The 72,089-nt window shown below is 41.4% G+C and overlaps 1 protein-coding gene across 2 annotated transcripts; it reads right to left on the bottom strand.

The window, feature by feature from the left end:
- Positions 1 to 29,337: 29,337 nt before the first annotated feature.
- Positions 29,338 to 71,806, bottom strand: jag2b (jagged canonical Notch ligand 2b). Of its 2 annotated transcripts, XM_027284197.1 has the most exons (26): positions 71,269 to 71,806; positions 70,288 to 70,608; positions 53,884 to 53,938; positions 49,414 to 49,671; positions 48,602 to 48,662; positions 46,216 to 46,346; positions 44,070 to 44,189; positions 43,715 to 43,828; positions 43,314 to 43,427; positions 41,705 to 41,818; positions 41,242 to 41,288; positions 40,975 to 41,148; positions 38,134 to 38,296; positions 37,865 to 38,026; positions 37,135 to 37,248; positions 36,907 to 37,020; positions 36,588 to 36,701; positions 35,810 to 35,926; positions 35,513 to 35,540; positions 34,817 to 34,902; positions 33,882 to 33,995; positions 33,663 to 33,778; positions 32,772 to 33,032; positions 32,537 to 32,668; positions 31,977 to 32,127; positions 29,338 to 31,849 (listed from the first exon to the last, which is right to left on the bottom strand). In XM_027284197.1, the coding sequence occupies exons 1-26, from the start codon at positions 71,335 to 71,337 to the stop codon at positions 31,317 to 31,319; spliced, it is 3,783 nt and encodes a 1,260-aa protein (XP_027139998.1). In that variant the 5' UTR covers positions 71,338 to 71,806; the 3' UTR covers positions 29,338 to 31,316. The 2 variants fall into 2 exon arrangements, with proteins under 2 accessions (XP_027139998.1, XP_027139999.1); XM_027284198.1 differs by lacking the exon at positions 41,705 to 41,818 and having other exon boundaries at positions 71,269 to 71,805.
- Positions 71,807 to 72,089: the final 283 nt, after the last annotated feature.

Below are 72,089 nucleotides of genomic sequence, written 5' to 3'. Positions count from 1 at the left end.
AAATTAACAGGATGCTAAATCCAGCTAAACTGCCTAAACCGCCGTAAATCAATGAAAAGTTAGAAATGCATGTGGCTTCATAACTTTTTGTTTGGTTTTGTTCCTTAGTGGTGGCTCTGGTCGTCAGTGGATTGACGATGGACCTGCTGTGGGCTGAATGAAGCCTGGCTGCTCAAACAAGCCATCTGTAACAGCACCAACCTGTCAATCAAAGTTGCCACGCTCTTAATTCTGCATAACTTTAAGCCTTAATATAATGTGAACAGGTGAGTTCTATAAAAAAATTCACCCTCAGCACAGTTGTTATGAACGGGGAAATTAGCTACAGAGACCAAAACTGTTTTTTGTACCAGGCTGTAAACATGTTTATTTCTGCTGTGAAGTTGTACATTTGAACATGGGGACTTATGAAGACTGACTCATTCTGTAGCAGTATTACTGTGCAGTTTTTGGCACTTAGACATTGCTGTGGATTTATGTCACTGTCCACGTGTGCACCTGAAAACACCTGAGGTCCTCCACCTACTAAACTGCCTCCACCCCACCGATGAACTGTCGCTGTACATCATCACCACCCTGTTGTTTGTGGGGCTTCTATTGTTTACATATTGGGTTCCTGCAAGTTATGTCGCCATAATAACATATATCAGCAGGTTCATCGGTGCTGCAGATCAGATACAATATTCTTAGAGAAAAGATAACAAATGCAAAAATGCTCTCGGTCTACAATTAGAGAAGAAATGTAGAACATAATGCACTACTAGTACCTGGAATTCTTCCTCCAAATTCAATTCCCCCTCTACACCTGCTCTCCCAGAAGCAGAAGAGAGAGTATGTGTGTCTCAAAGACTATTTTTTACCCTTGTAATTTTCCTTGAAGAAAAAAAAAAAAAGCTCTTTAAGCTCTTTACCAGTCATGGACCATCACCACACCTGGCGAGATAATCATTCAGAATTATGATGCGCTCATTTCTCAGCTCTTAAAATCCAATTTCGGTTATTACATTTTGTGGCTGCGCAGCCTATCAGTGCTTCAGAAGCTCATTTGATGTTGCCAGGTAATGGACTACAGTCTTCACATTCAGACCATAACCAACGTGAGTGCACTGCAGGTTGCCAGCTGCAAATTGTGGCAGAAGATGTGAATATGGCTTCTCCTTCTCCTTCTTCTTCTTTCTGTCATTTGGTTTATGGGACCCGAGGAGCAATTTGCCCCTTAAATTGTGCTTTTAACCCTCCGTTGTAATGAAAGCACATGAACATTACTGAGATCTCGACCTGGTGGTTTCATAACCTCGCCACTTCACTACTGTGAGAAAGGAAACTGTGAACAGAAATGAAGGTGTATTAGTTCTACTCAGACCTTTCTTTATAATCCTTCACCCCAGTGGTGGCACTGTATGGGGTTTAGAAGGTCTCAGGCTTTCGGTTTACTTTATTTGCAGAGGTAGTGGCTCAAGAACTAACCTCTACATACCTACTAGACTGAGCTATGAGCTTGCTTGTTTACCTGCTGTCAAAGCCAGAAATCACAACTGAGCAGAAATCATCAGTTTAAAGACAGAGGAACACTTATAGTTTGTGCACTTGGCAGACAGTCACATTGCTGACATTTAGCAAGCTCTGACTAACGTTACACTATTGGAAATCAAGTATTCTTAGCTGCTCTCTGCCAGTGCCCAGCATGGCATATATGACTACTAGTATGTGTTGCCTTTGTTGGTTTGGTTAGGTTAGATTGATTAGGGTTAAGATGAGTGGAGCAGGTCATGATTTTGGCAGCCGGGACCTAACAGATTATGTGGTATCGGATCTGTACACAGACACCCCGATAACAAATCACTAATTTTAGGCAATATCGGAGGTGTTACAGTACTCACATTGGTATCAAAACAACTCTACTTCCTTGTCAAAGCCTTTTGGTAGCGCTTCATCTCAACTCTCTCTGAAGTCATTTCAGCAAAATGTCACTTTGGGGTCTTCAGAAGGTAACGGGGAAAGGAGGTGACTGGAGTGGTTGAATGGGTCAAAAAAAAAAAAAGTCAGGTCAGGTCTTGATAAAATAGAGCACCATTTGCTTCCTGTTACCGACCAAAAGTTAGATTTGGAAATCAAAACAACCCATTTAGGGTTGGGAAAATGGTTTTTGGTTGTAATTACTACGTTGTTATGGTTACAATTGTGGTTGAAACAACTATGGAAAATTCTGGTACATTTCAACCCGGCATATCTCCAAAAAAAAAAGGTGGACATTGTGACTCTATGGGTCACACTAACTTTGCACTTGCCACCTTCATTATAGAGATTTTAGGGAAATGAGGACCCGTGTACAAATAAGCATGCAGGTCTCTCATACGTTTGGAACACTGAGCCAAAGTCAACACACAAAGTCAATCTCCGAAACAACCATTACGGATGACATTGGGACAAACATTGGGATCTTGGGTAACTTACTAGCTTTTTCTCGCAGCTACAACTGTAATGTAAAATAACTAGTCACCTTGATCAAACTTTTGATACTGGTCAAGCTTTAAACGAGCACTGCTGACATGGACGGTTGCATATAGTAAATACAGTGTTGGACGTGCATGCCGATATATGATGGTGGGAGGTCAGATAATTTTTTGTAAGAGTGTGAATTTAGTGCGGAAACAGCTGGCACAGAGAAAGGAGAAGTCCTCTGTGCCTCTGGAGAGATGGATCCATCAGTAAGAGGAACACAGAAAGTTATGCCCCCTTCAAGATTCATAACCCCAAAGAGCTGCCCTCCATTTCACTGCTGGGAACATTTGTTTATGACTAAGATATTACATAAACTACAATAAAGCGTATTTATGACACTAAATCCACCAGAAATCCAAGGACTGATACACTGTTACGACTCAGGCCACATGATCCCAAATATAAGTCCCAAACTCTCAGCAAAATGAACTTTTAGGGCTTCACAGCATCTCTACAAACAATCTAAAATAAAGAGTTATCAGATCATATCTGCCCCAGGTTATAAACAAATATGTTTACCCAATGTTGAGCATCAAAACAAGGAATCAAAACTGCCTGACCTCCAGGCCGGAAGGCCAAGGTCAGAGGTTCATGTTGACCTCTTAAGGCACAGGACAGGGCAGGCGTCACATGCTGGCAGCTTTATAGAAGTGAGAGTGGGAAGTTGTTGCTCTTATTGTGGCAACCTGGCACATGAGGTGACACTGAGGGCACTGCTTTGCATTTTGGGTAGCTGGTTTCACACGCTGACCACTGTGGGAACTGTTTATTCGCTGTTTGTCGCAGGCATGAGTCAGGGCATGGATGGGTTCGTCTGAAAGACAGGGATGTTGTGTGTGTCACCTTTACCTCTGCAATGTTTACTTCTGTAAATCTGAGTCATAAAACAGCTCCACTGTGACCAAAATCGCTATTTTCTACTAAAAGAAAGAGTTATGGGATCATATCTACCCTAATTGAGTATCTGTTCAAGAGTTTTGGTTTAAAATAACTTTCTAAACTTCAGATTTTGTGCAGGTCTTATTAGCTTGCATACAGCTCGATCTTCAGCCTGGGCCTCTCCGACTGTTCCTGTGTCCAGACTAAAGGTCAACGATTATCAAGTTTCTTATTATATCATCTTTTAAATCACTTCTCAAAAACTTTGTTATAAAATTCTCCTTTTAAAGATTTTTTTGTTCTTGTTTTAGTTCCTTCTTGATTAATATTAATACAGTTAATAAACAAGTAATCTTTGCTGCATGATGGTGTGTAGTTAGGAGGCAGAGTTGATTACAGTAAGATGTGCACAGTGCAAAGCATCATTAGGAAATCAGGTCAGCTGTCGGCTGGTGGTACACACTCTGTAAAGTAAAAGAATAACAGATGAAGTGATTAGTGGAGAAAGAAAAATAGAAGGCGCAGAGAGGAAGGAAGAGACGGGAAGAATTATGTTGTTGTGGAGGAGTCGAGGTCAAACAATGAAATCTAAAGAGTTATGTCTGCAGACTTACAGCTCGTTCACAGCTGAATCTATTAATCTTTTGCATCTTATTCATCCACATGGAAGTAAGTGTAGGATAGCAACACAGAGACTTTGGCAGGTGAGTTTGCTAAGCACCTTGAGTTCTCTGTAAAATAAGAGACGTGAAGAACTTTTTGGACTCTCGATGAAAACAAACTAAATCTGTTGAGAAAACTATCTCACCACACGCGTTTCATATCTTAGACGTTATGAACATTTCAAGCATATCTGTTGACTTCATCGACAACTCCATGAGCTGATGAAGATCATGTGAGGCGATCAAAAGCTCCGGAACAGCTTCCATATACACCTATGACTGTCTCAACTCCTGCCAAGTCAAGGAATGAACTTTGACCCTGAAACTGAACTAAATTAAAACCTGCAAACTTCATATTAGCTAACTAAAGCCAAAATCTACTTCTCAACCTGCAACTTATTCATAAACGTATGCAAACATACAAGATATGTAGATATTTACTATTCAACAATTACTAACTAATAACTAAGAACTATACTTACAAATAAAAACAAAACTAAAAGGTGATGAAAATTATTCTTTAGCATAAAAATGCATTTTTTCTAACCTTGTGGTTCGGAGCTGCTGTGGCCAAACGAAGAGGTAGAACATACATCACATCAGCTCAGCCATCGTACACGGTGTAACTATCACAGCATCCAGCCATGAAGGTCGTTTTTACCGTTAAAAATCCACATTTGACATAAACACAACTGATTCTTGGAAAATAACTATTCACATACAAAATGATCAACAATCATGGCATCCTGTGTATCCACATAAAGAAGAGCCTTCAAAGCCAGAAGCCAGATAGCAGATATGTCAGTCTTTACATGGAGTTTCGCTGTAATTCGTTGGGTTAGTTTTTAAAATATGGTTTACAGCTTCACTACAGTTAGACTAATTAATTCTCTCGAGCCTACAGCAGAAACTTTCTCATGACGGTGTCAAGACAGCTGCGTGAAGTGACAGGAAAGTGGTATGACAGAAGAAAATAACAGAGAAAGAAGAAGAAATCAATAACAGAGAATTAAAGGTGAGAGCGTTGAAGTTTGAAGCGTGTGTGTGTGTGTGTGTGTGTCCCTTGAATTATTTGCTGCTGGTTTCCTGTAACAGGCTGAAGAGGTTATTTATTGCTGGAGAGAGCCGTGCCTGGCATTCTCTCTTGGTACACGCTGTGATGTGGGAGTAATGCTGCTCTTCTGAAAAGCAATTAAAACCATCTGGAATTAAAAAAAATATAGCTAGCAAACCCCAGAGCGTATGCTATTATTCAACTTTTGAGTTCGAAAAGATGTTTTTGTATAAGTTTGGATGAACCGTTCGACAAACAGAAAATTAAAATGTTCTTTCATTTTTATGGTTTTTCCCTGGATTGTTCAAAAAAATAGCAACGAAGATTAAAAATGTATTCATCTCCTCTCCAGAGAAGCCACATCTTCACCTTCATTCCATCTCAAATGAAAGCCTTTAATGCAAGATATTAAATCTTCCTATTATAGAAGCAGCCCTGAGAGTTCATAAAATCAAGATGTTGTGTTTCCTTAAAAGCCATTTATTGGTTTGGTCGAGTTTGACTTTGCAAATAAATCATGCAGTCCTGACTATCGAGTAGGAGTGAGACTTAAGATGAGTTTATGGGATTTAATTCTTTTATTTTTTATGTGTTGTTCCTCTTTGACAGATTTACTGGTCACAGTCTCTTGTTTCATCCTCAGGTCAACACAAGAGACAAAAACAAGACAAGAGCAGCTTCAGACAGACTATATGTTATGAACACAACAGTTATGTTGCTCTGTGTCTGCTCGAAGTGGAAATGCAGCAACTGTTCTAACAAGATTGCAACGTCAACTTAAAAGGTGACGATATGTCAGTTTGAGAAGAGTTAAATCTGGAGCAACTTGATTTGGTTGTAGATCGATGATGTTTCACCTCTCAACCCTGAAGTATCTCCTGGTTTGACTGACTGATGAGGAAACACAGGTAGTTAGTCATGGTGGGATCATTAACCAGGCCATTGCTTCCACTCTTTACTCTTCTCAAAGGAAGATGATAGGTCAGCTTTGTTTCCCCCAAGCAGCCAAAAAACAAGAGACTAAAATGTCAGTAAAATATTTAAGTTTTACTATTTAAAGCTGCACTAATTGTGATTTTATACATTTTATTACTTTGTTTTATCAACCCACAATAGCTTATGGTAGCTGGAACAGAGAGGAGCAGCTTTAATAGGTTTCTGGTGGCAGATGTGACCACTACACCTTCAGGTAACGACAAATTCAAACTGAACAGTGACAAAAAAGGGGCAGTTCTTTTTGAGTCTGCCCCAAAAAGCATAAATAACTCGTTAACCACTTGGATAGTTGCCCTTGAACCTAAGAGTCTCATGTAGAATGACAGTGCACCCTAGTGGTCAGTTTGCTCATTTGCACTAAATTTGGACGACAGTTACAATGATGTCACTTTTTTTTTTTTTTTACAGTAGCAGAATTTATACTGTGCACTACACACTCGATCACACATACAGACAGAGAGTTCATAGTGCAGACAGTTTTTCTTCCACAGTACCGTACATAACAGAGTTATAGTTCAAAGATGAAAACCAGACCGAGAATAAAAATCAACAGTCCCTAACATGTCATACAGTTCTTAAAGCTTTATTTCCAGAACACGCTCCTGAAAAGCTGAAAAATGAAGTGGCAGAGAGCTGAAGCCTGACGTTTACATTTCAAAAACACTAAAGTGTATTCTTGTTGAAGTGGAAGCCTTGCTGCTTAGGGAACTTTAGTTTTTACGACACATTTTATGCACCATATAAACTCATAATTATGTTTATTTCTATAATAAAAAGAAAATGTCACGACAGTAACACACGACTGCGCTGCAAGTTGAAGCTTTTTCTGAAAAGATCTACACTTTATTAATCTTACATTACCACTAAAACATTAAGGACGTAAAATGTCTGTTACATCAGCTCTCTGGGAAAAATAAACAACAGTTTGTCATTTAAGTTTGATTTTTAAGCTAAAATCCATTAAAAAGTGTCTAAAACCAGAAAACCCCACAGTCGATGATTGGATTGACATTTTTTGTTATATATTTAAGATGGAAAGAACAACTTTTTCTCTTAGACTGTAACTGCAATAAGTTGGATTGCACATAACACTTTGCTTTTCTATTCTGTATTTGACAATTTATTATTTTAAATTGGATTCAGACAGATTCAACGGTAATGTTAAGGAAAATTACTATAATTTATGCATTCATTACTCAATAAAATGAGATGAATAACTAAACATAATTTAAAGGAAGCTTGAGCAGGAGAAGTGGTTCTGAACTGATTTTGAATAATAATAATAATTGTCACGCACTCAAAGAGCAATGATTAAAGAGTCATAAAGAATTCCCTCATAAAATAGTTTGATTGTTTGTCTATTTACAAATATGTTTTAGCAAATTAAACAAATTTATTATGATTATTGTTTAAAAGTATGAACATTTAAAGAGCTCTAAATATGTTTTCATGTGGTGAACAGGCAGCAGCATCAGACACACACACACACACACACTAGATGTTGATACAAAGGGAGGAGTTCAGTGAACTGTAAAAACACTAATGGGATCCCTGACAATATAATTAACTAATGAGGCTGATGGAAGTGACTGCTCTCTGTCACCAGACACCCACACTCCTCTCCCCCCAAATTATCCCCCTTCTATCCCCTTCTCCTGATGAGCTCTCCTCACATCTGCTGCCGCTCCTCCTCTCATATTCATGTTTTCATCACTTATTCTGTCACAATTGTATGATAATAGTGTATGAAAGGTGCTATAAAAATAAACTTATTGGAACAAATATTGGTGCATGTGACCATATTCAATTGCAAAATAACAACATAAATATCACAAAAAGTTGCTTTTGTTGGTGTGCTGCAGTTTTATTTGTGGTTATTCGTAGTTTGCCGTTTTGTTTTCTGATTTCTAGTCATCATTTTATGTCTAAAATATCAGAAAATAATGAGAAACTGATGTTATAATTTCCAAATGTGTGTTATGTTATGTTATATCCAACTTACATTTCTAAAATCTAATGATCCGGTCTGGTTTGCATATACAGGTACAGGTACTGTAAACAGGCACACAATGGCATCTCTTAACAACACACCTTGGTAACCACCATGTGTTGAGAGCTGGATGGACGGTGTGTTGTTTACGGTATATGTATCTATGAATAAACTGTATGTGAGGCTTTGTACAGATTGTAGCAACAAATTTCAATGAAGTATATCTATCTGTGTTTGTCCCCGAGCACTGCTCATCATTTGCACATTGTTTGGATTCACTGAAATTCATCCTTTAGATTTCTTTCCTGATCACTATTTCAGCTCTTGACCAGCTGGTAAATAAATCTCCTGCTCTGATCCGTTTGATTCGCTGCTTTTACCACCTGTCCCGTTACGATTACAACCTGCACTCAGTGGGGACGAAACGTTTGGCACAAAGATCGTCCTGCTGTGACTGCATGTGTGCGCCTTATATCCCTCTGAGGATTAAACTGCAGGTGCACAAGTTAAGTGAAACCTTAATTAAATTTTTCTTCTGTTCAGTAAACAAGCTTAAAATAATTCAGAGGGCCTCACATGTTTTGTCTACATTTAATATGATTCATGCTCACAGACACCAGTACATCCACCCACATGAAGAGACTCTTTAAAAACCTCCATCAGCTGTTTACTGATTGGCTAACGTTGCTGGTTAACAGTTAACCTCTCCTCGTGCTTGATTTCATGGTTAGTGCAACAATACCTAAAAGGCAGTAAGGAGGTCAGAAATGTGTGATTGTTGAGTCGCCACCGTGGCTGTGGCCCCCACAGAAACATCACTGTTACATTGTGTTGAAGTGTCACTGACTGACTGCAGCCACTGATTTATTGCTGAGCCACGAAAAGGCTTCCTTTGTCTCCCGGTATAAAAGCCAGGAATGTTGGACGCTCCATTAATTAGGAGGTTTGTTGTGCTTTTGCACAGGGACGCTGGTAGTATTTGGTATAATTAAAAGTCCACATCATATTTATAGAAACCGATGATTGTTTAAAATGAAGGAATACAGGAAAAGTATTTAAAATGCAACTTAAAGGACCAGTATGTAGGATTATGTGACATCTAGCAGTGTAGCTGCCAATTGCGACCCCCTCTCCTCAACTTTCTAGCATGAAAGAGAAATTACAGTGGCCATGAAGCACACGAAAAACAGTCCCTATCTAGAGTCAGTGTTTGTCCATTCTGCGCTATAATAGTAGTAAATATGGTGGTTCAACATGGCAGACTCTGCAGAAGATGACCGGCTGCGTCTGTAGATTATTTAAGGCTCATTCTAAGGTAACAAAAAATATAACAGCTCTTATTTTCAGGTGATTATACACTAATGAATACACAGTTATGCATAATATATTCAGTTTCTGCCATGGAGGTCCATTGTATACGCCTATAGCTTCTTGGTTTCACCTTTTGTGCAAATAATATGAACTAAAATTTAAATTTGGGCTGCACAATTAATCAAAATACAATACAAATGTGCAATATCCAAACCACAGAAGCTCAAGTCCAGTACTTGAGTAAATATTCTTTAATATTCTCTAATGTAAAGTCTTCCAATAGCAGACAAGAATAAGAAAGCTGTAAGAAGAGTTGTATGGCGCATTGTCAACAGTAGGGGTCAGTATAAGCATGTGGAGCATATTCTAGCACAAGTGCTTGTACTAGATGAAATCTAATGCCTCCTAACACACACACATACACACATAAACACACACATAAACACACACTAAGATCAGCACCATGGCTATATGTTGACAGTGCTCTCCATCCTCACATTAGTGATATGTCTACACAGCAGTCTCCTCCTCTGTCTGATGATAGCTGCAATATTGACCTGCTGGCCTCTATCTGACTTGTGTTCGACATTAAAAGGCATGACCTACACTGGACAGTGAGCACATAAAAAACAAGGACAGAGGATGTCTTCTGCATGGTAGGGTTATGGTTTAAGGGAACAACACCTCAGACAAATATCTAATAAATACTTTGTGACACTTTTTTGATAGGATCCAGATCCAGACTTGTGTAAAAAATACTTGGTTGCAAGTAAAAGTCCAGCTTTCAAAAACTTACTAGAAAGAAAATCTTATTTTACTGGATTATAATTATGGATGCATTAATGTGTAAGATAAGAATACTACTTCAGCTACACGATAAACTGCTGGGTGGCTTAATTTCTAAAAATATATCACAATATATTCAATAATTAGTATTTGTATTAATAATCTGAATGCGCAAAGTAACTACTAAGTACTATATTTGTCTTGGAAATGCAGTATGAAATGGAAAGTACCTCAAAACTGTATGTTATGTGTACTCTTATGTGTAGCATTTGTGTAAATGTACTTAGTTACATTCCACCACTGTGAGTCAGGAAACAAACTCAGTGATTGATGGAAAGCAGCTCCACTTCCTGAGCCAATAATAACAAAATATAGATATCATAGTTTCATCTTATTCAGCGACTCTTCAAGGTCCATTCATCGCTGTATGTCGGAGCTGTCAGACAAACTGCCTGCTGGTAATTCTAAGGAACAAAAACAAGATCTGTTGACCTCAAAGACAAACACAGCTTATACTGAGCTGCTTTAATTAAACTATTTGGTCCCCACACCTTCAGCGGCTTCTTCCTGCCCACTGTTATCTCTTTGTCATGGAGTGTTGTGTTTTCTGGTGATGAACTGATCCTTAAACATGTTAAATATTCCATATTCTCTTCTTTTAGTTTACGTTTTCCTAGAAGAGATAACAAGTCTCATTTCATTTCTTCACTGCATCCCAAATCACATATATTATCATATTCCAAAATGTTATCCCAGGCCACTGTTTAAAAATACAGCAGCTCCCCTGGAGAGAGAAACCTTCCTCTATGCCTCCTCTTCTCTTTATTTTCTCCTCTTTGTCTTTGTGTAGTAGAAATCCTTCCCTCCCTCCTTTGGCTGTAAACTTACTGACCCTCTTTGCTGCAGCGGTAGTGCTCATCTCTGCATTGACTCCTTCTGTGGAGAAAATCAATAAGCAAGGGTCAAAACAGCCACTGAAGGAAGGAGTATTGGTAACACTATAAAACCATCAGCACAGGATTTATCGAGGATGCAACCGTGGTCTCAGCACAAAGAATCAAGCTGTGATTCTACTTGTATCTATGTTTGTATGAGCACTGTACGTACGTACACGCTATATGAATGATCAAATATTAAAAGCGAGTCAAACGACACACACTTTCTCACAGATGCTTGACACACATGTAGGAAACCTCTGATTGGAGTAATGGGAAGACATCAGCCTTTCCCCTTTCCACACATGCCTCTCACCTCTCGGCAACACTCTCACCTCCTTATCAGGTGTCAGATGTGGGTTTGGTGTCGGTGAAGCTCAGTCCATTTCCCGTCACGCCCTGCTTTTTTTTTTTTCTTTTAGTTTTATCATATAGACCAAATAACAAGACACAAATATGACACTCTCTGGACCAGAGTAAACACAAATTATGGCTTAGATTTTGTCTTTGTCATGTTTTGGGAGTAGAACATTTCTGATAACTATACGTCAGCCGATATTCTTTAGTATAAATAAACTGTTTTGCAATGATCCCTGGTTATCAAGCACTTGTGACAAAAAGATGTAACAAAGACAAGATACTTTAAAGTTAATTTTAATAATTCTAAATAAGTATAGATAGAAAAATACAAATATAACGGTATCAATAGATCTAAATGACCACAAGCATCTTTTTCTATGTTATTTCCGATCAGCAGATAATGGGCAACATGCACGCTGATAACGATATCTATCTATCTGTGATAGACCAAAATCAGCTGATGAAATCAGTTCAGTCTACAGATGTATGTGCCAGCTGTCACCTCTCCTTGCTAACGTGAAGAAGAAACAGGCAGAAAACATGAAAGGCCATGTCTAGAGCCAGTGTTTGGTTTGTCTGAGCTGAGCTGCTGTAGAAACATGAGCCTTTAATTCAGTGACCATGAAACTTGTGGACAAACCATTCTCACTAATCGTGAATCATATCGTTGTCTTAATACCGACTAAAACATCACGTGGAGCTAAGATAAACAGAAAATTATTTAAATAATGCAGCAATTAATTCATCTCTAATCACACCAACCAAATAAGTCAGCCAGTAGCTGTTGCTCCACTCTGTCCCCAGCAGCTGAGATGTTCTTCATGTTCTCCATACACAGCAAAGATACATCTTTCTGCAGTCAGATGAGTGAATGAGTAAACTGTAAATTTGAAGGAAGTTGTTTTCGGTGCTTCAATGCTGGAGTATCTTAGCTGAAAATGTCCCAGCCTGAACCGTCTGCAGAGTTTGGAAAGTCCCCTCGCACGACCGTGGGAATATGGGACATGAAAGCATGTGTCTCAACACCGGGATAAGTGAATGAACCAGTTCAGATGCAATGTTGTCTCCTCAACATTACTGGCAATTAGCTGCTGATAAGTGGACAGGAAAGGCAGCAGACAGTGTGTGAATGTCACCGGAGGGCTCGGATACAAACAAAGTGGTCTCAGCAGAGCTAATGTTGTCACACGCAAACACAAGAAGATCCAGGAGGCGGTGGAAATGTAGTTTATTAAAGGCTTCTTTGATTTGGGCAGTGGTTCTATATATGAAGGTGTAACAAAGCAAATCCTAGATTTGGTATATACTCAATCTATAATTCAATCTATAATGTAACCAGTTAGAAACAAGTCTTTTTCTTCAGTCATATGGGAGGACAATCACAACATCACAGAGATGAAGTTTAGTATAAATTCAGTCTGATAAAAATACATAATTACACTGTCAGGGGCTTGTTGTCCTTCATCTCATTGATCTCACTTTAAATCTAAAGGGTTGGAAGCTTTTCCTTTGGCATAAAGCCTGATAAACATTTCAGCTTTTTTATACTTTCGCTGTCTGAAGTCAGTGTCAGTCATTAAAATATACGACACATAAAATCAGAGGCAGGGCTCTGCAGTGAACATTAAAAGGTTACAGCCTGTGATAACAGGAGCCGACTGATTCCTGACACAGATTACTTTCTTTACAACGAGCTAAAAAACACTGGACAATAAGCAGAAAAGTATCTGTCATACGACAAATACATTAAAACTTATCAAGAGAACATCTGTGGGCTTTGTGGACAGAGCCAGAAGTTGTCCAAATGTCACCGTCAATCAGCTCAGCTAAAAATGTCCTCTGCGTGGAACAATTATCTGATAGACAAAGACCATGAGGAGGGACAGATGTAACGCTACAGTGTGACTGAACTGTACAGAAATCTGCCTGTGGAGGGCAACAGAGCCCATATGGCCTAAAGTTTAAACCCAGATCACGTCACTATTATACAGAAACTATTTTGTTATGCGCATCAACGGAAACTTTTTTATCTCTCACGAGTCGATTCAGATTACAGCATGGTGTCTGATGGGGAAAGACAAATGGAATGCACTTGCATGATTGGATCTGTGAATAACCATCGAATCACTTCCCGTCTGGATTTGTCAACCCAATGCCGATGTGCAGAACGCGGATGGATGACGAGGTTAGTGGTCACATTAAAAAGAGCTCTCAGTTTATGATGTTAAGAATTCCTGTGGGTATGACTGGGAACCGATGGACTTTTACGATTTTAGGACGAGGTTAGGACTCATTAAGGGTTACTATAATCAGTAGTGGAAGACGTCCTTTGATTCTTTGCTTAAGTAAAAGAAGTACGTAACGCTTTACAGCGCTAAGTCGCACACCACCAACTATTTCACTGATTTTGGTGAAACTGGATCATATTCTAATGGAGAAAATGTTTTCTGGTTTTCCCTCTGATGTCCTCCAACTGCTCTGCCTCAGCTCGCTGTGATTTACAGAGTTACCTGACGGACAGTGAAGTAAACTGCTGCCAACTGTAGCTGCTGTTAGCTAACGTCAACCCAGTTTGTTAGCCGGGTGGCCCAGATTGTGAGCTCAGACCACTGGGGGGAGAGTTACTGTTTGTACCACAGGTGTTTTGGACCACTGGGAAGAAGAAGAGGAGGTTTTTCAGAACGCTGACAGTGAGTGGAGCCAGTGTTGTGCCAGAACTGGAGCTGCGCGGATTCAGCAGCCTCTGTGGAGATAACAATGGGGACGTAAAGACTGAACTGTAGGTTGACGGAGGAAGAGAAGAGAATGAGGCAGTAGGAAGTCGCCTGACAAGAGTAAATCTGGGACTTTTAGTCATTGGTGAGAGCTTGGTGAAATAAAAGTCTGAAGGACAGACACTGAGCTGGACTGACTGCTGTTGGACTAGTACATAATATTAACTGCTGCTATGTCTCGTGTTGTTGATCTTGTTGATGTTTTACTGTTAGAAAAGTTGTCGACTCGCTAGTTTTTGATCAAAAGTAAAGAAATCAATCACAAAAATACTAAATTCTACAAAATGTTACTTTAAATATCAAAATTAAAAAATACTCATTCTGCAGAATGGCACATCTGTAGTATGGATCGACCGTGTTGCATCTCCTGAATATTGTATCCATCTATATCATTTCTATCCATTGGTATTCTATCTATTAATCACATTCTATCATATCTATATGAACTGTAATATCTCATTTATATTATATTTAATATAGATATGGCCCGTTTCAGAGGATTATATCATATTGTATTATCCTTTAAATTAAATGTTTAAACTGTTTGAGAACAGTCCTAGAATAAAACAGGATGTAAATTAGAAATAAAGTGAGCATTCGATGAGGAAACATTTAAATCCTGATTAAAACGTCTGATCAACATTTGGTCCATCATAGTGACATTTCTGAATTTTGGCTGGTTTAAAATAGTTTCAAAGTCAAGTTTGAGTTCAGGTTTTGTTTGAAAACATGCCTCAGTCCAAACCCCAGTAAACACACACTCTTCATCCAGGCTGAGAATCTTGATCATCGGGTGGAATTTTCTCTCCTCCCTTTGATGTGTCTCCAAGTGTGACTATTTATATATCCACCACTTGTTGTCTGGAAAGTGCAAGCCACTGCTGCTCCGTGGATCCCCACTGTACACAAGCATATAAACATGGCCCGGGCTCACAACGCTGCCCTCCTTATCGACAGGAACCCAAAGTTCCTCCAGTGGAAATGTCTTTGTTCCCCCTCGGCTGCCACACAATGAGCGCGACTCTCTGGAGTCGGCTGAAGGCACTGCGAACGAAGGCCTTTGCTCATTCCACACATAGCACAGCGAAGGCGCTGACCTTGGCAAGAAGCTATTAAAAATGTTCTCCACCGACACGTATGTGCACAGTCACCTTGGTGCACAAAAACACAGCAGTGTTGTATGCAGCAAAACATGTTTCAGTCAAAGTTTCTCGCTTAAAAACAAAGGCAGCTTTTTTATTTTCTATATTTGGCAGGAATCCATCTGTTGTATCGACCCTTGATCTACAGAATCATATCATGTGTATCTAGAGCTGCAGCTCAAGATTATTCTCATCATGGAATAAATGGAGTATTTTCTCAATTGATGAGTCCTTTTGTTGATGAAATGTCAGAAAATAATGAAACAATTTCACTTTAATATCACATATAAACAAAGAAAAGTATTAATTCCTCAGGTTTTATCAGTGCTTGGTAACAGTAGAGGATCTTCATATCATTCTATCAATCTACCTATTTATCTCATATATATTGTATCTATACATGACTGCATCTACTGTAACGTAACTGTCAGTCTTATCCAGCTGTCATAGTTATCTTTATGTACTGAGCTCAGCCTCATCGTACTGTACTTGTTCACTAAGATATTATAGAAGATACACCCCATATCAGGCCCTTAACAGGGAACTTAAATATAGTCGTGGAAAATATATTTTAGTATAATCTCGACTAAAACAACCAGATTTCATGCAAGAAAACTTGAATATCTGCTATTCCTCAGTCACTTGCACATAGCACACTGCATGCACAGAGCACAAGGATATTGAAGCCACACATTTGAGCCCATGGACGACATAAAGCGAAGTATGTTTTATGATATTATGGGGTAAATATATTTGTTGTATTTTAATGTTTAACTTGCAAATAGCACAATGTACTCATACAGTAGACAGCTAGCTGATAGGTTAGATGCTAAATAAGCTATAGCTAGCGTCATTTCATTGACCATTTATGAGGTCATGATCTTTATCACGCTAGCTTACCCCCAATTACTAAATTACACTCAATTTACAGTTAATTTCCATAAGTTCCCATGATTCCCATGGAAAGTTTCTGAGTTTGGAATATTTCCAAAATTCCCCAGTGTAACTTCCCATGGAAAGTTTCTGGAAATCTACCGGAAAGGTTCCGCCCCTTTCCAACCATAGACATTACACATCTGTAGTATGGATCGACTAGTGTTGTATCTCCTGAATATTGTATCCATCTATATCATTTCTATCCATTGGTATTCTAACTATTAATCACATTCTATCATATCTATATGAACTGTAATATCTCTATTTATATTTATATTATATGTATTCTATATATATATCCACCTTAACGTCTATTCATCTAACATAGACTGTATAATAGACGTCGTATCCGTGGTGTCAAAGAGATGAAGCTGAGGCGCGTTGAATGAAGCCTGGTTGTTGAAACAAACCACCATTGACAACACTCACCTGTCAATCGAAGCCACGCTCCCACCTACATACCTGGCACCTTTCTCTGCATCATTTCCTGACGCATTTGTTCTGACATGTTTGACCGTCTGCCAGGTACAAGGTGGCATCACTGCTTGACAGATCCACCGACAGACTGAAGAATGTGCAACCTCCTACGTATAGTATCAGCACAGAGGTAGACAAACACACATACATGGGTTTTTCGCTAATGACTTGCCTCACGGCAGCAGTCAGTTGGGGCTCCACAGAGGATGAAATCCTGTTACAGCTTCCTTTTCATGATGCCTTTAACTGCATTACACTCCCCTCTCAAGTCTAGATCCAATTTCCCTATGAGACAAGGTAGCACACACGGATAGCTGTGACAAGGATGTCTGCCTTTAATGTCGTAAAAAACCCAGTATGTTTTTCTTCTTTTAGTATCTGCAGTGGATGAGCTCCCTGCGTAGATGGGAACAGGAGCTCAGTCAGACAGACGGGGGAGGGACGGTGGAGCAGTGGGTGAGTGGATAACTCACTTGACTCGTGTGGATATTTGTGCTTATGTGTGTCAAGTCCTCATAACGACAGAAAGGTGCTGACAATCTCCCTAAGGACATTTTGTCAGTCCTCACCTGTTCTTTTAGGTCGTTTTAAATTTGGACCAAGGGGTTATGGGTTAAAATAAGTATGTTAATTAGATATACATTAGGTTAAGGGTTAGGTCTGGGATGAAGGGGTTCTTGCTCAACTTGCTTTGGGAAATGCTTTGCTACTTTGCTACTTAGTTAAGAAATCTTTTAAAGTTTTAAGTTGTTTAAGCAAAAACACACAAAAAATAATAATAAATTAAAAAAAGTTAACAAAAAAGTTGACAATTAAAGCTGATCTAATCAATATTTTTATATCTGACAAGCGTATTGACCAATCACATTTGAGAAAGAGAGCAAAAAAGTCAAAACACATTGAATCTCAGAACCCCTCAACTATCACCTGACGACGATTTAGCTGTTTATTCATCTTTTTAAAAAATGTATTTGCATTCAAATGCAGTACTCTGTTTGTAGAAATGAACAGGAATGTGTCTTTCTCATCATTCTTGTGTATCAAGTTGCTAATGTAACTGGACTACAAAGGAAGTTCTGGCCCGGATATCGGTTTTCCAGACATCTACCGACTACACCAGAAGCCTGGAAACATTCATTGTTGAACCCATGGACACAATGAAACATGGATGTAGTATCCGTGATGTCACCCATATGTTGCCGAAGAGCTCTGAACTCTGAATTGTGAAGCTCAGAGTGTGTTGGCCATCTTGGCAGTCCTGCCTCCCGGATAATCCAAAAAATTGGCAAATATGTGGAGCGTGGGTGAAGCCTGGTTGCTCAAACAAGCCAGCTGTGATGGCAACCACCTGCCAATCAAAAACAGCCACTCTGTTAATTCTGCATAACGTCAAGTCTCAACATACAATATACATATATAACAGTTTTTTATACCAGGCTGTAAACATGTTTATTTCTGCTGTGAAGTTGGACAATTTAACATGGGGACTTATGGAGACTAACATTTTCTGGAACCAGCCTCACCAGCCAGCCTCTGTGTTGGCTTCACTTCACAGTCATGGAGGTTGCTGGTTAGTCGGAAACAGAAACTAAATCATCATCAGACAATTAACTGATGGTTTCTGAGACTGGAATAAAATTAATTGGAATTATCAACATACAGAACCAACCAGGGTGGGACAGTCAATTGATCCATACAGTGATGATAAAAGCCAATACAAAGATGGATGAATTAGATAAATAAAAGGTTGGTTAGCTGGATTTTAATCCACTTCTTTCCCATGCACAATATTCATCAAGTCAATCTGACATAATAAACTACAGAAAAGGCCCAATAAGCTTTACCGGTCTTTAAAGGAAGGTGGGTCTACAGCAGGTCACATTTCCCCTCCCCCTCAATCCCAGCAGCAGAGAAACCGTCTGTCTGCTAGAGAGGCTGCTGCAGCATCGGCCACATGTTCGTCTGCAGGATAAAAGGCTTTCCTTATTAAGTCAGCTGTCACATCGGGCACTTTGCCAAGTGACACATCCATCCAGTCGCTATTCCCAGCTGTGCCCTTATCCCTCAATGCCAACGCCGAGTGCTAGCGTGACCTCACACAACCTCGATTTAGAGATTTCTCCACAATCTGATTTCTAATAACTTCACATCTACACTAATCAAATCAAAACATGCTGATCTTACATGAATGAGCGACAATAGTTGGAAAAAAGTGTAGCTTGGATCCATGATCCCACTCAGTTTTAATGGAAGAAACGGATCACTGGCCTTAAAAAAATGCAATCAATTATCTTTCCGCAGGATTCCCCCTGTAACTTTCAATTACCCTTCCATTTGGGCTTTGTAATTGATTGATTGAGTACAGATGGAGTTGACCCGTGATCAGCTATCTAAGGTCGAGTCTGTCAAGTGTCAAGTTGAGAAAATTGATTAAAGTATTGAATGAACTGATGAATTGATTTTTTTTTTTCCCTTCTGGAGAGTTTCACTTTCACCACTTTGCATCGACGCAGAAACGAGAAATTGTATTGTACTGCGAGATCTCAGATTCTAAAATTCTTCTTTCGTTTCTATTAATTATTTTAAGAATAATGTCACTTGGCTTGGTTTGTATACACGGAATATTTAAGACTTACTCTATGAGATGTACACCAAAGTTTATCTTCTATCTTCACTCAGCGAAAATACCAACCAGTGCAACATTTGAGCTTCATTAACGTGATGATTTTCGGGCTCATTTTGATTATATCTCAGTCCAAGTCCAAGGCTTTGTCCTACAGTCTTAAGATATTCAGTTTCAAGTTTAACATTCGAGGAGCTGCAACCAGCTAACGTTGGTTATAGTTCCTCATAAACTGTCTGTCAACTGATTCATCGATTAACCAACTCATCACAGCTCTCATTTAAAACAGCAGGTCTACTCTACAGATTCAGCAGTGCGCTCCTACATTGACGTCTAACGATCAAAACTGATGCAGTCGGCAGAATCATGTTTTTAATTCACCCTCTCTTTTTTCCTTTGTCAAAACCTGCCATTACCCCATTGCCCCACAGTGCAACTCAACAGTTGACCACAAAAATGAAAATTATTGTTAAATAGAGCCCTACTCTACTTATAACTTATGACTGAACATTAAAAGGAGCACACTGTGTAAAGGAAATCCATGGAAGCTCAAAAACTGTCTCTGCCAGTAAAATGTCCCTGATCAAGACATCAAGCCTCTACATGCTGTTGTTGGCTGTTGCTCACTCACTAATAAAATAAAAAATTCTGTGCAACTCAGTGACTCCAAAAAATGTCAATAAAAAGGTACAAAAGACTTCTTTTCACTCCATCGTTGTTGAATTAAGGTCAGTAACTAAATGTTTGAGGTGGATCAGAGCTTTCACTATGTTTTGTGTTAAATCACTTTCTCTTCTGCATCATTTGTCAAACACATTGGCTCAACTAAAGTTTACATGGCTCAAGGCAACGTATTTCCGTGGCATGCCCAAACCAACCGAGGAATGTGTGATATTATGAAATCACTCTTTTTTTCTTTTTACTCATTATGGACAAAGTGAGTAGAGGCTGAGTCACCCAGTATGCGTGCAAGTATGAAAATATTCACTAAATGGCTCAAATGTACAATAGTTCACCTCTTTGAAAAAATGCTGGTGCTTTTCCATTTACAAAAAAAAAGGATGAGTAAACCTGGAGCGTTTGACCATATCACGTGATGTTTAGCTGCAGATGAACCCTTAGTTTTTAACCCAACGTGCAAGAGAAGTCCTCAAAGTGAGGTTAAAATTTGAACATATATAATTTCATGCAAAGTGAGTGAATTTCATCTTCTGATAAAGATCTTGTTACATAATCGAAAGATCCACAACAAGTTCTAAATACTTCAAACCTGTTTCCTCAATGTTGAAGCATGCAGTTTAGACTTTGTGGTGGGTTTTCCTCCATTTCTGCCATTTTATAGAACAAATCATTCATTCATTTACTAAAATAATCTGCATTAATCAAAAATGAACAAATCTTTATTTACGTGCTCACAGGCACAACTGTAAACATACAGGCTCCTGTATCTATACATGTCTGAGGTATTGTTTTAATGCGACGGTTGACACTGGGGATGCTACCATGGGAGATCATGGTCACATCATATTGACCTTCTCTAAACCACAAGGCCATTGGTCCTGTTGATTAATGACATTTCCAAAACTTTCTCCAGTGATCTGCCAAATCCATCATGTGGCTTTTCTTATCAGTCTGTCTAAATGTAATTGCAACCAGTTACAGTAGGACCTCAGAGGCCTGCTGTCAGTTGTCCATACAAACATCTATCCATCCATTGACTCTAACTGCTTATCCTTATGGGGGTCGTGAGGCCTGGAGCTGACATTGGTCCACAGGCAGGATTCGCCTAGGATAAGTTGCCAGTTCATCATCATCAACAACCACTCACACTAACATTGACACCTACTGACAACTTAGAGTCACCAATTTGTGCATGTTTTTGTACGTGGCGAGAACCCAGGTAAGTAACAACATGTCCATAAGAGGGACATGAGTGTACATCTATAACACTTTGTGTCCAGGCCTGTGATAAATAGATACATGTTAATGCTAGATATCAGTACACTGAATTGAGCTTTTGGTTGACAGTGAGTGTAAGCCACAGAACAGAAGATCAGAGAAATCTAAGTACTTCTTTCACCACTGTTAGCAGCAAATGTAACACTTCTTAAGCTGCTTAGTAAACATATTCTCCAACACAACAGCATGAACACATCGCAATGCACCTGCCAAACCACAAGAAATATAAGCTCAGCTGCTTTAACAGGTATTCAATACAAATGCAAACATTGCACACAAGCAACAAACCTGCCGTCAGCAGGACTAGCCAAGGAGCAAGCAAAACAACAAGTCAACAGTCACAGTATTATCACAGCCCTTAAACACGACCAAACACAGCCAAAGCACCAAAACCATTGATTTAGTGTTCATGTTAGCACAGGCAGCAGCTACTTACACTTTGTGGAGTCAAGGTGTGATGCTCCATCTCAGCAGAAAGTACATGTTTGACATCAGAACAGTAATATTACAGCAAAGTTAGCAAACAAGCACACCTGGCAGCACACCTGCAGAGTGGGCGGGGCCCAGACAGTTTAAATGGGCCGCCATGTTGAAAAGGGTGTGTTGGATTTATGTTACAACCAGGTGAAGGTGTCACATGTGAGCTCACCAGTAGTGGACATTTTTCACAGCAGCCTTTTGACATGAAATAGTAAACAAAAGGTGTTTCCAATGATACCAATTAAAGAAAATATTGTACTTCTTACTCCACTACATGTGTCTGACAGCTTTATTTACTTATCAGATAACAAATTTCCATAGCCTTCCTGTCCAGTTAAAAACCATGTATCTCTATAAAATGAAGGATTAACCATTCTTTGTGAGTCTAGAAAATTCTCCTACTTAAATAAACTATTTTAAAACTGCCTTGGATTGGCAGGGGAATTCATTGTCTCCAGTGGTGTAGAGCAGATTATACACTGGTAAGGAATGTCATAATTCCTTCACCGAAAAATGCAGTTTTCAGGAATAAGGAATACTTACATAGTTCATAGTTCTCTCACCCGTCTGTACGTCAGTACTTAATGCTAAATCTGCATCTCTTCTGTGGCTCAATGTTAATTTCATATTGATCCTTACTCCTTGAAATCAAGCAGCAGAGTGTACAAATACTACTGTGGTGTTTGGTTGAGCTGAATATGCAAAAGTAGTCCTACATATCACTATGTATAAACAGACCATGATGCATTGCTGTAGATTAAATTACCCAACAGTATATATAGTAGTTAAAATTAGCACAACCTTAAATGTCACCAGCAGTAAATGTAATATACACATGTTGCTGCAAGCAGCAGTAAAAACACTAACAGGGACCATTTTACTACATAATGAGTACTAATACTGTGATACTTTAATTTGGTTGATACAGTCCTGCATTCAAAATCCCACATAGACATCAACAACAAGTAACTAGTTTTAAATTGTACAGTGCTTAAGTAAATATACTTGTCTCGTTGTTACAAGTGCCTTGTACATTAACTCCATTGAAAATGATATGTTGCTGTATGCTGCTCCTCTTGACTGTTATCAGCGTTTTGATATTATTTCTACTATTTATTGGAATTATATATAATTAATAAGTATAAGATATATTCTGATAACTCGAGTGAGCTGCTTTAGGCATTTATTTCATTCATTTATTTTCGCCTTCATTATTAAGAAATTTAGTTTTTCTTCTTATATTTGTGCTTTGTGATTATTATGTACAGTATGTGTTGTATGTTTTAAAATATTATGATTGAACAGTATTTGGTACTGTTATCTAGGCCAGGACATGTTCACATCTTCACTGGTTAAATAAAGTTATACACATATTTAATTTTACAAAAAGAAAGCTCTCAGGTAGTTTGTTGTCTTTACTCGGAATATTATGCATACTTTGGATAATGCTATGCTTTCTCATGAACACTAAACAGTACATGCTCCTGTGAAGAAACAACAAACACTCTGCACATAGTCAGTAGCTTTAATGACCCCGATGTCACTTAGACCGAGAGGTGCAAATTCACCTTGCATATCACTGCTCAGGGTTTTGGGTTACACTGCACACTGTCACTTGAGCGTGTCCAAACAGACATGCATGGGATATGTGGAGACGAACATAAGAAGGAAACCTACGTGATTAAACTTAAGGAAGCACACGTTCATTGAAAACATGTGTGTATGATACATATTCAGGATATATAAGTTACATCTCGCCAACATCCAGATGAATGATAGGTGAACATGTGTTGGCATCATGAATATGAGTAATAAATTATGTATGTGTGGACAAGGGTAGTAGATTCACAGTTTGTTTACCCTGCTCTGACCTTTGACCTTTCCTTCTGCCCTGCAAAATCCAACACAAGTTTTAAATGACCTTTCTTGGTCGTGATCTGCCTGTGTGCGAGGAGAGGAAACAGGCTATGTGGTGTGGTATATGTCTCTGTCAGATTCATTGATTCTTTGGTGTAATTACTCTAAAACGTGTAGTCTCCACTCAACACCAGTGGTGATGTTTATCTGTTTATTAATGGGATGGTATGGAGGTATCGATACAAGCTAAATAAGAATGAACTACATTTATTAATTTATTCGGGAACCCACAGACCCAAAATACAGAAAATAAATTAAGTACTGTTGTAATGATTAACTGAAATCAATCAGCAACCATTCTGATAATTGATCGTTAATCGTTTTACATTTATTTTTTAAAGCAAAAAAGAAAAGAAAAAAATCACCAGTTCCACCTCCTTAAATGTAAATTGTTTCCTCTTTGGCTTATGGCCTTTTCATTCGACAATGCATAATGTTTAAAGACACCACCATAAACTCTGAGGAAATTAAGATTTTTCACTGTTTGCCAACAATTTATGCATCGAATGATTGTACTCAATATAGAAAATGGTCAATAATGGAAATAATCATTGCTAGGACCAGTGTGTAGGATTTAGTGACATCTAGAAGTGCTTTTGCAGATTTCAGCCCCCTCGTTTCACCCTCCCCTTCATCGCGTGATGCAGAAACTATGATGACTGTGAAGTAAGTGTTTGTCCTTTCTGGGTTACTGTAGAAACAGTTTAACATGGCAGACTCCATGCATTATGACCCACAGACATACATGGTTATAAAAGGCTCATCCTGAGGTCGCAAAAAACATAATGTTGTGATTATACACATGAAAACATAGTTATGTATATTATATTATATTTCTGCCATATTTTGTCCCCTAAATCTGACACACTGGACCTTTAAACACGAGAGCAACTGAACGCTTTCTGCATTATCTGCAGATTTAAATAAAATTCATTACTAGTTCAAGTTTAATCATCAGAAGGGGCACCTTTATTTTAATTCAAATCAGAAGCAGGATCACTTTTATTGGCCAGGTATGTGTGCACACACCAGGAATTTGACTCTGGTTACACGTTGCTCTCAACACGTATACATTAGTACCGTTAAAAACAAGGAGCTTGACTCGTAATACTGTAATACTAATACGTGTATACTCTTCTGTATCCAGTTACTTGCCGTAGAGTAATTATCAAGTTTACCCGTGCAGATCATTTAATTTTCCTCTCAACACATTTGTTTATCTGGACACATGCACACATGCACACACACACACACACACACACACACACACACACACACACACACACACTGAACAGTTGTCCCAGAAAAGCTGCTGTGGCACTGTAAGACTCCCCCCACCCCCTCTGCCAAAATGATGCCTGCCCACCTCCTGGTGCAGAGAGTACATTGGAGTGTTACTGCAGTGGCATGGCAGTCTCAGCCAACACACATACACACAGTCAGTGCAGTGTGGTTTGTTTGCCTGCTTCAGTCAGCCCACAGTACCAGCTGCAGCCTGCTGTCCACCAGCACGTGCCAGCTTGATGTCCCGTAAGGACCATGTTTGGTTTGTGACTGTGTGCATGTGTCTGTGTGTGTGTGTGTGTGTGTGTGTAGGTGTGTGTGTGAGTGTTTAAAGGGACAGAGGGCTTAGCCTAAAATCCTGTCACCCAGCTGCTTCCACTGTCAGATGGTCCCAAAGACCCACATCAACAGATGTACAGAGCAGCGACAGAGAACAGGAGCACAGACAAAATGCCATCTAACAATCAGTCAGACGACGGTGCCCGTGTGTTTAAAAAAGACTTCTCTGCCTAAAAATGGTAAAGTAAATAAAGTCATGTCCTGTTTCCTCTGCTTGAGAATGTCTTCGGCCATTTTGAGCTCAGTGTAGTAGTACTACGTGTTTACAAATGCAGCGCACTGAGATGTCCTTGGCTGTTGTAAGGAGCCACTTTTGGAATCTGGTGTCAGTTTACTGATGCAGTCTGGGATCAGTGGGGGTATGTGTGTGTGTGTGTGTGTGTGTGTGTGTGTGTGTGTGTGTGGTGGGGGTACTGATGCTGACAGGCACAAAGGGAACTTGGCATCACATCACACATCTACACTGTACAATGGCGATGAATAAACTGCTTAATGATTCGACATAAAAGGGGAATTAAATCAAAATGTTTACTTGAAATTACATTTTGATTAGATCAAGAACAAAAGTAGGTCAAATTCAAGTCACGGCAAGTCCGAAAAAAAAGTTTTTCCATCTCCAAATCGTGAGTATATTCTGCCAAACGCTGCACAGATACAGATTTTAAAGCTCATTGAGGCAAATTTATGATTTGGGGCGATATGTATAATATTAATGTTCCGGTCTAAAACGGTTGTCATAAAGTTAAAAGCACATGGTTTAGCATTAAAGCAACACTGCACGGAAACATTTCTGTGATTCAACATCCCCAGTTTCAGGGCGCAATACTACAATGGTGGTATGTGTATTTGTTATGATTACTTATGATCAAAGCTGACAGCTTTGCTAACAAGCAATCATTATGTCTATACAGGCTGCTGTGTCCACAAGCCCAGCTCCGGTTCTGGCACGACACTGGTTCTGCTCTCTGTCATCATTCGGCCATGCCCCTTCTGATCCGGCCGTGCTCTGAGCTAACATTAGCTAACAGCAGCTACAATTGGCAACAGTTTACTTCGCTGTCCATCAGGAAAGTCTGTAAATCACAGAGAGTTGAGGCGGAGCAGCCGGAGGACATCGCAGGGAAAACAAGAAAACATTTTCTCCATAAAATATGATGAAGTTTCACCAAAATCAGTGAAATAGTTGGTGGTGTGTGAAGGGATCTGGGCTAAATCATTAATAAAAACAGCCCCAGACCAAAAGGTACACAAAACTTTGGTCATATAATATATCAGACTAATTCATATCAGACTAATTAATCAGAATTAGGAGCAGAAGAACACATTTAAACTGGATTTCTCACCACTATTAGCTTTGTTTGGTGGTGTGATGATCTGACCGGTTACATGTTGAGAACAGACCAATGAATGCTCGACATTCAACACTATTACTGCTAATAGAGACTGGGCCTCCATCTTATATGAGAGTTTGCACCTACATATTATACAAGTATTATACAGATTAAAGCACCGAAACGATAGTCAGACATGAAGCATTTCTGCAAAAACAAAAGTATTCTGATACTCAAGTATTTAATATCTGTATATCACTTCATAGGATCAGATGATGCTTGGACTCCAGGACCAGACTCTTAAAATGAATTTACAGTCATCAGTGGAGGAATATATATCCGTAAACATTATCAGCTCCCTTCCTCTCTCCCTCTATGACTCCACCACTTCCACAAAGCTGTGTAAGTCGATCCTGCCTTTCCGACAAGGGAAGGTCCTATTAGCGCCAGCCAGGGGCCCACCCATGGGAGTCAGGAGGAGAAGTGTCCCACCCCACCACCACTCCGCCCGGCATCATAACATTACTCATGAAACATTCACATCTTTATGTGGTGAGGTTGATCACGCCAGCCTCTCATTGGCGGAGACTGGATCGGCCCAGAACAGGAGATGAGGTTCTATTGGCGTGGTGCGAGCGAGAGTGATGGCAGGATGGTGGAGAGGCTGGTGAGGTTATTGGATTGATCGATCCAGGCCGTCCTCAGCCCACACAGACGAGGGCAAGGGCAAGGACTGCAGAAGATTGTTATCCCAGTGCAAATAGCAACAGTTAGAGGTTGAGAGTTAATTTTAAGGCGAATTAATGTGTGATTAGATATAAAACTGTTACGATAACAGTCAATTAATTAGCAATTAAGCTATTAAGTTGAGCAGAGACAACTTTTGTCCAAAGTTTTGGTTTACACAGGTATAATGGAGGTAAATACGTTTTTTTTTTGTGTTAAAATAACTGAAAAATTATGTTTTAAAAGCTCAGTCATAGTGTCACATTTGCTCTGAATACAGTGATCCAAAAACCTGACTGTGAACTGCTTTCTACTGAAGAAATATTCCTAAGAGATGAGAAGATTTGTGATTGGGGTCATTTGCTGTCTAAGGCCGTATTTAGAGGATCCTAAATCAAATTCTTCTCCTCATGACACAAATCCTATTTTTCCTCATTAATGTGGCCTGCTGCTGTTCAGTTTTTTTCTCCAGACCGCATCGCTGTGTGATACAAAAGTGGACATGACCTACATGTGTATGCTCAATGCAAGATAGAGCCAACAAATCTACCATTTATACAGTAATGACGATACTGCAATCAGTGCTGCCATCGAGTTTTACCAAGTGTGCCACACCAAGAAAGACTATGAGGAGATTGGCCTGTTCGGCGATCATCTGCTGCCACAACCCCGCGTATTCGGCATCATGTCTTAAGGGGTCGAGAGCGGCAGTGTATTCAAGTGGAGGCCCTGAGGAGAAAACGGAGGCAAGACCCTCACATGCTGTGGAAAGCCTTTTGCATGGATGCTCTGGATGTTACAAGGACTTGTTTGAGCAACAGTGACTACAAGTATTAGATAGTAGTCATTTGTGTACTGTTATCAAATGTGTTGAGAACAAGCAGAAAATAGGCATTAACTTTTATTAAATTGTTACATTGCACAGAGCAACATTAATTTCTCTTTCTTATATCTGTTTTTAGTCTCCTGGGGGAAATATCTGGCTGTTTACCTTGTTAAATGCTAAATAAAGCCAGTAGTTATGTTAGTATCAAAGTTCGGAGTTTGGTGTTTCTGCTGTTTGGTGTTGGCAGGTAGTGTAGAGTGGGTTTATCAGAGCCTTTATCCTGAAAACATCTACCGAATGCAGCTGGAAATCATACAATTAAGAGTGAAGTCAAAACAATGAGCTGAAAGGCACTAAAACGCTATAAAGCTGAGCCAAACCGCCAAGTCAGGTAATAATTCTCTGTGGGCTGTTTGCTACAAGCATATTACACATAGTTAGTCTTAGTACAAAAATATTGATCACTACAGCTTTATAGCCTGGTGACAATTTTAACTAATTGTAATTGGATGAGGTGATGTTTTCATTTATCACAACACACAACTTTGTTGCGTAACATGAATTGAAATGTGATTTTGTATTCTAAAGGAGGATTAACCGGTGCAGAAAGCTCTGGATCCATGTTGAATATTCTTAATATTAAGCACGCAGACCTCAAGGTGAGTTTAGTTTATCAGCTGCTGATTTTAAAGGTCAAGAATGAAGCGTGAAGCTACTCAAACTCTACCGCCACTGAAGGCCGCAAGCAGACCTTTACTTCCTAATCTTCTGTGAATTCCCTTCATGTTGTCAGCATGTCTTGGTATATGGGGGTCCAGCACAGTAGCGTGCAGTTGATGCTTATTGGACTGTGACATCTCAGAAGTGATGGTGCTTTTGTGGAAACCAAATATTACAAGCGCGATCAAGATGTGTCAAAACTGCTTTAATAAATAACTGGGATGATTATTTAGAACAATGAAACATCCACTAAAATAATGGAAACCTTTTTTTTTCAATTTGTATAAAATTATGTCCCTTGTAGAATAAAATGTATACAATATGCATATTCAGCTTTTAACACCAGCAGTGATGCATCTTTAATTCTTTATTTTGCTGTGTCCCATTTACAGAAAATACGATGGCGTTTTGAGACAATGACATGATATGAAAAGGGGTCATTTTGAATTGAGTTGGTAACTTAAAAAAAACAAAAAAAAACAAAAACACATCTGCGTGGTAGCAAAAAACATCTGCAAATATTGTTCCCTTCATTAAAGCCTTTAAACCAAACATGAAGCTAATGCATGATGTCCACATTTGACCTACTGACATCCACGTTCATGACACTGAAAAGAGTCATGGTGGACTGTTTTCTCTCTCTTTTTTTTTCTTTAAATCCTCCATCAAGTGTTTTATTCCAGAAATCTCCATGATAGCAAAGTGAGACGAGGAGAGCACTTTACTCAGGCGAATAAAACACGCCACTATACAAACACAGAGTGACTTTAAAGAGTCCTTAATAGTGAAAACAAACAAACATAAAAAGATGACCATTGGTTACACAAATAATGCATTGCTCATTACATTAAGGCACCTGAAACAAAAGGGGTTTGTGAAGGGTTTAAAGATGGTTTGACTGTTTAAGGCTATTTTATGTTGGCAGCTTTGCAACACAGTGTTTTATCATCAAAACTGGAAATGGGTGCGATGTTTCGTCCTCCTGGTGACTGGTTATTTTAAGGTCGGGGTATAATTTTGAAGTTTTAGCTAACTAAAAAGCACAAAAGTGACAAGTTTGTCACAAAAAAAAAAAACAATTGTATCCTTGTGACAAACCATAAATAAACCCTTCAGAAATGCCTTCATAAGTGGTACCTCATTGTAAAGATTCTTAACTGTGGGACTCTGGATATGAAGTGTTATAAAACGTGCCTATTTTGACTGGCATAAATAAAAGGAATGGCATTGTAAAAAAAATAAAAATAATATTAATCATAATAATAATAATAACAATAATAATAATAATAATAATAATAAAAATGTGTGACTTGTCTTTAAGTTACTTATTTCAAATATACACAGCGACTCCTTTAGTATTTACACATATGTACAGAGTATTAATTTCTGTTTCGATCAAATACCTTGAATGGCGTTGCTGTGAAATTGAACTCTTTAAATGTACACTTATATCCCTTTGAGATTTGAGAACAAGGAGGTCAAACTGGGCAGCGCGACTTGGAGCCTCGACGCGGCTCTTGGAAAGGCACTTGCTACCAACTCAAATACTGCAAAAAATCCTCAAACAGAGCTTTCAGCCAAGACAACTGAGAGACAGGAGAAGAAAAAAAAATGGAAGGCCACATAGTAGGCACTGGGGTTTCTGTCCCCTTCTCCCCCTCCAGGCCAAGTGTTTTTGTAAGGCTGGCGCATGACGGCCACAGGTGGATTGGTGGGCGAAGCCGGAAAGAGACAAAGCGAAAAAACAAGTGGGGGGATGGTTTTCTCTGTTACTGTGGCTGCAACAGTCCATTTCCCCTCAAAACTCATCGTTTATTGTCCCTTTAATGTGTATCTGCACCCCTACAGACACTGAACAGGAGCCTGCTGACAATTCAACTAAATCAAAATCATCTGTAAACAAAAAGGAAAAAAAAAAAAATCTTTATACAGGTTGTTTTGTTTTGTTTTTCTGTCTCCTTTTCCGATGATTCATCGTTTCTTTAATAGTACGATTCCATAAACAAAAATTGCAGAGAGCTTCTTTTGCCTCCTGGATAATTGTTACATTTCAGCTCCTTTTTGTACATAATTAAAGAAAAATAAGTGAACAGAAGCACAAAAAAAAAGGATGTTCACTGTGCTCTAGCCTCCTGAATGAAAAATAATTTCAGGTGACAGTGACAAAAACATGAAAACAAAGCAAAGAACGGCTTATTAAAACACAAAGCCTTTTTTTTTTCTTTCCAAAAGTAGTCCAAAAATAAGAATAGTTGCTGCCTTGCAGCTTCTCTCGCTTCCACATTGCAAGTCCTTTGTTTAAATTTCTTATACACAATGGTCTCTGAGGTCTTTTTGACCAGTCAAGGCGGCACTGACATTTTTCCAGCGGTTGTCTTTGGGGCTGTAGCCGGGGGTCCGGTGGGGCGCTTTGAGGGGTGAACTGGAGCTGTGCAGGGTGCAGATCATTCCACCACTGGACTGCACTGCAGTCTTAGAGTACTTACTAACTTGCTGCTTTCCCGCCTCTGCTCCACCACACTCCTCCTCGAGCTCAAGCTCGCCTTCCGTCTCCTCCTCCTCCTCCTCCTCATCCTCCCCATCACACGTCCGATAGGAAGGGCCCATGAGCTTTTTGCGCTCCTGCTCGGCCTCCCAGTTGCTTTCTTTCAGCTGCTGCTGCTGCTGACGTCCCACGACGGTCCGAAGCGGCTCCCACTGGTTGTTCACGTTGTCGTCGGTGGCCGATCGTGCGTTCCTCTCGCGCTCTTTTCTCCGTTTGCGCGTCCACCAAACGCATACGATGATGCAGAAGAGGCAGAGCATGAAGAAGACCACACATAGTAGAGGCACCAGGTAATCTGCAAGATGTACAAGGGAGGGAGCCGAGGAAAAAGAAATCAGTGGAAGTAGTAAAAAGTCTTAATGGGAAACTGAATGGGACTCGTAACAAACCCGTGTGGGACACCGTTGTTAATTATTACTCACCCACTGAGGGGGGCATGACTTGCGTTTCCACTTTGACCTCAATGACTGCCAGCATGATTGTGCTGTTGTGCCGCTTGGACAAGGAGCCCACTATGGCGCTGGCTGCCTGCTGGATCAGACTGTGGTCGGGGAGATCCTCTGGGTGGAAAGACTGAGAACCAAAGCAGAGAACAGGGAAGAAATATCACATAACAGCTGAGAAAGAGCATTAAGATGGTTCACAACATCTAAAAATATCTCTTATCTCATTCACCATAAAAGTGCCAAAGTGTTAGGTCATCATTCAGATCGATACCACTCTGGGAGCTGATTGACTTTGAGTTTAGCATAAAGATAAGAACCAAAGAAACGGCTCTGTCCAAAGTGGCTTAAAAAGGAAGTTAAGTGCTGGTACCATTTCTTGGCAAACAGAAGCCGAACTGATTATCCATTTGCGATCACCATACAGCTCATTGTTAGTGTTCCAAACACCTAAAGTGGTGTCCTCCAATGACTGTGCTTCTCAGCTGAAAGGATGGAGTTTTATTGAAATTGAAACCAAGTTTGGATCGTTCACTTACTATAGCCACCTCTACAGCATCCGGATTTGAATGAGAGAGGTCACAGAGCAGGAGAAGGGCGTGGTCTTTTGCCAAGCTTCGGGTATCGGGAAGATATCTCAGCTCATAGCAGATGTTCTCCACTGTTGTTCCCTGCAAACGCAGACACATGTAGTGATCAGCAACAGAGGAAACAAACTGAAACGTGTTCCAAGACTGCACCAAAAGGAAAATGATATGTGAGGAGATGACTCACTGGTGGTACTTTGTCTCTGTTGAAAACAAGTGTTATGGAGCCGCAGTTGTTGTCCAAATGCCCACTGTTAGGCTGGCACTTTGTGGATGATTGTGAAGGTGAGCGTCCAGCCATGGAACAAACCCCCCACTCATTGCAAGGGGGAGAGAAGCACGTGAGGTAGCTGTGCTCCAGACACTCTTGTCCAGCTGGGCAGGACTGCTGCTGTCTCTCATCCTGGACCGATGACTGGAGCCGGCAGGGACGCCGACCACACAGCACCTGGTGTCAGAGTGAAAAACATTCATCTGCATGTAATCCCATGAAACATTTATGCATGCTGCCTTATTATGACAAGAAAAGAATACCATCGTCTCATTTAGAGCTGCAAATAACATTTTGATTATCGATTAAGCTTTTAGACGATTTCCTGGATTCATTCATTGATCTTTTGATTTGTAAAATGTCAGGAAAAAACTCAACGCACAGTGATTTTTTTTGTCCACACAACAAAATCTAAAATATTTATGACTCGATTAACCAGTTATCAAACCAGTTGCCAATTAAGTTTCTGTCAAATTGACTCATTAATTTATCATTTCACCTCTGATCTCATTAACTACTGTTACAGCAGAATTTAACCTGGTTTCTAGTATGAATGACTGAGATGTTTAGTGGTTTGATGTGACAAAAGGTGACATATTCATGTCATTTATGGTATTTTTAACTTTTCTAAGCACAGCAAAAAAAAACAGATTAATTGCTTGTGCAGTGATATTTTATTTTATTTATCACAGCTCAGTTAGTTTGTGCGCTTGTTTAAAATCTGTATTTGGAGGTCCTGGTTGTTCTTCATCGCTCAGAGTTTGCAGCGGATACTTGTTGCGAGTGTTTTTAGAAGGGTAGTGTTACCTTTGTACAGTCCACTTTGCCATTGATGCAATGGCAGCTGTTACACTCTTCCTCCCAGCGGCTGCTGTGGGGAAACTGCAGGCCGGCATAGTGGCAAGTCTTCCCGATACCTACGACTACATACAGACAGAAAGGGACACGTTAAACTCTAAGACAAAAAGTACAAACAAGATGTAGTGCACTAATGAGTGATTATAGCTTGAACAGAGATGTACTTACACTCTTGGCATCGGACTCCTGTTCTACCGATCGGACAGATGCAGCGGAAGCCGTTGATCTCGTCCACACAGGTGGAACCGTAGGCACACGGTGAAGACTGGCACTCGTTTATGTCTGTGATGGGAAGAAGAGCAACAAATATTATAGTATAAATCCTACACACTGGACCTTTATTGTCTCCTCTTTTGTGGAGCAGTTTATGTTCTGACAGAGGAGGTTAAAAGTGGACGGTTTTGTTCCCCCGAAGGTCAGCGCTTGCTACTGGTGCGACCAGGCCTGAATGCTTTCTTGTGATTCCTCATCACTGGTTGCATAATATGGGCTGACAGCAACTAAAACTCCCTCATCAGGGTTTTTCATTTGATTATTTTTCTAAAAATGTCCTGAAGAGATAAAACACAAGGCAGGAAATCTCATGACCGAAACCGGTTCAGGCACAATAATACTAGTACTGCGTGGTTAAATCGCCACGTTTCATTGCAAGCCATCTGGTATTTGAGCAGCTTTTTTGACTGACACATCACACAGAATCACTGAGAAGCTCAGCCATTGTCATCCAGATCCCGCATGAACACGGTCTGGATGAGAATCCTCAAATTCAAGCCTGACAGAAAAGGTGAACGCTATCCGACCGAAAACAAAAGAGCAGAGAAGAAGAATTTCGGGGTCACTGGGTAATTTGTCTTGTGTGTGTGTTTGTGCGGCTGTGTGAGTATGGAGGAGGGACGACCTCTGACCTCTGAGGCGTTAAAGGGACGAGAAAAAGGGAGAGGGCGGCGTCCGGGTCTTACATTTAAGTGTCAATGTGTCCATCTCCTCCTTGTCCTCCCGTTTTTACTTTTCGGTTTCTCCTCGCTCCATCTATCCATCCTCTTAATTGTGTACTATGTTGCTATGGCTATGTCGAATGAGGTTTGTGTGTTGTCATTACTCACTGATTCGGCAGTCCGGTCCGGCGAAACCTGGAGCGCACTCGCACCGAAACCAGTTGACTCCGTCCACACAGATGCCGCCGTTGTAACTGAGAGAGGAAAGAAATAAATAAAAAAACGATAAGATGAAGCAGAACAAGAACCACATCCTTTCCAGCTGCAACAAAGCACGTCGTTTTTGTGTGTGTGTGTGTGTGTGTGTGTGGAGGAGGTACGGAGGGGGTGTCACAAGGCTCAATTCAACTCATCAATACAAGCCTCCACCTTTCAGATGCTAATTGCTGTGTCCAGTCCCTCCCCTCCTCTCATCATGCCTCTCTTCCATCCCTCCTCAAAGCCCGACCCCCCCCCCAGGTCGCACGGAAAGAATGGACACGTATGCCCTCCCCCCCGCCGCTACACCCCCCACCTGCATTCACCATGGGGTAGGTGGGACTCTTGCCCCCCCCTTCCTCCTCCTCCTCCCCACCTTTCTGTGTCCTATTCAAAACCCGAGCCCCACCCCACCCCTCCTCTGAGAGATGCCCCCTTTGAGGCTTGGTTTAAGGACAACTTCCACTGCTTTTAGTGGCCCTTCACCCCTTCAGCAAGGTCTGTGTGAAGTGTGGAGTGGCCCTTCACCCCTTCAGCAAGGTCTGTGTGAAGTGTGGAGATGAGAGAGGGAAATTTAAAAAAGGGGTGGTGGGTTTGGCTACATACCATGGATGAGGGTTGCAGTCGTTTATATCTGTTGAAGACAAAAAGATATTTAGTAAACTTGCTGAAACACACCCTCTCATATCTTGTAATAAATCATAAATTCCTTTTTTTATTACATTCAGCCGAGCTCATAAACTGACAAATGAGCTGGATTAGACTTGTAATGTCTCTTATAACTCATAATGTTGCACAAAAGAGTCATTTTGTGCTTTGAAAAACATGATAAGTCCGTTATAACTGACTGCACGGTGATGTTTATGTCACACTTGTGTGCAAATGCTACAGAGAGAAACTAACTTTGGCCACAGGTGAGTCCTTCCCAGCCCTCTTTGCAGATGCAGGTGAAGGTGTCCCCTCCTCCCACACAGGTTCCACCGTTGGAACAAGGACTGGAGGCACATGTGCTGTTCTTGGCTGCGGGACGAGCGAAAGTATTATAGTCAAAAGCATAAACACAGCGACTTACACAAACACGAACATGGCAGCGTTTTTCCTGACCTGAGCCAACCTAGAATTTTAACTTTAATTAAGGCATTTAATTAAAATCTGTTTGAATCAGTAATATTGTAAAAAACACAATGCAGTGAGCGAATTAAAGGCCCGTAAAGACTTGATGATGTACTGAAGTTGGTCTTAGAGGTAGAAATTACATGCATGTCAGTATCTCCTATTGATGATCACGATGGATTGACATACACACTCTTAATATGAAGTGATTTAAGCCAGAATTTGACTTTATATGATCCAGGAATAAACCGTTTGTTATTCTGGCTTTCAATGCATGTTTTGGTATTTATCAGTCTAAATTAGCCTGGTCCCAGACCCCTGAAACACAGCTCACATTCCCAGTTTAAAACACATCTATTGTGCCCATTGATGACTATTTTGGACAGTTGGTGAATCAGAACTTCTGACAGAGTTAACTCGCTACTTTCCTGAATACATTATGAAAAACTGTTGAATTTCTGTGGATTTCTTTGGGGGTTGCAGGGTGTAAAATACTTCAGATACCACAAAGTAAAACTGTGAGTGACACCATCAATCATGAGCTTCCTTGAACACCCCGATCCCTCACCTGTGTTGCATGTGTTTCCTCCCCAACCAGGTGGGCAGGCACAGCGGAAGGCATCCCCGTGGTCGTAGCAGGTGCCTCCGTTACTGCAGGTGGTCGCGTCACATTGCCTTTCACCTGACCGGGATTACAAAGAAACACTGGAGGTCACACACACACGCACCCAATCTTCACATGACTATCCATGGTATCCGTAAGAAAGGATTACTCCTGTGTGACCACTACACGCTCAGTGCAGACATCATCTAAACACATGGTGGAGTTGAGGCCGCAGCAAGCTCTGAACATAAACACACATTAACACAGAGTCGATGTAACTCACGGGAATGGCAGGTCTTGCCCTTCCAGCTGTCGGCACACTCGCAGTAGAAGTCGTTCACCAGGTCGACGCATCGTCCGCCGTTCTTACACGGGTTGTGTCTGCACTCGTTGACATCTGAGGAAGGTTTACACGATTCTGTCTTTACCAAAACCGAGCGACCAAGCTCCGAAAAACAGACGTGACCTTTTTGTTTAAATGACTGAATTGTGATGGAAGAGAGGAACTCACTGAGGTCGCAGAGTCGACCTTCCCAGCCGTCGGGACAGAGGCACTGGAAGGAGTTCACTCCATCAATGCAGGTCCCTCCGTTTCCACAGAGGTTGTTGATGCAGTCGTTAATATCTGAGAAAAGTAAGACGGAAAAGTTAGACAGACAAAACACAAGGAGGCTACACTCAGTCTTTGTCTAGGTAATACTTTATATTACGTAGTTTATAAGCATCAATAAATGTTTATAAAAAAAGTATAGGTGACACTATTACACAGTTGTAAGCAAATATAAGGACCTTTTAAGTGTACCGTTATTAATAACTGCAATTATACATCATTATATATGATTACAGATTACATACTGTGTATATGCATTACATTTAAAATGATTTTCCATGTGATAAACATATCACTTCTGTTCACTCTGTCACTTTATTCTTACATGTAATCCTCAATTTTCTTATATTTTTATAATGCAGTATATTATATTTATATAGTATATACATATTTATTCAGATGGTGATACTTCTCAGTACTTCTGTATACACATATTTATTCAGATGGTGATACTTCTCAGTACTTCTGTATACACTATATCAACTAGCGATCCTAACGCTGAGCGGACCTGACTTTGTCTTTCGTCTGAAAATCACAAGGGTTCAAGTTTGTTTGTCAGTTCATTTGAAGCAGCAATAAAATCAGTTTCAGTTTGTGGATATGATGTTAAAAAAATAAAAAACAAACGTACTTTCATGGCAGTACATGCCGCTGAAACCTGGATCACACTCGCAGCTGAAGTTGCCCGCCGGCTGGTTGATGCAGCGTCCTCGTGGACCGCAGACGTTGGAGGAGATGTGCCGCACTCCAGCTGAGTCGTTGGTCGCTATAGCAACAGTGCAGCTGTCAATGACTTTGAGGGGAAATAAAAAAATAAATAAAAAAAAAGAAGTTCAAATTCATTATTTTTCTTTGACATAGTGGTTTGACTGCAATGATTAAATGGTGCTGAACAGTCACCTTGACACGGCGCGGTTTGACAGCTCTCCTTGAGCAGTTCGCACGTCTTTCCCTCGTAGCCTTCAGGACATGCGCAGTAGAAGTCCTGGTCCATGCTGTGGCACTTGGCCTCATTTTCACAAGGGTTTGGATCGCAAGCATCTGACGGGGGCCAGTTAGAGATCTGAGGAAGACACGAGCAGGATGAAAAACGGCACATTTAAAAACAGAGAAAATATATACAGATCAAATTTTAAAAAACACCATCATCATTAGGAAGCATTTTAGTGTTTTTCAGCCGAATATTTTCGCTGTTTCCAACTGTACACTTCCTGTCCACCAGCTAGTTGCTACCTTTGTCTGTCTACATGTTTGGTGTGAATACATGGAGTATCCAACTGCTAAAGAGACAGATACTTCATTCAGGACTTGGTGGAGACCAAAACAGAGAAAACAAGAATAAATACGACTTTGATTCACCGGGTGGCTCCGAACAAATGTCAACCATGTTCAACGGATGAATAAATGAGTCATTTTTAATAACATGTTCACCATATAAACCTTAAAAAGGGTGATGTGTGTCAATGTTGTGTTTGCAGCTTGTTGAGCTGCCAAAAAATGGCTTAAAAAACTTTGAATGCAGGTTTGACTTTGTACGTTTGACAAAGTCTTTTTTTATTTTATCCAGGGAAAGTAGATGAAAACTAATTTGACATTCAAAACATTTCACAAATTCACATCTGAGAGATAACCAGCTCCACTGTATCTGATGGGGGTACACTGCCTTGCCAAATGGCCCTTGGACAGTAGTTATGGGAGGTGACTAACTCAATTTACCAAACATAATCATTTTTAAAGTGAAGTGCGCAGTTTAGAAAGCAGATCTAAAGTCTGCGTAGGTGAGCGGCTTAGCTCGGCTCAAGCCTGCGGCGCCGTTCAGAACAAATCGAAAGTAAGTGGACGAGGAGAGTAAGCCTCATAAACTTTCCCCTAAGCTCATCAAGGGAATCCACGCTTTTGGTTTTACATCTCTGCTTAATCTTGAAAGATTATTCTGAGACAGAAACCTGGCCGAAGAGTGAGAGTAAGAAAGAAACTGAGCAGGCGAGAGAAAGAAAGCCTATTATGAGGGCAAATGTTGACTCTGGTCCAACATCATGTGGAGCCACAGGGAATATAATAAAGATAAATCATCTGTCGTACCACCATGGCACAGAAAGAACCCGACGAGAGGCCACGGTGACATCTTTTGCCATTTGGTTGGAGGTTGGAGTGAAAATCTCTCAGTTTGTGTAAACAGAGGCCTACTGTGCATAAACTCTGGGTTGCACCCCTTTGCCATTTAAGGAGCTGTACAAGAGCGTTGGAGTAGAGAAACAGGGTGGATGAAGTCTGTGGTCACACACAGTTTATTTTACCCTTTAAGTGTCAGGGCCTGACATTTTCTTTTCTTTACTACTTGCATGTGTGTGGTCAGGGGATCGTGTCTGAGGGCAAGAGTGGCTATAAATCTTCTGCACATTAATGTAACTGTTTGCAGTGTTCACAGCAGGAGGGACGTTTTTCATTGCTGCAGACAGGTTGACAGTTTATTTAAACCACAAGGCGACATCAACCATGAAAATTACACTCTGCACCAATAAGGACTTTTGATGAACACACGTATGCTTAAAAAAGATTATATCTGTCTGCAGGAAACACGTTATTAAGTGGAAATCAACAACTAGGTCCTAAGATTTTATAAATGATTTAAACCAAATGAAATCAAACCAAATGCATATTGGAGCTCAAAAAAACTTATCATGGGTACATCATCTGATGAGAAGGAATATCTGTACCAAATTTCACTGCAATCCACCCAGTGGTTGCTGAGATGTTTTACTCTAAAACCAAACTCAACCAATTATATAGATTTATACAAATCAAAAAAATATAAATTTTATGTGGGACACAAAATTCTGGTATTGCATGATCGAGACAAGCATGTCACCTACTAAGAGAGTAAATGTTCTCTTTATTCTTGAGCATTTCCACTGGGATTCAACTTGTCCTTATTTCTTCAGAAGACCGTCAGATGAGGAAGAGGCAAAAAAATTTCACAATCAAACTTTCATGGACTTGAAATGAGATATTAATCAGAGAAATATGATGCTGGAGGCGTCGTAGTTATGGCACTACAGAGAAGGAATGTACACCGTGCCATTGCAGGCATCAGAGCTGTGTAGTATGCGGGCAGAAATCCAGCATCACCTCATTCAGAGAGGCTCATATTTATAGTAGAGATGCTAAAACAGGATTGGCTCCTGACCAGCAATGTCCTCCATTCAGGACCCAAGAGATGCAATGAAGTGTCGGTTTCCTCACTGCTAACCTACATTAACTTCAAACACACACTTCAAATATAAAAAGGCTGCAGCAACGACACAGATATCATAATAAAATAATCAATTGCAACATATGTTAGCAATGAAACCTGCTCCGTGCTTGGCTTTGATCACTGTGCTGTAATGACTGCTGCAGTTTGTGTATCGCAAATACACAAACAAAAACAAAACTCTTCGTGCAGCAGCATAACGAGTCAATTTGTGAATATATTCCAAAACACAAATGGCTGCCAAGTAAGTAATAATACTGTTTTCATCCGATCATCGCCACCGTGGCTTGACGAGAAGCAGAGCTTGCACAGCAGTTCACAGAAACTGCGACGTTACTTCTCTGGATTTTTAGGCCACAAAGTTTTGTCTGGTGCATGAAGTCCGAAAGATTTCAAAAAAAGAAAAAGGAAGAAGCTAGAATTATCTTATAAAGTGAAACCGCACCCACAATAATCCAGCGCTGTGAAGTGTGGAACATGAGACTCACCTCACACAGCTGTCCACCAAACTCTGGTGGGCACTGACACACAAAGCTGTCCAACACTGTGTGACACTGGCCGCCGTTCTGGCATGGTTTGCTGTCGCACTTATTCCTCTGGATTTCACAGTGAGTGCCCACGAAACCTGGTGGACACTGGCAGTGGTAACCCTTCAGACCCTCCTGGAGAAAACAAAGAGAAATGGTCGGTCCAAGCATGTGCAGAGCAGGAGCTGTGTGAAGAGGAATATAGTTTAAAATGAAAAACATCCATACCTTGCATGTCGCTCCATTCTTGCACTGACCATGGCAGCCGTTCATGTCTGAAGAGGGAGAAGACGTGATTAAACATCGGCCACTCATCACATTATGAGGTGAAGTCTACAATGTGGGTATGTGCACAGATTAAGTTTGGAAAAGAAACAACGAGTGAAGCCAAGAGCCAAGATAGACTTATATTTGTAGACTGTAACTGGGCATGCATTGGATCCAGAGAGGGGAACTGGGCATGCAAGTTCAGTCATGATGGCAGTGTTGGAGCTTCAGTTTGCCAAGGCGAGAAAGAAACGGGTTACCACATGTAGGGAAAGTGAATGACGCTAAACTACACCTATGTTCTGTGTCCTGGAAGTGAAGAGAAGGCGTTTGTAAGTAGCCAGCAGAAGAAGAAGAGGATGAGGAGGACGCCGGGTGGAAGGACAGAAATTTAAAAGTGACTTTTAAAGAAAGAAATACTGACTGATGTCACAGTTTTGTCCGGACCATCCCCGAAAACAGATGCAGTGATATCCGCCAATCAAATTTTTGCAAGAGTGAGCTTTCACGCAGGGCTTTGCCGCACACTCATTTGCATCTGTGAAAAGGCAGGATGTAGAAGAAGACCGAATCCATCAATAGAGGCACACCAAGGAAAGGACAACGATAGAAAAGAGACCAGAAATCTGACCTTTGAAACCCAACTGACAGAAAAATGAGCACACACACTTCATTTTCTGGCTAAAAATCAAATGTGTTTAACTCGTTTAGGTGTGCAGTCGGTTTACTTGTAATCATTAGTTGTATATTGGGAAATATGTGTGGGAGTAAAATCAGGACTGGTTTTACTCTGTTGTTTTTAAAAAATATATGTCTCTTGAATCTCTAAACTTTTTGGTATTGCAATATTAAAACTACTGCACTGCTCCTTTAACTCATTTTTAAGAGTTGCCCTTACACCTATCAATAGCTATAAGGGATGAAAATAATAATTATAGTTAATTATAGATGAAAGTGGCACATTTACACATTTAGGAGTCTAGAAACCTGTTTTTGGTTTCACCTCCTGAGTTTTATAGTTATAAAGTATTTCCTGCTGTGTGAAATATTAAATCAGAATAAACTGAATTTCTTCAAATATTTGGCGTCAGGTCCTGTGTCACCAAAGCTTCTGTAAAGCTTCAGAGAAACAGCCGCTGACAGGCTGAACACTCGTCATCTGTTCGATACAAATGAAACGAGAGCAGACGGCACAGTTTCACCCGCAGACGTTCACCACCTCCAAAGACATCAAAAGTGTAACAACAAAGAAAAGCACCACTGCTCAAATATTCAAAGGAAAGGAAAGAGGTGGTGGTGGTGGTGGTGGGGGGGGGGTGCAGTCTGCAGGGAGTCCTGCTGTGCTCACTCAAACACACCTGTCTTCTCTCTGAAACCTTAGACCTCGGCACATACACACACGCACACAATCACCAGGTAAGACAGGAGGCCGATGGCTGCCTGTAAGCTGAGATCTGAGCTGGTAAGCTGAGACTGAACTCTTGGGATCTCTTTCCTACCTTCACCCACACTCTCATCCACACACACACGCACCCCAACTTTGTTTACCGGTCGTAACCCATTTCCTGGCTCTGCGCCGGTCACGTCCGCTTTCTTGGGGACGGGAGCAATATAGAAACAAATGCCATCGCCAGTGACAAACAAACAGCCGGATATAGGCACACTCATAGCTCATAAAGTCATTGAGAAAAAATAAAAAAACTCTTCGTGCAGCTGCCAGCTCATCCAGGATATTGACAGCTTGTAGTCTGACCATGGGGCTCAGGGTGCTGGTTGCCAAATTTATTCCAAAAACAAAGTTATCCTGAGCAGAGAGCAATGCTGTGCGTGTGTCTCGGAGGCCATTTATTTGTTTTAGGAAATAGAACAAACAGGAAATGAATCTCATGTCCCTGTAGAAACGAGCCGTTTGCTAAAGAAAACCGAACTGAACACGGGAAATCCGATTTTTTAACAACCTCTGGTATAAGTACAAAGTAAAACGTTGCGTGCTTGTGTGTGTGTGGGCGTAGTTACTCGAAACATCATCTCACCTATCTGGCAGGTCTTTCCTTCCCACTGTGGAGGGCACACACACTCGAAGCCGTCCTCCAGGTCGATGCAGGTTCCTCCTCGAGCACATGGGCTGGAGGCACACTCGTCCAAATCTAAGGAAACACACACACACACACACTGCAACTCACTCTCTGCTCATTTATAATGAAGTGCTAAACTTTTAGACTCTGAGCGTTGATGAGATGATGAGAGGTTTGGTGTCAAAGTGTTGATTAATCAAAGCTCCTCTCCAAAGGAAGCCGCTGAACTGTGTGTGCTTGATCAGTAAATCTCCTAAAATATGTTTAACGGGGAAGAAAGAGATTACGTAACGTTGACAGAAGAGAGGAAAGAGATGATGAAGAGACGACTGAAAGCAGTAAGTAGTGCAGCGACTCACTGTTGGCACAGGTCGGACCCTCCCAGCCTGCTGGACACTGGCACTCGAACCCCGTGGGAACTTCGTGGCACGTACCACCGTTAGCGCAAGGATTGGAAACACAGGCGTGCTCGGCTGATGGAGGCGAGGAGGATCATTAGCAGCAAAGTTGGCATGTTTTCATATCAGACATGTTTCTAGTGTCTTGGCATCTCAAAGAGAAGCAAACAATCTTCACATTTCGAAAGACAGAATGAGCAGATATTTTAAATATTTGCTCTTTCCCTCTCTCCTGCAGCCTCTAAATTACCACACAGGAATCATAATCTTAATGAGCGTGATGGCACAGTAACTAATAGTAAGAGTGGATCCTCACCGATGTGACAGTTCTTGCCGGAGTACCCCTGTGGACAGGCGCAGTTGTACTCATCCGGTTCGGTGTTCATGCACGTTCCTCCGTTGACACAAGGATGGTGGCGACCGCAGTAATTCAGATCTGGAGGTAGAGATTAAATATTTCATTTTACATCAAATTTACAAATTAGATTTGATTAAAACAGCACGACATGAACTTCTTACATATGCAGCTTTCTCTGCCCACCAACTGTAAAAATAACCTCTTTACTGTGTGATAAGTTGACGCTTGTCTGAATGCGATGCTGGTCACACTGTAAACCGAGCCTTGTTACAATCCTGTAAAACAAATTCTATCGTCTCTGGTCTTGCGGTGAAGAGCTGAATCAAAGCTGCAGACAGACACTAGTCGGGTTTCTATTTAAATGCAGAGCAAATCTTAACCAAATTTCCAGAAAACCAGCGAATGAAAATGTCAATCACTGCACTGTTTCCATCCACTACCTTTGTGTGAATGTTACAAGTCGGTAGCATCAAGAAAAAAAAAAAGGCTGACTGCACCAATTCTCCGGTTGGTTGCCATTAAATTGTTGCAGGAGAAGAGAGTGCATCCACTTCACACTTTCTTAATTGGATCGACCCTGTGAGACAGCTCTTCGCTCGTTTCACCATTTTATCCTGTCGGTGCCGAGACTTCCCAGGAAGCTTGTAGGAATCTTCACTCGGTATAGAGCACCGAGCTGTCAGCTTTGACGTGGAGCACAGAGCGTTTTCTGAACCGCTCTGCTGCTTTTGCTTTATGATAGAGGTTTTACAGTTACAGTATAGAGCTTAGCGGTTAAGTTACACTCCTAGTTACGCCGCCTTTGTCGTACATTTCCACGTACAGAGTAAACTACGTGATCCTTGCACACCATCCTTAGACTACCGAGGCCAGGTCACCCTAAAGGCTGGTAAATAAAAGAGCAGGGATCTGTCTCCACTCGGGATCTTAGGACCCATTCTCATCCCCCGAAGAGCCCTCGGTGACGAAGGGATGCGGAGGGATCGAGTGTCCCTGCTGCTGCTCAGATCTCACAGGCAGTAAAACTATCCAGCTGCTGTTCTCCAGTCAGAGAGCGAGGAGACGAGAATCCACACCTCATATGGAGGATAATATGAACTCCTACATCTCTTTTTCTAATGTCTTTTACATTTCGCCACTGAAATTTACAGTCTGAATACGTTTTTTTAGTGTTCCAGTCTGCAACATGATACTTAAAATATCTTAAAATCACCTCTAGGACTGTAAATAATTATTTTCTTTATCAGTTAGTCTGATGATTATTTTCTCGATTGATTGATTCATTGATGCCTAAAAGACGGAACACAAAGTGAACATAATTTCACCTTCTGATCCAAAAACGTGGCTTTTCTGATGGTGTGACACACTGCTGCTGCTTATAAATAACTATTTTAATGGGACCAAATCATACGGTAATATATCATTTCAATGTTTTGATGTCACTGTGACAGTTGTTTTTTCTGTAGGAGGTCATTTTATGTAATAAATGTTTATTATTACCTATAGGGAGTATCTACATAAAGGTTTTATCATTTCTGCCTAAAGAAAACCTTTATTTTTGAAACCGATTAATCTCTCAAGGTGAAATAGTTCATTCTGTCCAACCAAAAACATCCTCAAAGCAAAATATATAAAAAAAATTTTGTCCATTCTGGGCTCATTCTAAGGTAACAAAAACATAATGAATCTTATTTTTGAGTGATTCAACACAAATGAAAACATAGTTTTGAATATTATATTTCATTTCTGCCACTTCACTGAAACTTTAAGACAAAGAACAGCAGCCAGTCCTCACTGTGAAGCTGCAACTATGAAAACTGACGTAAAACATTGATCTGCAAGAGTTTTGAAAGCCGATTTAATTGTTTGTCGATCTCTGAGAATGGCCTCTGGGTGGAAAATATGGTAAAATAATAAACTTTTAAAACTGGATGCCTCCGGTACTCTTGCAGTATTCTCCGTGGTGACATGTTATTGTCATTTCTTGGGCATCTCTTGCTCACTTGTTACTCATCAAAGCTCAGGCAACGGTAGCTTGAGGGGACGTGCAGGATGAGAGCCAGTGTTTCTGAGTGGGAGGTGATGAAATCAAACTTTTCCATACCTTTATCGCACAGCAGGCCACCCCAGTTTCTCTCACAGATGCACTGCCAGGGGTTGCCGCAGGTCCCGTGGACGCATCCGGGGTAAAGCACGCATTCATCACAGAATTGGCCCTGCCAACCGTAGCTACACCTGTCAAACACAGATGCCAAAACATGACCATGACTCATTTCTCTCATCGAATCCCTCTACCTGCTCTCTGAAGAATGTTATGTTTAAGTATTTGCATATTGTCTGACACGATCACAAGTCTCTGAATCATGTTTTTATGGCGTACAGAGGATAGAAATATCAGACTGTACATGTAGCTGAAACAAACAAACAGATGTTAGTTTGAGTTTATTGGTGGAACATAAAATGTCTGACAATCCAGACCGATCACTGAATTTGTTTTATGCACGATTATAAATGATACACATTAATAAAGTCTGTGCGTGGGCTATGCATTTGGCCAGAATTTGAACCACTGCCCTGCTAAAAGGTGAGAAGGGACACAGAGAGTCTACTAGTGGCTGAACTGAATCCTCAGATGTAACCTGCCCAACAGTGGAAAACACACCGAATACAGTATCAGCTCTTGCGTCAACCTATCCCACGGCCTCCAGCCAACTAATCTTAGTGGAGGGTGACATTCCAGGGCAGGAGGGGTTAAGAATACTTCCAGCGGCTCCCGTGCTCGGGTTAGAGTCTGTGGGCTTTGGGCTACGAGGGTGGCAAGGTGGTTCTGAGAAAGAGCGGCCTGGAGACGACAGTGTGTATGTGTGCACACGCCTGCAGCTTCATGACAGCGCTCGGCTATTCCAAGGCTGTGGTGTCGTCGAGCCAGCTGTCTTGTCAATTGACTGCTATTTTGAGTCTCCTGCAGACGGCACCGCTGTCTCTCAGAGACGAGGCCTTTGGAAATCTCTGCCATTCTCAGGCTGAGGAGGAGGGGGGGTGTAAAGGGGCATCGGGGAATACTTAGCATGCTTCTTCCACTGTATGTGATTAGCTTCAGAGGGTCTGACAGCAAAGTAGCAATAACACTAACAGAACTTTGGCAGGGAGACTCGCTTACCGCTTCTTAAGCTTGAAGGTATCAAACGAGGCGTTTCAGCGGTTCAGTTCTTGGCTGTATTGATATCACGATTACTCACACACCCCTCACGGGCGTGGGCATGATGCTGGATTCCAACATGTTGGAATGTCAAAGTGAAACGCTCAGAGTGATGGAAAAACGCGTTACATTGCTTACCCAAGTGATTCTTTGGACACGGCAAGCCTTTGACAAATATGTCCGAACAAGCCTAATGTGTGCTAATAAAAAGCCTCCGTGCAGCAGCGGAACAACAACAGGCACGTACCGGCCTTTTGTGTTTCTTAAAAGCCAGTGGTGAGCCGGGCACAGCCCATAAAACTGTGATAGAATAAAAAAAAAAAAGGGATTGAAAGGAGACGGCGAGGGATTAATGCCAGCCTTCTGTGACCCCGAGGCTTCATTAAATTCATGCCACTGCAGGAAGATTCTTTACTGCTGCTCCTCTATTCACGTCACTTTTCCTGTTGACTGGGGCTTGACATTTCATAAGAATAAGGTGCTTCCCTCTGTTGCCTGTCTGCTAATAAGGATGCAACGTACTGATCCAGACAGACACCAAAAAAAAAAAAAAAAACGCGAAGCAGTTTCCTAAAACTGGTCATCCCCTGTTGTTCCTCGGCTCCGAGCCAAAGCCTTTTTCCTAATAATGGAAGGCAAGTGTCTCTTTCCATCTGGCAGGTGGGAGGCAAGGGTTTTTTTTTGTTTTTTTTTAACAAATGACGACGGGATGTACCACATCCTGGAAACGTGGACCTATGGGGCCAGTCTACGTCACTTTATCTAACTGTCATTTCCACTTTGGGAAATGTACATAACACAGTGAGATATTCATTTCCTCTCCTTGCCCCCCTGCCCTTCAAGAAGGGACTGCAATGCGGATGAGGAGGGGATATGACAATTCCCTGCACGTTTAAACAGTGGTCAAATTCACACACGCCGACAACTCCCTTTCTTTCGGTCCGGGCCCGCATAAGAGCTGATGAGACGCTTGGTATTCTGTGGAGGATTTCAGGTGGCTAAAAATACAAGGCGGCAGGCGCGGTGTTGCCCTTTTCTTCTGAACCGAAGTGGAGATGCCCACAAGGGAGAGAAGGGGAAAACAAAGGCTGACATACAAAAAAAGACAACAGGCCATGACAAGTGAAGGTTCATGTAATTCACACTCTAATGGTTTCATTATGAATCAGTCAAACACGGCTGCAGACGCCTTTTTGGCTACAACTACTACAAAAAAAAAAAAAGCTGATAGGAGTCCTGAACAGTTACATTTTTATGTTTAGAGAAACGAACATATTCATGCTGGTCTTACTTGCAGTCTCCCGGGACAGAGCAGGTGCCATGTAACAGGTTGCAGCCTTGCTTGCAGATCGCTGCGGAAAAAACAAGAAAGCGGGAGGGAAACAATTTAAAAAGGTGTTATTTAAATTCCGCCGGGAGATGCGTATCATTACTCTTCTTCCCTTAGAAACACATTATTCTTGAAGAAAGAGGGCCAGAGAGAGAAGTGTGAAGGGAGGGAGGATCAGGAGGGGAGGCGTCGTGATGGAAAGGTGGGAGGAGGAGAAGCTCGTTTGTTTGCCATCTTTCTAACAAGTGCAACAAGACGTGAGAATTCATGGCACCCTGACCGGGGTTGGGGGGGCGAGGACGGGACAACTTTATAGCCTCCATGTACAACACTACCCCCCCACCCCCTCTTAAAAACAACCCAGCCCCTCTCCTCTCCCCTCCTCTTTTCACCCTTCGTCTTCTAAGGTCAGCTGGGTGATTTATGGAGGCCCCCCACTCTCTCCAACACCACCCACAAAACGCTGAAGCATTTTAACTTGAGCAGGCAGCGCATGGTGCATTTCCAGCAGACCTTTCCAATGACACTTGAAGTTATGCTACCTTAACTTGCGCTGTTGGGTCTTCTTAAGTTAATTTCAACACTCGTAGAGATGCATTACATACGAAAACCAGAGTTGAAAAACAGGGCTACAAATAACAACAATTGCATAATGTATGGATTCATTTCTTTCAATTAATTCAAGACACCAACAGTCCAAAACTAGAAATCCGAAAATGTTTAAAAAGGTTAGTCTTGATAATTACTGTGGGTGGCGAGTTTTCTGAGCTCACCTGTCGTGCAGTCTGGACCCATCCAGCCATCCAGACACACCTGTGCCCCTGAAGGCTCGCAGCGATAGTGGCCAAAGTAGTCGTCACGAGGAACACACAGCTTATTGCACTTGTTGCTGTAGTAGTTCTCGTCACACCGCACCCGAATACGATAGATGAGGCGAGCCACCGGCCCGTCGTACAGGATGGTCTGCCAGTGGTCACCGGGGTTGATCATGCCGGTGTGAACGCTGCGTTCGATCAGCAGCTCCTCCTCACCTGAAACACAGAACGGACGAAGACAAATCAGTCGTGTCGAGTTGTGAATCCTTTGGTCAGATTCGACTACAGAGAGCTGTAGATGAACATTTTAAAAAGATGCCTTTACAACTGACCCACAGTGTCAAGAGGTAACTCATAGTGATGAACTTCTTATCTACAGCTCCCCACGGAGCTTTATGGTGAGTTTTAGCTTAACGTTAAGCTGTCTGGTCTCCTACTTTACGGTTCTGGTTCACTCTTATCTCTCTCACAGGGTCATTTTTAGCTGTATTCAATGGAAACGCTCTAAAAGATCCACTGGGCACTACCTACAACAGACTAAAAGCTGAAAGACTTGGTTATTTCCCTCAGGAGATGGTAGAGACCCAAAACGAAAGACAAAAGAATATCGGACAGAATCTCAGAATGAAACCAAACTGCTTGACCGGGCACCGCTGCGACACGTTCGTGCGCAGATCGCAGCCATTTTACACAACGCTTGCGTCTCCAATGGAAGCGTTGCAGCGTGTTTCAGCAGCGAGAATAGGTGGCTATTCAATTCTTAAAGGATGCCATAACCAGCCGAACAAAAACAGACTGAGCTCAGACACTAAAACGGCAAAGAGAAACTAACTACGTAGACTAATTACTCATGGCAGAAGCACATAAATAAAAACAGAACAAAACATTACGAAATCTAAGCAAGTCTGGCGAGCTGATGCTCCTGATGAGGTACCAAGCCGGTGAAATCCAGAGGTAAGGTCGCTCTTTATCTGCTAAATGTAAATATTGAGCAACTATCGACTTAAACATGTCAAAGCTGTGTTCACAACCTGCTTCTGTTGGCCCCGACTGGTAAAAAGAATCAGTTACTTGACGTTTAATTTAGCTTGGAGTCGTTGTCTATTTACTAAATTGATCAAAAAAATGTTAAACTGATTTTGATTTTCTTTAACATTCAGCTAAATGTAACGAGTCCACACAACTGCGGTTTGTCAACTCTCCCCTAAAAAAGGTTGGAAACAGTCAAACAGACGGACTTCATTTAGTAAGGGGATAAAAATATTTCATCTTGAATCGGACAATGATGTGGAGTCTCCTTTATTCTGATGTAAAGTCACTCCCTCACAAGATGAAGCAGTGTATTTCAGCAGACAGACGCTTTGATATCACATTGTGTGTGTGTGTGTGTGTGTGTGTGTGTGTGTGTGTGGAAAGTACCCACTGAATTTTAAGTATGCAATTGAAATTCATTGTCTCCAAATTGATCCATTTTCTTGGGACAGCACACATCACCAGCTCCTCTGTATGTGCATTGTCATGTCGGGAGGTTGCTACCATTTAGCCTCCAGCACATCAACGCTCACATTAAACATTGTTTGCCTCTGCCGGGCTCGCTGCAGCGCCAGCTTCCAGAAAGAAAGCAATCTTTATCACAGTGGGATCGAAACCGGCAAACAATCTCTATGGAAATAAGGGGGTCTGTGATTTCCTTTGCTCCATGGCGCTGGGCTGCAATGCACCACAGAGATTTTGAAGACAAAAAACACACACACACGCACACGCACACACACACACACACCTTCCTCTGCTGGGGACTGACACAATGTCAGAAGAATTAAGCAACAATAACAGAAATAACCCCCGGTAGTTGCCAGATAGAGAACAATGGGCTCCGGGCCCAAGCCGGGCTCTGCTACCTCGGTGTCTAAACACTGAGCCCGGGCCGCCCAGTCCACTCCACTTCCTGCTCGATAAACACAAGGAAAACAGCCGGCTGCCTTTCCTGAGGACACAGGGGGAAGGGAAGAGAGGCACACTGGAGGACATGACGCTGGAGGAGAGGAATCTCACTGACCGACCAACACACTGGTGGGCTCTTACGTAGGACCAGACATGAGGCTGGTGCTGACTCAGATGTACGCTGTCATGTATTTATTTCAAACATCTATTTTGGTGCACAAAAGATCAACTCAACGGTTTATTGCCGTTTCAATTTACATATCCGATTTTTTTACTTTGAAATTGAGAAAATGAATGTGCATTTCTCAATTATTTCAATTAACTGAGGATCATAAAAAAAGGACAGAATCAAACAAAGAATCAAAACCATCACAGTCAAATGAGAAAATTTGTTTAGAGGTAACAATGAAAATAGATATGTGATGGAACATGAAACAATCTGATCCACCTCCATGTCTACCTACACCTCTACACCTTCCACCCTAAAGTTTAGGGCCGATCATTCAGGATGTCGTCAAATGGTTTCAAATTCCAAAATCCCATGCAGATTTTTGACAATAATAATATTTTAAAAAATCCAGATGTGGCAGAACGTGAGCGTGCAGGTTCCTGTTTTGTTCCAGATGTGGCAGAACGTGAGCGTGCAGGTTCCTGTTTTGTCTGAGTCTAACTGGAGGAAACTGGTGCACGTCCAGTCTTCAGTTCAGCGAGGTTGTTGTAACTATGAAATAAAATGCCATGCCTGGAGTTAAGTTTCATCCTCAGCCCAACATGAGCTTGATCACCAAACAGTAGCTCAGACTGAACCCGTACAACTAAAACCAACACTCTGCAATCAAAGTCGACTTTTTCCTCTCCTGATAAAGACTCATCGAATCTCCAAATACGAACTTCTAATCAAAAACCAAAAGGTGTCATAATAATTTAATAATTAACACAAGGGCAGAGATTGCCATGATGAATATAACTGATAGAACGCTTAATATTATACTGACATTGATGAAGTTGGTGTAATTAATGCAGATCTGTATCTCGTTTTGACAAGATCAGTACGCGCCCAAATACCGATCCGGTGGATGAGATCATACATCACAGCTCCGAGGTCTAGTCAGTAGCATTGATGTGGTTCAGCAGGTCTTGACTGAACATGATAATGCCTTCGGACTTTAACCTCGTTAACCCGTTAGAAAATCTTGCTGAGACAAACACAGCAAGATTTCCTCTGGTAACAAAAGAGTGGAGCAATGCATGTACATTACATAATACAACATATTAGATTAAAAATAAACATAATAAAGTGTGAGTGGTCAGGCCCACTTGCCAGACAAAAGCTACTATCACTGCTGCAACTCTCTGTGACCTTCCAAAGGATCACCATTATGAGCAGAGTCCCTTATGATCTTCCGCAGAGGTTGAAAGGAGCATTTGTTCCAGACGTTTGTGTTTGGTGAACCCGTGACATTAAGTTTGAAGTCAGCTGATGTCTGTGACCCAACGGCAGCCTCAGAGCCGCTTTCAAGCATGAATCAAACCTGCCTTCTGTTCCATCAAATTATTTCTACATTTGGGGAAAAAAACTGGACGTTCCTCGCTCTTACCTCAGTGAAATGAAAGAATCTGGAAGTGGAATGGATGAAAATGTGTTTAAGTCTTGCATCTTTTGCTACTTTAAAGCAACTTGGCTGAGACTCAAGTACGAGTAGCTGGCAGAAAATCAATTGGACGGTTTCTCAAGAAGCATTTAGGCCTTGCATCCATCAGAAAAAACACGACTAATTACTGTAAACACACACAATTAGTGGAGGCCAAAACGCAGAAACAGACACAGTCTAATCAAAGCGCTGTGAGGTCAAAATCTATTTCTTCTCCATTGTCCGCATTCACAAGTGGAAGTGTGTTTGATCTTATGGACAAAACAGGATGTAATGACCTCATATAAATAAGGAGCAAGTTTAGACTGGAGAGGACGGTATGGTCCGGGACATAAATGCATTCATGTGCAGGCTTCAATGCACAGAAATGTATTAAAGACTCGTGAAAAATGCCACCGTCTCACAGATCAAAGCTACATCCACACATGCAGACATTATAGTCCTCAATGGGTCCTCTTCCTCCCAGACTGGGCTACTGCTCAGACGGGAAAAAGGGGGCCGTACAGGAGTCCACACAGCGGACATAACTAAAGGAAAACAGGATACAGCTGGTCAGAACTGACCGCCAACGCCAACATAGCTGAGAAGAACCAAGGTTTATAGTCTATATGAAGCGTCCTGGGGGAGCTACAATGTACAGTACATGCATTCAACACCTATGGTGTGAAAGAAGAAATCAATAAAGTTTCCATATTCAGCATCAAACATGAATACACATTAACAGTTTTAAAGATGGGTTCAACTTAATATTTCAGATTTCTAGGTCCATAAAAACCTTCCTCAGAATTTTTATGTCATGACAAACAGTTCAAAAGAAATTAAAGTTTAGACTTACTATTGCGTGTGGTGTTGTCCCAGTCCCAGGCCTCTACAAGCAACGTGTATGTCCGCTGGAGAGAAAAGAAAAAAGAAATCAATACGTCAGGTGAAATTTGGACAAAATACCTCTCATCCAGTCACCCTCTTTAAAAAAAAGGTAGAAACACTTCAGATCTAGAGTCAGTAATTAGTTTGTCCACTGTGGTCTACTGTAAAAACATGGAGGTTCAACATGGTGGATTAAACACGAATGAAAATCTGATACAACTTTACCAGAGACTGTTATTTTGCTCCTAAATTCAGATTCACTGTGGAGAAAATGTTAACAATCACAATGAGTTCATAAGATAGACAGAATAATGTAGATGATAATTTTAGCTATAGTCATGCTGCTCTTCTTCAAGCATCCACTCACACACAGACACAAACATATGATGCAAAAATCAATTTCATTGCTACTACGGAGTCTCGTATGGCTGCCTTCCCTAAAGGTGCGCTTGAGTTACCTGCCACCGAAACCCGATGATTCAGAGATAAGAGAGCAAGGTACATTAAGTACAACTGTGGGAAGGAGCCAAGAGAAGCTGCAGGGACTGAGATGAGGAGAGCGAGGGATGCAAGCCTGGGCTGTACCAGCTTTCCTCTGGCGTTGTATGCAATGTGATTGCATGAACCTGCATGTACTCCTGCTGGCTCATCAGTGCAGCTTTGCGACTATGATACAAAAATCCCGGCAACAAAAAGGCGTGGGAGCTACTGGCGTTGAGATGCGTCGTGGAGTTCAACTGAGGAAAAGGAAACCGATACATAAAAAGATACTGCTTTGCACTGAAGGTGCATGTTAACTGAAAGGCGTGCAAGAAGGTTCAGGTTTCCATTTTGCTGAATCACAACACTAGCTTGTTATACTCATCTGGCGGTAAAATGAGATCATTACTGAGATCGAACAGGATTTGTTAACTAGATTTAAGGCTGGGCTAAGGCTGAATATTTAAAATGTAACTAAAACATTGTTAGGAATATAATAAATGAAAGATCTGACAAGGTTGTCATCATTACACATTCAAAAAAATACTTCAACTAAACAGTTTAATTGCCAATTTCAGTCCAGACAGAAAAGTCCACACACTAATCCATCTGCTGTTGTTGTTTAGGAGAATCAAATAGGTAAGCATTCAGGAGATGAATCTCTGACATGCACCAATTAATCATAGCTTGCCATAAATGTTAGCAGTTGGGTAAATGCACCAACAATGACAAGATGCTGTGCTTGGCTGCAGTTCTCCAGATTTTAACCCAGACGTCATGGTTTACTGTCCAACCTTTCTCAAAGCTGATACAATCGATATAGAAAACAATAAAAGTGTGTGTTTTCTGTCATGTTTTCAGGCCTCAGCAGGTATGATGTCCATTAAGAAGGTCACTTTGCCAATATTAGCTGTACAAGACGAACCCTGCCTGGCTTTGTCCTTGGTTGTCAGACAGTGAGGTAAATCAGCAGCTAAGGGGATTATCTTGTTTTACACCAAGTTATGCTTTACAGCCACTATAACAGTACGGTGCATTTAGAAATGAACCTGTGTTAAAATGATTAGTTGATAAATAAAATTAATCAGCAACAACTTGAAGGCGTTTATCAACTCGACTTCCTAACATTTTGTTCCTCTAATGTGATTTGTTTTATTCTGTTTAAAAAAAGGTTTTAATTGATGAAGATGTGTGTGCTATTTTTCACCATTTTCTGACTTATTGTGGACTAAAAAAATTCTTTTAAAGTGGCTAAAGTTGCAACAGAGATCCCCCGAAATCACATAATTCTGCTTCAGCACAAAACAAAAAAACACTATTTGATTATACAGAAAATACTACTTTTGTCAATGTAGGCACACGTTTTGTGTATATGTGTACATGCAAAATGTGACAGTGACAGTCTTTCGCAGTGACCTGAGCATTCTGCACAGCTGACACTGGTTTGAGTAAACATGAGCACACACGCACACAGATGGAAACTAACCAAGCTAACCAGCATCACAGAAGTAATCTAGCTGGTGTGCTGCAGGGCACACTGCTAGGCAACCAGCTGACCTAAATAACACTCATTACGTCACCACCAGTTGTAGTAGCCACAGTGTGATTGCTGTGACCTCTACTATAATGTCATTGATAGGACATTGGCCGAGGGGTGAAGGAGGGATGGGAGGGGTACAGAAAAGCATAAGGCAAGTATTTGAGAGACCTGTGGTTGCTTTAATGAAGCGGGTATGAGAAATCACAGGGAGGGGGATTGGAAAATGTGTGTGTGTGTCAGTCTGTGTTGTTGATCTGGGGGACCAACAAGCTGGTAGGCTGGTTGCTGCTGGGCTGTGGGATTAAGTAGGCTTGTCTGGCCGTGGGTGGTGGCGGGAGGAAGGGGAGGGGAGTGTTATTGTGGAAGACCACGGGTGACAAGAGAAGGGGATAGAAGATGACGGGACAGGGGTGAGCTAAAGGGCTTGGGTCAGAGTTTGGGCACGGCGGGTACAGCTGTGAGAGACTGTAGCTACCGGTAAGACATGAGAGACCAAATGTAGGCTTGGGTAGGGGAGGTGGTGGTTGAGAAGAATAGCTGTAGTCTGTAGTCTGAGTCTGGGGGTTTTGGCGAAGGGCGACACTCGCGTTGGCTGTTGCTGGAAGCTCTGCCAACCCGTCCAACCTCAGACGCACAACAGATGCGGCCTCAAAGATGGATTATTTGACATGAACGTGGATCATCCCACGACATGTAGCTCGGCTTCTGACCTTTCCACCCATTCCCCCTCCCCCCAGCACAAAAGGGTGGGCTAGCTGCCCCAGTCTGAGCATGTGGGTGGGTGTGTGCATATGCCAATGCATACAAGAGGAACTATGAGTGGCAACGCATGCATTAGTGACAGGAGATCTTGCGGGGATGCCTGCCTGCCTCATGAGAGAAGTGTTGAAGACAAATCTCGTCATGAGGCAGACTCATGAGATCAATGAACGAACAGGTGTCCATATTGTGACCTACACCTTTGGGTTTACCGAAAATCCAGGCTTGCTTGCACACGTACATGTTGTAAATGTTTGGATAAATAGTTCTATGAGCCTGTGTGTTGGCGTTGAGCAAAGCCACTGACTAGTCTGGTTTCCCACAGACCATCCCAGTCTGTGATTAGCTGGATTAAGTGACAGCTGCCCAAATGGTTGGAACAAGATAGATGGATGGGCAGGGGGATAAAGGGGAGAAGTGGGGGAGGGAAGGGGGAAAGGCTACTGAACAAAGACCCTTGTCCCAACACCATAACTCACCCCCATCCCAATCAAAACCATTGTCCATGAAGAGACACAGTCAGCACGAGGACAATTAGTGTCAGCATGTGTGCTACTGAGCCCGGGTAGGACAGTTGTGTGGGTGAAGTCAAAAAAAAAAAAAAGCTGCCAGTGGTTCTCGCATGTGTCCTTATCTTCTATCCAACTGTTACAACCCAGAAAATCATTAACCTGCTTGTTTTAGATCAACTGAAAACACACGTCAGCTACATCTGACAGTGGGAAATACTTCATCCGAAACCACGAATCCTCTGTCAGTCAAATCTCCAAAACCCTACCCAACCCTTCCCCTAATGGATTAGAGGATTTACTCAGAAAAATCCTAGTTTTCAAGACTAGTAGGGGGGCATGGTGAAAACAAAAATGGATGTTTATGAGTCATGCACTAAAGTGAGTCTGTGTTTGCTAAAAAGGAACCTCATCTTCTCAGTGAATCCAGGTAGTCCTTTGGGTCATTACCATTATTGGCAATGGCATGAAATGTGGGGGGTGATGTCTGTGGAAATCCACAGGTGTAGTTTCCCACGCTAGATAAGGGGTGGATGGGTGAGTAGAAGGTGGCCATTGAAATAAGAAGAGACAGGGAACAGAGCGGTGGCACTGGGAAGTGGAAGCCGGGGCAGGATGGGGTCACTAAGCATGGGATCTCCACGCTTCTTTTTCAAAAGAAGGGTCAGCCCTCTGCATGTGGGGCGATGTGCATGTTTGCATTTGAAGAATACTAAGAATGTGAGATCCAGGCCTGGTGTGTAATCCCATGCAAGATCCCAGTCTGCAAACAATTCGGTACCAATGGAGGGGCGCGCCTGCATTGTAGATGTGAGGTTTGATTGACTCATTTGTGCCTCTTGGGGAAAGTCGGGACCTCAAATATTGTTTGAGCTTTAGGGATTATTCCCAGGAGCTGTTTTTTTTTTTATGACTTTTGTGCAATACCTAAAACCCACAGATGTGTACGCCCTATAAAAAAGAAAGAAAAAACACTGCAAGTAACCTTGAGCTATTTCTGTTCCCATGTCATTGAGAGGTGACCTGAATGTCCACCTCCCTGTTCCCAACTCCTCCACGGGGAGTTCCTCTGACATCTCCTGATTTATTGCCTTCTGATGGGACATGAGGTCATCACGATTCATCCCGCTGCCAGTAATCACTGCGTGTAATCTTCATTAATCTGTGATGTCAATCCCAGCTTTTGGTTTTACTAGGGCTGAGTTTACTTTATTCCAGCAAGGGCATCGAACTACGTCATCTCTGCTGAACAGGGAGTGTGGTGTGATGTGATGCATACCTTCTTCAGCCACTGATCATTGGAATTACTGGTAACTATATGAATGAATAAAGGGCACTCTGTCACTCTTAATGAGCATTAATAGATAATAGCTGTCTCGATATGAGGAATATTAGAATGAAAAATGGTCCTATAGAATTATGCAAATCAACTGAAATGTTCGGTTGCATCTTATTCTAATTAGTCATTAAGACTAACTGGACAAAATAATTTAGTGTCATTAACTTCTAATGATACTGAGAGTCATTAACGCATGACACCGAACAGACTGAAATGTCAAAGTGAAGACAACCTCTGGAGAGGAGCTTGTCAGGGTTTATTTGGAGGTCAAGGGGAGCAACTTCTTCCAATCAAGGGTGATCGAGTTGAAGAAGTAGATGTGATCTGAACCAGCTTCCACTCACTTCACTAAAATGCATAACTCATAAAATCATTTAGTCTTCTTCATAGATCTGACGTCAGTCTGAAAGTTGGAACCATTTCTGACCATTTACTTCCATTTGTGCCACAAACGACAAATGCAAAAGCATTGGGATTGCATCCTTGGACTTTATCCAAAAGACCCATCCAAACATCTAGCACCCCATTATAGAGGCAACCTCCCTTATTAACACACTTTACAGCAAGATGATGCCCTTGCAGGGGGACAGCCCTTGCAGGGGGACAGGCCTTAATTAGTTACTCTCTATATTACTTTTTTTATTGACCATTTAATCTTTAAAATGTGAAATCTTCAACAAACAGTCCAAAACCCAAAAGTCAGTTTGTAATAATGTGGGATGTCCTTGACCAAGACAATACATCTCTACGGGTTTATCCTGGAGCAAATTTGAAAAATATGTAACGAGGAGGCAGCAAATCTTTACATTGGAAAGGTTTGAACTACTGAATGTTTGGAAGTTTTTGCTTGATTAAATGACAATTTATTTCATGTCAACTAATGTTTTTAGTTCTACAGTGGGACTACAACTGGTGTGCTTGTCCCAAACAGAAACCAGTCATAGCCTGCAACTGCTGTAAGTGCATCAAAACTCAAAAAACACTGTGCAAGGGAATCTTCAACCTGTAACAGCATCACAAAACTCACTGACCAATGACTCATGGCGCTACAAGACAATATTCATTTACAGTACTACAACTACAAGTGGTTGAGAAAGCAGGTTACATACTGTATACCAGTCATATCTCTGCTGGGTAGAGAGGTGGGGGGGCCTGTGAGTTCTGCACACAAGTTGCTTGCCAGAGTCGTGTGCCAAGAGATGTCGTACTGAAGGCAAGGCATTTGGCTGGCTGGTGTATACCGGCTGTGCACACACACGCATGGCCCATTGAGCATGCTGCTACTATGCCAACAGGGTCATTACCCATGCACTTCCAATACAACAAACCCCTCCCCTCCTGGTGCTAATTAACCAGCATGATCCAAGACTATGCAACACGTAAAACAAACACCAACACATGCACGCATTTGCATAGAAAAGCTACATGACATCACATGCAAGCCACAGATATGCCAGAGTATATCTATCTAGTCATTTATTGATGAGCACATACTCAAAAACAAACTAGCACCACACCAGTGTTTCAGGTACAACGATTAGTCGATTATTAAATTATTGACCAACTATTTTGATAATCAATTAATCGTTTTGAGTCATTCAAAAACAAAATGTTCAATTTCTGGTTTCTGGTTCTCTGTGGCAGTCAGGGAATATCTTTTGGGTTGTGGACCAAACGACTAAAATCAATCAAGAAAATGATCAACAAAATAATTTGTATTGTAAATAATCATTAGTTGCATCCCTACATGGCTACCTTTCATGCCTCAATCAGGGACGGGTTGCTCTTGTATCAAAATACAGAGGTTTATACTCCTTTCTGAATCATACTAACAAGGCTGGCAATCATATTCTAACTGTGCCACAACATCTTTCAGGCTCTTGTCCCATTTTCATCATCATGTGTGCCGAACTTAAAAGGTTTCAAACATTTCCTGTGAATATTACACTTCCTCGGGTGTTAATTTGCCTTAAGTCTAAGAGCTACTGCAGCAATCGACATGCCTCAGAAACATTAACCGGCTAATTCCTGATCCAAAGCAACAGGGCGCCTGACTGGAGAGCAATACAGCACCGCCTCCAGCCGAGCGCCATTATCATTTCAAACAGGTTCAACAGTACAGTGACAATTTAACTGCCCATGTAATGACATGCTTTAATTACCCCCACAAGGAGCCTCGAGCACCTGCACACCATTCATTTAACAAGAGGCAGGGGACGCAGTGGGCTACAGCAACATGCACGTACAGTGTATTCAAACAGAGGAATCGATGCAGAGACACGGAACGGAAATACACACATACAATGTACACATCTGTCGTGCAGCTGATGGTTTTACAACATGTGTTGACAGCGGCACACGAGCAGCCTGCCTCGTGCAATACTTTGAGCTGGAAGATCAGTTTTAGCCTCCAATAAATGACTCATTTTTCCCATTTCAGAGTCAGTGGGACGTGAGGAAATGGTGAGAAAAGTGGACATGATTGTAGGTGTTGTGCTGTATTGTCATTGTGCTGGTGGTGTATTACTTTTTTTTTTGTGGACCCAATAGCTGTTAATTAAGCGGCTAAAGGGGATTGGCTGCTCTCTATTTCATCATTTTTACTATGTTAGATAATATGCTGGTTAAATTCAATCAAGCAATTTTCTGATGTGCTTTGACGCCAAACCGCAGCATGTGGAATTGAAATCATGTTGTCGAGGCTTCCAGTCTTCCCGTCTGTGGTGTTGATTTATTGATTGACAAGTAAAATCTACAGCAGTGCCTTTGGAGATTTGTACTTCTCAATCTACATCTGTAGTTTTGCCTGATGCTACTATGCTGCCAACATGTTGTTAATAAGAAAGACAGAAATTCTGCTCTTGTTTCTGGGGAAATAACAATTGTACAACGCTGGCCCTTAAACAGACTCACAAAGTTTCAACCACTACTTTTTATTGATCGTTTGAACTAGCAGGAGGGATACAAGTTAAATGGGAGAAAGCTGAAAATGTGTGAAAATGTTATGGTCATTGGATGTCTACGGTATGATTAAGGTCCAGTTGTAGAAGGCGAAACATTGTGATGACTAACCAACTATTTAAAACCAAAGGACTCTGTACATACAGTGTAGGCAAAGACAGATGGTACAGCTATAGTTACAGGTACAGTATCAGCCTGATTTAAAAAACACAACAGCATTTTGGCCTCAGATACTGCAGACATAAACAAACTGTGGGGCTTCCCGTGTCACGAGTTCAGACCCATGAGACATTACTCAGGCCTTAAGCCTGCACCCGTAGGAATACCTGCACGATCATAACAAAGGGGTTCGTGCAATCCCATTAAAGATACAGATCACGCTAGGTCGCCACATTGTGCATCCATACAGAGCGACAACAATCGACAGCATCAATAATCTGAACTACTATAGCCAGTAATTTAGTGAAATGATTCAAACATACCATGTTTATGACGGAAAAATGACACAGCACATTGTTTTCACATGACCAATTTGAATTTTGGTTTACGCATTCAAAGCCAATGAAGCCACCTGACATGTCGGGCTATACGCAGTGCAGTGGTTTGCTTTAACTGTGGCTTGCAGTGAGGCGCCAACCTGAACAAGAATAATAAGAGTATTTCCATACGCTGTGGCTACAGGATGCGAATCAATCATTATGAAAGAAAGGTAAGATAACGAGAGAGTACGAAATCCCGTATCTGCAAAGGTTGACTTTGTTTGAACTAACCTCAGGAAGGCTGTCGATAAAAGTGAACTTCTGGATAAAGTTTGGCCTGGCTGCTTTGCAAGTTAACTAGGTAAGGAGGACAGGACCAGAGGGAAACTGGTGCATTTTGGCACAGGCCAAAAAAAATGTCCAAAATTAGTGGAAAGTCACAGAAACAGCCGATCCATCAGCTTCAAGGAAAGTCAAAACTTGAAGTTATGAAGGATTTAAGTGGAGGTTAAGTGCCAGATTCTTGTCTGAACTCATGTCCAACATTAACGGACAAACGCTGAGTTAAAACATCGTGTTCTTCCTGAGACACCGAGTAGGAAAACTACCTTTTATTTACGGACCCAAAAACGAGGCACTCGTACACACTGTACCTTGTGTGAAATTAGAGAATGAACAAAACAAAGTGCCCTCAGAGGAAATCCCCACCGCCTCCTCCCCGACACCATAACACAGATCCATTTAATATTAAGAATGTAGTCAGAGTCAGATGGTCAGATGGAGTTCAGCGCACACGGGTTTCCACAGGGCAGCTGTCCAGATCACACAGTCAATACTACACTGCATCTTTGTTGACGAGCAACCCGACAACACAGATGTCTGTCAGGCTTGTAAACTCTGACGACAGGCAACAGTACATAAGATTTGTAAGACACAAAATGTGCAGTGTCTGAGAGAGAGGAGGGGGGGGAGGCTTACCGGGAAGAGATCAGGGCGTGGGGTTAAAGATAGTGAAGGTGAAAGAGTGAGAAGAACAAATATACACACTGGTCAACATGAGAAGCTCACAGTTTAAAATCACTCTTAATTATTGATGCTTGCACGAAAGAGCATAACACTCTGTTGAATAAATCCTCTGCTCTCCTGTGCATGTTGATTCTCTGACCGTCGAGTTTGAACAACATAAATGTCAGGTTAGGATTAAATGTTTGAGTTGAATATGAAATCAGAGAAACATGAAGCCTAGTCAGATGTTGTGAGTATTAAATAATAATAAATAAATCACAAACAGGAGCGTTCTATTGGAAAAGACGTGTTTCTTGCTCTCTTGAGGACGAGTGGGCAAAATCATCCAGTTGGTGATGTCAGGAATTCTCACACTAAAACACACCGTAAAAAGATTATTAAGGACCAAACAAATGTCTCTTTAAGACATGCTCACCCTAAACCTAACTGATAACCGGCAGACAGATTTGCCGCCTGACAAAGATTTGTTTAAACGTATTGTCTGGTGTTAAGAATAAGCTAAAGAAAACTGGAACTTATTCTACAACAAACCTTCTTTGCAGCAGGTGGTGAAACTGTACACTCAACTCTTTTGTGCATGTCTAACTACAACCAAGACATATAAAACTCTAAAGTAGCACCTACACAATAAGGGAGGTCTTTAAAAACGTCCTTCTGTCTTGTTAATTGCATAATCAATACAGCCCTGAGCTGAATCACAGGTGAGACTCAGTGTAAGTGGCTTTCCATGCAGCAGCCCTGGGACCAGAAGAGGAAGAATGAGGGGGGGAGTGGAAGCCACAGAAAGGAGGAAGATAATTGTTTACTAGAGGCCTATGAAGCGGTCTCCTAGCAACAGCTCTGACAAGCTCCGCATCAGGTGTGGCTAACCATGGCAGCCTGCGTTAGACTTTGGTCCTGTGAGTGCATCAAAAATATAGCCGACTGTGGTCTGAGGCAGAGAGGGGGAGAGAGAGGGCGTGGGTGAACGACCACAGCCCAGGTACAGAGTCAAAGTGTTTGAATGAGCTGCTGCTAAAGCCTCTGTCCTACTTCTAACAGATACACTGCAGTGCTTCATATTACTTAGTGTCCCAGCCATGAACTCAGATCTTTACTCATCAGCGTGAACTGCGAGTGTTAGTATGGGAGACGACCAGAAACAACAACAGACACTTTTTACTCTGCCATATGTTTTTTTGTATCAAATTTTAATCAATGTTTAGATTTTTTAAATAAATGTCATGGGACCATTTATTATTAATATTATTGTTGTTTTGTGGGTTATGAATGTTGCTTTTTGTTTCCTGTATGTTAATTTTGGTTAACTTCTCTATAGCTGTGAAGTTTTCACATTGTTTGGATGGCAGCTTCAGATAAACCGCATGCTAATCTTTGTTTTTGTGCAAAATAATGTATAAAAGGTATTTGTGAAGATTTCAAATGTGAGTAAAATTTCCTATGGGTAAATATACTGTAGCTATGAAACATTTTAATATTGGCCCAGAATATGGATTTACTGCTATAAGTATGACCACGAAAACAGAACACGGTGCTGGTGGCAGTGGTACATTTTTAACATAAAGCTACAAATGTTCACCTGTTCTACAGTATTTTGGACACCCAATATTTATAAAGGAACTAAGAACTTCTGAATTTGTGATGGACAATAAGCCAAAGAGTGACATTTCAGATTTAAATTTTGACTGAATGTCAGATTTGCTTTTTGAAACCATGACACCGGCGTTACAATGTGAATGTTTTGGAGGTAAGACCGAGACCAGAAATCAGGGAGGGGGTGTGATGTCGTCTGGATGAGGCTTATGATGACTGACTGATTGATGATTATGATGGCAAGCTTTTAGCTCCCCCTTCAAATCTGGCTCTTTTTAAGACCGCTTTTGCCTTGAGACTTCGTCAAACAGATCCTAAGAACTAGTTTGTTTCGAGAAGACTGAAATGTAAATAATGACAGAATGGAGTAAGGCACTGTCGGCTGATATCTTCCATTTTTTAAGTGCATAAATGCACAAACAAACAGCTCTGAAAACTTTTGTAGAAGTTGGAAGAAGTCTGACCTTGACTGACAAGTCAGTCAAGTATTCGTACTTGATTTAGTCTTGCTCTCCTGCTTTTTTTGGGCTGATGTCAAGCATTGTTCTGCACGTCTTTTCCTTTTCATACAACCGTTTACGCATGTTAACGTAGCATGGCTGAAGCAACAAGCCAAAAGCAATTCAAATAAATTGGGATTTGTTCCAAGAAAAATGTTCAGCAGATCAGTGCGGATGCACATCGCTTACATGTGAATGACATCGACAATTGCCTTTTACGTTTTGAGACGATCAACCCCAGCGAGACTGACAGCACACCGAGGGAGCGCATGAGCAGCAGACCAAACAAACCAACTTGGTGCGCACACACTTCATCCCTTGATCATTGATACACTCCAGAGGCTGGGTGTTATTTTTACAGGAATATAGACGTCTAAGTTTCCTGATGAGATTGGTGGCTGTTGCAGATCAACTACAGGTCTGGCATACTACACACATCTACAGTATTTACTAGCTGAGGGAGGTCGGATACATATCCGAGTTCAGAGCGGATACGGTTACAGACAGGCTCACATCAAACGGACGTCCGGCTGATGTAGCTGGAGGGGGGACGGGGTGAGAGAGAGAGAGAGAGAGAGAAATTTCACCGGCAATTTCATTAGTGATCAAATGGAAGTAAGACGTACCTCCCTCCCCCCCCAGCTCTCTCCTAAAGTGCTCACACAGCACAACAAAATGGAAACTCAATCAGGCCAAACAAGGTCCTAACTCTGTCAGCTGACTGCTGGACGACGTTAATGTTAATTCCATAGGAGGTACAGTATGGCCCACATAGTACTGACACGATCCAATTTTCTATATTTCACACAGTTAGATAAGAAAACTGATAACCAGTCTCATGTTCTATGCTTTAAGTGTGAAGCGATAGATAGATAGATAAAAAAAAAAAACATTTTGTGGTTTTAGAGCGAGTTACGCGCTCCAACGATTTCTTGACGAACAAACTGGCTGCACTCTTGTTGTCAATCACGTTGCTAGGCAACCGGTTGTCAACAGCACTACACGGCTTACGTCTTTCTAAAAACCACAAGTTGTGTTTATATTTCTGTTTATGTAGAAGCCGAACTAACAGGATATGTACAAATGTAATAAAAAAAAAAAAAGAGCTTTAGAGGTGCTGGCACACTTTTTTTTTTTTGCCTAATCTTCACTGTTTTAAGTCTTAGTAAGCAAATGTTAAAATACAAACATGCTAAATTAAAGATGATGAGCATAACTGATAAACATTTGCATGTTAGTATTGGGTTTGTAAATGCAAAGTTGTGCCCAAGTACAGCCTCATAGACCTGCTAGCACAGCTCTAGACTCTTAAAGTGAGCCAGGGCACCTTTTTCTCCTCATTTCCGGTCTCTCTGCTAAACCAGGGTCCAACCACATCCTGACTCCTGAGTCGAATTCATCGTCTCATGTCATTCTCAGAAAAAAAAAAAAAAAAAGAAAAAGGGGAAAAAAAAAAAAAAAATGCAATTATAGCAAAGACGTTTGTTTAATCAGCAAACCCTTAAATGCTTAACTAACTGCTTTCACTGCAAAACTAATTCCCTCTGCTTCAAATCATTATAAATACACTGACACCCTAAAAAAAAAAAGACTTAAAAACACACAAGTGAAAACAGAAGCAGTGTGCTTTTCCTGTAAATTGAAACCTGCAGGGAAACACTGAGTGTAGGCTGAGCTCAGGAGGTGGCAGCATCATCAGTGGAGGCACGCTGGCAAGACAAGCTAGAGAGCTGGAGGAATCACTGTAAGACTTTCCAAAGAAAGGATAAGCATCATGCAATCTGAGTAAAATCGGCCATTGGCGACAACGTCAAGCTGGTGTGATGATAACTGAGGCTGAGAAGGAGAGAAGAGAAGATGCTGTGATGCGTCTGTCTCAGCCGTTTCCCGGAAATTGTCAAAAGCTTTTTGAAAAATGCCAATTCAGAAATAAAAAAAAAGGCATCAGAGGTTGTTACAACTCAGGATTTCAAAGTCGATTTGAAAAATCTCTTTGGACATTTTTAGTGATAATACGCAACTTTATGTCTCTCCAACTTCCAGCCTGACTAACTTACACACCTACACAGCCATGATAACATGCAATGTGGACAACAATCTGTATTTAAGTAGCCCAGAAGAAGACCCATGCAGCTTAGTCTGTTCACATTTAATGAGAATAAGATGCAATATTTCAGATGCTGGGTTCAGGATGACAGAAGAGTCCAGCCCTCGTTGGTTTCCATGGGGCTTTAAAATGGGCAGTTGGCCAGATGACACAGCCAATAGTACACTGCATCTTTGTTTCTTCAGTGAGGAAAGCGACAACGCCACAGCAAGTGACCCCGAAGGCTTGTTGTGACATCTGGCACTGGAATAGTGCACCGTTATCAGCCCGGGCCACTTAACAGAAAGACAACACACCAGAATAGCCCTCTTCACCTCTGCCTCGAGGTGTCAGTCAATGAGTCAAATAAGAGACTACGAGTGGTTTATACTCTATGCGATAATGAATGTTGGATGTGTGACATTTTATAGACGTGCAGCATCAAGAGAAATCCAGAAAATTGATTATCCCAGGAGGGAAGTGTTGCCCCTAACCCAAATTCCCCACCTGGTGGTCTATACAACAGCCTCCCTCGTTAAATATATAGCCTTTACGGTGTGAAATCACACCTTTGCTATTTTCCCCCCCTGAAGCTAAAAACACGTTATCAACGACGGCTGTTAATTCACGTAAGGCGGACCGCCTCTGCTATAAACAGCTGCGGGAAAACCTGAAATCATTAAATACACAAAGACAAAAAAAACCTGGATCAAACGTGAGGCCTTCCTGCACAAAAGACGACGAAGACGTGCCAAGCTTTCAGGAGAACAGCGCTGCTTGGAAACCTGGAAGTTTTAACAGAATTTTGTCCATATTGAGATGAATTAAACTCTTTTTCCTTTGATTAATCAGTTAATGAGTTGGACATTCAGTTTATTATCATAAGAGATGAAAATATTTCATATTTAAGGGGATGGAACCAGTGATTTAAAAAAAATATATTACATTATTCGTCTGTTGACCATCTGAACTGGGCTGCAGCTAACGATTATTTCATTAACTGTCATTCTGCTGATTGTTTTCTTGATTAATTGAGCATAAAACGATGTGAAAAATGTCAAATTCTCATAAGCAAAGCCCTGCGTGATCTCTTTAGACGTCTTGTTTTGTCCAACCAACAGTCCAACAACCCAAAAATATTCAGATTACTCTCACATAAGATAAAGAGAAGAGGTGGAACTGTTTCGATAATGACTTAAATTATTAAAAAGGGTATCAAAATAATGCTCGACTAGTCGTTTCATACCATTTATATTACAGTCTACTTCCTTTGGATGCCACAACACCGCAACTACAATTTGAATAAAACATGAAGCTTCATTTCTAAAAACACCACTACATTACGGTGTCTAAAGCAATTTGCAAACTCAAACTCGACTGGAACACGAGCTAAAAGGTCATAAAAAAAAAATTGGTTCAGTGCGACAATACTAATGCTTTTTTTTCTACTGCATGCACACCTTATTCAGTGCCTAATCCATCAGCTATCACTCATCTGCAGTCAGACGAGCTTAATTGCCCTGGAGGGGCCACCAGGGGCCACCTGGCACCCACAGCAGGAGAGGAAGCTGTGGGGTGCTGCTGCAGGAGAGGAGGAGGAGGAGGAGGTGGTGGTGGTGGAGGTGGGAGGAGGAGGTGGGACGGGACAGGGAGAGAGGTGTCAAAACCAGCCAGGACTACACGGCGAACCTCTGCCCGGAGGCGCCGCTCACTTCAGCCGAACACATATTTCACTCCACGCAGCATAATGTCACTCATTCATCATTATAATAGGGAATTAATTGGAGCATCCATCCAACACATGCAACCAGGCTGCACCTCCAAAATACCATATTCTCATACATCACACCAGACTGCTGTGAAGATTCGGCACTTTAATATTTAATGTCGCCGTGCATAAAAATAGTTACAGTTAAAAGTTAGATACCTCATGGATGTAGACTCTTCCCTATCCTGCAGACGGTTTATTTCTACATTACTTCGTCTCATATTTCCCATATTCACCCGACAAAACTGGAAGTACTGCAGCAAACAACTTCCTCAAAGCAGAAGCCTTCATTTGATGGATTGTTTTATGATGAAATTGCCCCCGACCTTCCTTGTGAATCAGCGAAACGCCACGTTCGGATATAAAACAGATCTGCTAGAACCCTTTCTCCATAGGAGAAAACATCAGAGTTCCCACCTCCTCCAGGGTCTATATATCAAAGCAGTCTAATTAGCCTATCATGGCCTTGGCAGGTGCAAGCTGGTGGACTGGAACAAAGCCAACCCTCATATATCAGGACAACTTTAAAAGATGACCCAGATGACACTGCGAACCAATGTAGCTGCAATCGGATCCTCGTGAAGCATGCGATCGTTTAGCCGTGATGTGTGTCAATTCTCATAAGGACAGGAGGCTGCTAAGAAGCCCCCCCCCCCCCCCCCTCGCCCCAACCACGATTAATGAGGTCTATCTACGGTGCAGAGGCAGACACATGTGACCCAAAACCTCGATCAAACTGTTCATGATTTATGTTCGATTCCTGCATCACTGTGAGCCACTAAGCTGCAGTTTGTCTGGATAGAAATGTCAACTTCTTTCTTTAAAAAGACTCTACTCCACTGTAAAGGTGTGCTCTGGTTGCAATTAGAGCTGCAAGTCAACGAATCTGCTCAAAAAGAAATTTCATCTGTGACTACTTGACTGAATTTTTCCAAGCAAAAATGACCAAATTTGGACAACTCCAGGTCCTTTAATGCATATTTTGTTACTTTTATGATCTTAAATGACATAAATTGTGTTTTTTTTTTTGTTAGATGTTGTGATGTGATGGTTATTTTCCACAGTCTGCTGATGATTTATATACCAAATGATTAACTAGTAAAATAACTACTTAGTTACTTGCAGCCATACTTTGGAACGACCCTAAAACCTTTGTTCTAGATGTGTGCAGAGTGGCTCCAGACCATTCATCATTGGTGTCATGATGTGTCCCATCAGGCATGTGCTCACATAAAAATCAATAAATTCAAATTAAAACTGGCCACATTATAAACTGGGCTTGATGTCTCCAGATGACAAAGGTGTAAGTGGAGCAAGAACAATCACACTCACCGGCCAGGCAAACTGGAAGGGGATCAATATCTTGCCAGCTTCGTCGATTTTATTCGGGTTATTCTTGACGCCCTTAAAAGAAAACGTATTTCCACCGAGAACTTGCGTAGATCCAGCTCCGAACGTGCAGGTGCCGGTGGTGGCGACCTCCATCTGGTACTCCTTCAGGCAGATTTTGAAGTAAGTGTCGCACTCGTCTCGAGTGCAGCGCAGGTCCTGGGAGCCCCTGGAGCCGTCGCAGCACTGCCCGTCCGCCAACTCGCCGTTTACATTCTCCACGGAGATCAGCTGCAGCTCGAAATAGCCGGTTGACTGGGACACCTAGAAACAACATTTAATCAAATATATATATTTGCATGTATATATATGTATATAGGCCCATATGAAGAGGCTGCAGTATGGTTTGTGTTGCACAAATCGGTGCGTAAAAATGGCACCAAGTGTCCAAGCAGTGCCTGACTCTGTTTAAAATATATATTCTTTTTTTATTTTTTTAATGCACGTTGGTTGGATATGCCAAAATAATTTGTTGCATCACATGGAGCACGTGAACAGGCTCTGAGATGAGAGCAAATTAACCGCTGCAGCAGCCAATTGATGCAATGCAACTTACAACTTCTTGGTTCAGGCCTAAGACACCCTCCAACACACCAACACAAAAAGAAGAAGAAGAAACGCACAGGGCGCTCAGCATTGTAACCAAAATGGAGAGTAGCCCTGTATCAATTCCTCAGACTTCAATCTTGTCATGGTAACATGATCACATGCTCCACTAACTGACGGCTACGTAATTCAATTAATCGATTAAATTGTGAGGAGAATAGCGATGCCGGAGAGCAAATCCATCTGCCCACGCCCACCAACTTTTGACATTGGTCATTTTAAACATTTATTATTATTTATTTTTTTAATTCAAGCGGAGCTGGATTTTTTAAATTGTTCTATTTTCTATTCAGAAATAATATTTAAAAGCCTTCTTACCTCCGTCCATAACGTCAACAGCAGGCACACTATTGGGAAGCAATTCCTAATCCTGGTGCGATTCCACATGCCTCCGATTAATTAGAGTGACATAGGAGGAGGAGGAGGTGGAGGTGGTGGAGGTGAGAGAAGCGATAAGAAAAAGACAAACAGCCGCGGACCCCGGCGACTAGTTCCTCCTCCTCTTCTGACATGCAAAAAAAAAAAAAAAATTAAAATATTCACATGCGTCTTTTCTCCACCGTGTACGCTCCAGATTTCACCGAGGCATTACATGCGTGCGTGTGTGTGTGTGTGTCGGTGTGAGCAGGCAGGCGGCGGATTGCAGCGCAGTGATGGTCCATGTACAGGAGTGTCCCTCCGTCAAATCTCTCCACACAGCAACTGAGATGTTTCGTAGCCACCAGCCTGAGGAGAGGATGTCTGCTTTGATTGGCAGCTCCGCAAACCACTTACAAATTGGCCTGCGGGCAGTCTCTGAGCCAACCGGATTAAGGGGCGGACAATACTATAATAACCCCCCCTCCAACAACCCTCCTCCTCCACCACCTCCACCTCCTCCTCTATCTCCTCCCCAAAAAAAAAAAAAAAAAAACTTGAATTATAATCGACTTTAATTAAATCAAGACGTTTTAATGAGCAGAGCCGAATTAGGACAAATCTAATGGGCTGTTTGCTTTCTAATATCATTCCATTCAAAGCATGTAAACACAATTTGGCAGTTGCAAGAAAAAGCATTTCTGATGCTTAAATGTGATCTTATTTGTCATAAAACGTCACTTCTGTCGTGTTTTATTTTATATTTAGCACCCGAATTGATT

Source organism: Larimichthys crocea, chromosome XI (assembly GCF_000972845.2).
Source record: "Larimichthys crocea isolate SSNF chromosome XI, L_crocea_2.0, whole genome shotgun sequence".
Lineage (NCBI taxonomy): Eukaryota > Metazoa > Chordata > Actinopteri > Sciaenidae > Larimichthys > Larimichthys crocea.
The sequence above is the reverse complement of the archived record's forward strand: the minus strand, read 5'-3'. Positions and strand labels throughout refer to the sequence as shown.

Excerpts from the sequence above, each read along its gene's own strand:
- jag2b (XM_027284197.1), bottom strand. The coding sequence starts at position 71,337 with ATGTGGAATCGCACCAGGATTAGGAATTGCTTCCCAATAGTGTGCCTG. Across the intron at positions 41,289-41,704 it reads CGGACAAAACTGTGACATCA|ACATGAACGGCTGCCATGGT; the intron begins GTCAGTATTTCT and ends CTCCCTCTTCAG. Across the intron at positions 33,779-33,881 it reads AGGAGTCCGATGCCAAGAGT|TCGTAGGTATCGGGAAGACT; the intron begins GTAAGTACATCT and ends GTCTGTATGTAG.